General features: G+C 39.4%; 5 protein-coding genes across 6 annotated transcripts in view; all 5 read right to left on the minus strand.

Annotated features, from left to right (window-relative positions):
* The window catches only part of LOC145776279 (uncharacterized), a 13,622-nt gene extending 11,823 nt beyond the window's left edge, over nt 1-1,799 (minus strand). The window contains exons 1-3 of the mRNA XM_082587681.1: nt 1,597-1,799; nt 726-912; nt 1-93 (exon numbers count right to left, since the gene is read on the minus strand). The exon at nt 1-93 is cut by the window's left edge and continues 39 nt beyond it. Coding sequence (XP_082443807.1) covers nt 1-93; nt 726-912; nt 1,597-1,799 — 483 coding nt within the window. The remainder of the gene's footprint in view (nt 94-725; nt 913-1,596) is intronic.
* Nucleotides 1,800-5,340: 3,541 nt separating this feature from the next.
* On the minus strand, nt 5,341-18,608 carry LOC145776380 (uncharacterized). 2 transcript variants are annotated; one of them, XM_082587778.1, is made up of 14 exons: nt 16,174-18,608; nt 15,148-15,341; nt 14,397-14,556; nt 12,572-12,726; nt 12,211-12,362; nt 11,501-11,617; nt 10,704-10,907; nt 10,018-10,130; nt 9,626-9,869; nt 9,364-9,453; nt 8,809-9,008; nt 7,646-7,858; nt 7,333-7,504; nt 5,341-7,189 (listed from the first exon to the last, which is right to left on the minus strand). In XM_082587778.1, the coding sequence occupies exons 1-14, from the start codon at nt 16,471-16,473 to the stop codon at nt 7,041-7,043; spliced, it is 2,463 nt and encodes an 820-aa protein (XP_082443904.1). In that variant the 5' UTR covers nt 16,474-18,608; the 3' UTR covers nt 5,341-7,040. The 2 variants fall into 2 exon arrangements, with proteins under 2 accessions (XP_082443904.1, XP_082443905.1); XM_082587779.1 differs by lacking the exon at nt 16,174-18,608 and adding an exon at nt 15,865-15,956.
* Nucleotides 18,609-18,682: 74 nt separating this feature from the next.
* Nucleotides 18,683-22,029, minus strand: LOC145776280 (amyloid beta precursor protein binding family B member 2-like). Its single transcript, XM_082587683.1, has one exon. The coding sequence runs from the start codon at nt 22,027-22,029 to the stop codon at nt 20,251-20,253; it is 1,779 nt and encodes a 592-aa protein (XP_082443809.1). The 3' UTR covers nt 18,683-20,250.
* Nucleotides 22,030-25,356: 3,327 nt separating this feature from the next.
* On the minus strand, nt 25,357-40,074 carry LOC145776391 (peroxisomal membrane protein 11A-like). The gene is made up of 3 exons (XM_082587790.1): nt 39,878-40,074; nt 27,422-27,537; nt 25,357-27,158 (listed from the first exon to the last, which is right to left on the minus strand). Exons 1-3 carry the CDS (start codon nt 39,931-39,933, stop codon nt 26,656-26,658), a joined length of 675 nt encoding a protein of 224 aa, XP_082443916.1. The 5' UTR covers nt 39,934-40,074; the 3' UTR covers nt 25,357-26,655.
* A 3,709-nt stretch (nt 40,075-43,783) lies between these two features.
* LOC145776378 (dmX-like protein 1) lies at nt 43,784-55,557 on the minus strand. Its single transcript, XM_082587776.1, has 2 exons — nt 47,145-55,557; nt 43,784-46,626 (listed from the first exon to the last, which is right to left on the minus strand). Exons 1-2 carry the CDS (start codon nt 55,555-55,557, stop codon nt 46,217-46,219), a joined length of 8,823 nt encoding a protein of 2,940 aa, XP_082443902.1. The 3' UTR covers nt 43,784-46,216.
* Between the last annotated feature and the right edge of the window lie 2,291 nt (nt 55,558-57,848).

Here is a 57,848-nt window from a genome sequence, read left to right on the forward strand (position 1 = left end):
ATCCATTTTTCTTTTGTTCCACGGAACATACTGAAATGTTTCTGGATCAATGATTTGATGCTTTTTGTTCATATTTTCAGCTCGAATGTTTTTCTAGAAAATAAACTTGCTCTAAAACATCCAAGCAATTTAATGGGCAGCCGATACAAGAAGATACTTCCAGTAGGCCTATATCATGAAAAAACCTGAAAGCTCTTAAAGACACATGGTGGCTTAGGAGTTAGACTGTTTGCCTCAGAGCATGCAGGCATGGGTTCGACTCCCTATCATACCCGATCTCCATCAAAAACTTACCGAAAGTGGAAGTGAATATTCTTGATTGGCACTCAGCTAAGGAATGGATTCAGAGGTATGCACTAACAACGCATTGTTTAGAGCTGAAGCAACGCATATCTGTTATAGCTACCCAGACAGCAAAATTCCGCATTTTCACATTGCGTGGAATCATTGTAAAAACGACGGATTTTGCTGTCTGGCCACAACGCTATATAAAAACACATTATTGTCATAAAACGCAATTGTTCTTATACGGTATTTAAAATACTGAAGCCCCGAAAACCAGGGTGGCAATGTATATAAACTATTCCCACATCATGTGCAGATTAAACAAAGTAGCCAACAATGCACAACCGCACACGCCTAGAATCAAACCACTCTCCCCTGATCTGGTCGTTGATGTTTAAAGCGAAGTGCTCATTGTTCATTGCGATGTCTGGAGGACTCACCTTATAATTGTCATACATGTCTCGAAGAGTGGCGTAAGTATGACTCTGCTCAATTTCTTGCTGATTCATCTCTTGATCCCTCAAAGAGAGTGTCTTCCGACCAGGTTTCTCAACATCATTTCTATCTTTCCTTTTAACCTTCTTCTTTTTTGGACCTACTTTTTTTGGTCGAGGACCTTCTGAAAATCTATATGAAAAAAGCACGAAAAGATGAAGAATCCAGTTAGGCTATACAGTATATTTATTGAAACGTCAGAGTCTTTGACTGGTTGTAAGCTATGTTCATTTTTAACTACTGTACTAGCCTTTTGCCAAATTTTCAGTTCATGACAAATTTGGACAAAATGGTGAAGTTTTAAGGTTGCAACTACAAAGTTAGTTGAGACATATATTTTGAATGAAGAAGAAACACGCGTAGATAGTGATAATATATAAATAGTAGTCGGCTGCATAGCCGAGTGGTGAGAGCGCTGGAACGGCAATCGAAAGGGCGCCGGTTCGACACCGCTCAAGAGCATGCGACTGTGTCTTTGGCAGGACACTTTAAGGCATGCCTGAAGGTAGACACGAAGATTGGCTTCCTTGCCTTCCCGTCCACTTAATCTAAATCTTCAATCACCAGATGTAAGCCTGGATAGCCTAAATATTATTTATCATTATCGCAGTTTACAATGTGCCGTAATCAGGTCACGGATTGTCAGATAATTTTTAAGTTTGAATTACATCGTTTGCAGACTGTGATAAGAACCAAGATGGCAGGCCGTTGTAGGTTGGGTCTAGTGGGCCTGAATAGTGAGCTGGCAGTACCCAACACTTGTCACAATTTTCTATTTGTGAGGAAACAAAACTTAATTATTACTTGCAAGCAAACCTTGGGTTAGGAACGACGTTTGCCCATCCATCGAAGGGTTCCTCTTTGTCACAATAGACGACATCTTCCTTTCTGCTTATTTCTTGGTTTGCTGCTTTTTCACTCATCCGCAAGAGAGCACTAGCGAGCATCTTGTTCTTTCCAACAGGAAGATATGCGGAAGCAGGTTGCCCGAGAATTGCGTGATGCTTCGGATGCTTCATGATTTATAAAACTAAAGATCTAAAGCAAAGTTTAAACAAAAATTCGAATTAATCTTTTCCAATATAGCCTACAGCAGGCTGGAATAAAAACAACAAAGCCTCACGAGTCACAATTTATTCACGAAAATTATCTCTTCAAATATTTTGCTTTTCTCAAAGTAGCCTAAGACCAGATCCTCTTAGGTTTTTACTTTGGTTTTGAATCTTTATCCTCGGACTGACAAAGCCTTGATAGGTTATTCCTGGTAGTTTCGCATACTTGTAGATTAGAGGCTCTTGACGCAGGGCGGTTGGCGGTTACCGAGATTGGCAGAGTGAAGTTTCGTACTGTTAAAATGTTGTTGCCGGGGAATTATTCCATTCACTAGATGACGCTGAATGGGGAGGAGTCCTGAAATGCATTGCTCAAGCGCACACCCCGAGAGTCGAACCAGCGGCGCGTGATCTTGAGCCGGGGGCGTAACCACTGAGCTAACGGGGAGGACGACTTTAAAGCTATCACAGCATTATTTTTTATCAAACTTGGAGGGGTATAAGTAGTTTGCTAATGATTTAAAAAAAACAGATGAAACGCTTAGGGGAAGGTGGGGCAGGACGGGACACTTAACTTTAATCGATGTTTTGCAGAATTCCTTTTTATCAATATCGGTAACTTTGGTATCATGTTATTTCTATTGCACACTACTACCAACCAGCAAGATACAAAGACTCAGTTAGTATCGCATGACCTTATAATTAACAAAAACAAAAAAAATTAATCTGTCCCATCTTGCCCCACACCTGGGGCAGGACGGGACGCGTATTGTTCATATGAGGAATCACCTGTAAAACCACAAATCTACTGGTAATACCTTGTAATTTCAAAAATGACTTGCATTTACAGAACACGTAATTACATCAGGGCAAAATGACAGACTACTTTTTTCCATAAAAATCACATACAAAATTGCCACGCCCATTATAAGCAGAACAGATGTCCCATCCTGCCCCAAGCAGCTCTGTCCCGTTTTGCCCCAATGACTGACATTTTGAAATTTTCTGTTTGTTTATTATATATGCAACTCACATCTAAAAAGTCAGATACCCCAAAAAGCACTTTTATTACTGTATCTCCAGACCACGTATCATCTTCCAAATTTTTCTGAAATCATGCTAAAATGTGAAAAGTTTTGATAAGATTTCTTATAGCAACTAGCCTTTAATCAGTTATCTTGTTGCCACGACCACGTTTTTTCTCTGAACATCTCTTTTTTTTGCAAGTCATCGAGAATCATGGTGTCCTTTAACATCTAAATGGGTAGAGGACGCTAAAGCTAATACTTTTAAAAATATCCACGGTGTCCCGTCCTGCCCCACGTCCCATCTTGCCCCACCTTCCCCTAAACCAAAATCAAAATATAGACAAACGAAGTCACAGATTGCAGCTTCAACAAACCACTCGCACAGGAGAACGCTGCCTGCGGTGGTGAATTGATACAGAACCGCTTTGTCTTCCATAATTCTGCACTGATTAAGGCTGGTTACTCCCAGTGTGTGTAATAATTTTCATGATTAATCACCAAAATCGACATTATAAATATCTACTGATATACGACATAGCCTAGTCGTAGCTTCACAGGCGTACCATGGTAGGCTATTTGGTTTAATCTGTATTAGACTTGATCTGTTAAGATAACTGACGTCATGTTTTCAAAACACTGTTCTCTCGTTTCTTCTTAAAAATGCTGTCTAATGACACATGAACTTTCTTCACAAAAAAACTGTTTTTGCAGTAGCCTAACGTTTACCAAATGAGCATTTTCTGTCTTCATCTTAAAATGTTTTCTTCTAACTAACCGAACAAACGTATTTCTTCTTCTACAATAGATCAACCAGTCAAAATAAAAACTTACTATTTTGTTGAATATTTCTTTGAGTTGCTTGCACACAAGTTAAACTTGACAAACTTACGTTGATTTTTCATTAGAAAATGTTGCGACACAATAGCGACCTTTCTTTCATCAACTCTTCCCCCAGGATTGTCGAATAAATATTAGCTCAAAAAATCAAAGTTATTGTATCGATGGCTGTTGACAGAGTTGCCCCACCTCTTTCATTGTGCTGCATGCGACCTCAATTTCAAATAGCAGTGTGCGTCAAGCATCAAGTTACATAGGCTGTATGAAATTGTATTGTCTCATTATCATCAGGTTACAAATTGGAAAGATTATCCCTCGCCCATACACAAATCGACATAAAAGTAAGTGACTATTTTGCTTCCAGGCGATTGTCGTCGATGGAATCAAGTTTAGATGTTGTTTTTTTTCATCAGCTCTGTGCTTTGGCGGTCTCTGTAGCTTCAAATGCAATACTAATGATGGACTAGAGTACTAGGACAGTTGCCATTATACAAATCTACTCATGTTTGAATCACAAAATATGTCTCCACACTTCTGTTTATTGCCATGCTGCTACATCGTATACAGTGGCTAGAAGCCTACTTTATTTGTCTTGTTAAAATGATTTGTAGAAAATTGTTAACCATCATTCCAAAACAAATAGGCCTACGTTAGCATCTGTACGGCGTGGTCAATGTGATGGTCCATGAAACATTTTCAAAACTGTTTGCGTAAAATTTCTGGCATCAATAGAAAGCATCAGTGAAAAAATAGCTGTTATTGTTTCATAAGCCTCACACTTCACTGAAAGGCGCACCTGTGTTTGTGGTTTTAGTAAATCCATGATTGAGTGGGATCTGTGGCACTTGCCTCAGCAACAGAATATCAACACAACAAAAGCTTGACTTTTCTGCTATTGTAACGTAGAAATACGTTGAATAACCATACGACAATTTAACATCGAACACTTTCAATCAATGCCTTATTAACTTGTGGTTTAATGGAGAAGTTTCACTATTTGGCCCCTTCATTAATACAATGCTGCCAGAGAAAAAAAGACAGAAAATCCTCTGTTAAAAGATTCAGCAACAAATGTTACTGGTACGATTTGAAATTATCAGTGGTTAGGGGGGGTATGATAAAATTGTCCGATCACTTAAGTTTGAAACTTCTAGTCTGGCATCGAATAGGAAACCTATGCCCTCCAGCCTACTAACCTTTGACCTTCAGTCTAATAACCTTTGACCTCCAGTCCACTAGCAGATAAAACCGAACAACTGAAAAACATCTTTCACCTGAAACTCTCTTCCGGTTTCTTTATTGCAAGCATGTGGCACGAAACAGCTTAATCCGCTTTCGGGATTTTGCTCTATTTCGGTACCACAAACCTAAGTTGTTTCTGGTAGAACACAAGGGTCGACTTGCCTTCGCTGAGAAACCCAACATCGGGAGCTCCCACTCTCGCATGTAAGGCAACGTCGACCAAAGGGTGTGAGGACTAGCAACCCTCACCCGCAAGCACACGTCAAGTATCCGGTGATTGCTCTCGGCTACGGCCGTGCGACACACGACGAAGAAGAACCGGTCCGTCACTACGTCATCAGTGCACTACGACGCGATCTGAAAGTGAACCATCTGCGTTTTCAATCATATCAGAATTTGCGATGAAAATTGTATTTGTTTGGTAACAATGAAAATGGTGTAGTGGCGCAAAAACAGGCGGGATTTCACATACCGCAAACATCGTGTGCAGTGGAATCGACACTGTCTGCATCACGTAGCAGGAGATCGCGAATCTGTCATCAGAGTATGGTAGTTCATCAGAGCCAAAAATGAACGTCGGACAGCAAATCAGTCGTTTTTTACGTTGATTCAACGCTTGTAGACATCGAATCAATGTAAAAAATGACTAATTTTGCACGAGAAACGTCACTGCACGTAACTTCACTACGATTTTTTCTAAAATGCTCACAGCGGGATCTGTTTCTTTTTGTATGGGCCGGCAACAAGTGGCCCCTGTTGGCGACAGACCTGTGGTGAACCGACAAATGCTTCAAATGCATAAAAGTTCGAAAACAAAAGCTTTGGAAGATCAGCAGACTTTGAAACACTGAAAATTATGGCGACAACGATATCAAAATCGCAAAGCAAGCAACACCAACGAATGAAATAGTAAGTACGGCCATAATTCCAGTGAACAACGATTGAGGAGCGGTGTCTATAGCGGGGTACAATTGCACTAGATGATGGCCAATTAAAGTGGCACAGTGACATCTCGACATGATGGTAAGATAAAATGGAGCGAATTTCATGCAAAGCAAGTCTCTGCAATCACAATAATCTTGGCATAAAACAGGACAAAAAGACAATCCACTTCACCAGGCCATGATAGTTACAATAAAAGAACAGACAAACACGTCCAACTGATGAAGTCAAATAGCAAGTGTGGACGTCTGTTAATCGTGATCTGACGAAGTGCAGTGTCATTTCATGTCAAGATTTCTGTAATTGTGGATACTTGGAATAGAAATAGGGTGAGATGACGTCAGCTTGGCATCTGGGTGTTGTCAAGGTTCATGGAACAATGTAGTCATGCGTGACTAATTATGACACAAATGGTGCAGGATGATTCCATCTACTTCTGGACAGTTGCGGGCATCCTCCTCAGCAAGCACTGACTCTTCCTCCTCTGCTGCAGCAGGAAAGAGTCCAGAGTGTGGACTACATGGAGCAATGTACCGCGGCGAACAACGCGCATCATCAGCCATGAGCGCGTGCACAAAGCAATAAACATCAAAGTACTTTTTAGTAACTATAGGTAAAATATGAACGATAATATAACTATGTGAACACCATCAACAATACGATCTAGAAGCTGACTGCATTCCAACGTTTCGTCACTCAGAAACATGCGACTTCTTCAGAGTGCAACAATATCAACATGATCGTGGGAAAGAAATAGTCAATGGAGGTTACTGCAGTTCATTCTTGCCATGACGTAATATAAACAAATGAGAAGTGTGCGGTTTGAAAGCGAGAGTATGCAGTCAAAGCATATAGCTGATGCAACACTTAAGGAGGTATGAGGTTAATATATTGCCATGAAAAATATGTGGTTATAAAAGAGTTGCAAATGTCGGGAATCAAACGTTTGATTGGGAATTAGTTGGCAAGTTTCATCATAACTCAAGGCACAAGTTGCATATCGCGTTATCAGAGACGTTGAAGCATATTTATTACCCAGAAAACCAATCATTTCTCACATTGATTAAACATCTGCTGACGTTGAATCAATGCAAAAATGAACTAGTTTGTTGGCTAGGAAAGAAACTGTTTTCACGTTACGAAAGATCAACACAAACAATCATCTCATATCACATTCGCTTAGAAGCTTCCTAATGCTGCGCTGGACACTGCTTTGAACGGTGTTCGAACCAACGTCGTTGGCTTGACCGGGTTGTTGTCCACCAACATGCACTGTGTACGTTGCTACTGGAAGGTGGTAGTCCCACACTGCGGAGGAAGAGGAACAAGTTAAGCCACAGAAGCAAGCGGAAACAACTGTCAATCGACCACCAACTGTCAATCAACAACCAGCTGTCAATCAACCACCAACTGTCAACCAACCACCAACTGTCAATCAACAACCAACTCACCATCACTTCCAGCTTCACAGGGCTCCCAGATCGCTGTAGCGAATGGCTCGATGGTCAAGATTACGGTTACGCTTGACTGACGTTTCACATGAACGCGTTCAAAAGCAACTAATTGGGTTTGAATAAGTTTTTCTCCATTGCTGCCGTCGGCGCTGACGTAAACTTGGATAACCTAAAAGAATATGAACACTATGTTAAACCCGAGAGCCGCGGCATTCTAACTTAATGTTGTTTGTGTTAAAAACGCTGATTCATTACTCCACAAACGTCAGTAGGTGATTTCAAATTGAAACCTAATTTTAAAAAAAATTACCTCATCTGCGTCATAATCACCCGAGTTCATAACCTCTACTTGAACTTTGACCTCTTCGCAAGAAGTCAAATGCTTCGGACCCACTAGAAGATTCTTGTAGACGAACTTTGTGTAGGACAATCCGAACCCGAACGGGAACAAAGCGTTGCCAATGGGGGTATACCGATAAGTCAGTCCCACGTCACGTATGTTGTATGACGTCATAGAGGGAATCTAAAGCACAGATGGAAGTTAAGCGAATAGTGGCTAGAACGTTTACATCAGCAAACCAGCAAGAGATGGGAACACGCTTAGCAATCCATCCACAAGATCTTGTTTGGTTGAAATATTATCGTCGGAGTGAGAAAGCCTCTGAAAGGTTAAATATTTGGTGGCCGGTCGATTGGTCGAAAGACATTTGGTCGACAGTCAATTGGTCGACAGACATTTGGTCGACAGGACGTTTGGTCGACAGACATTTGGTCGACAGACATTTGGTCGACAGGACATTTGGTCGACAAGACATTTGGTCGACAAGACATTTGGTCGACAGACATTTGGTCGACAAGACATTTGGTCGACAGACATTTGGTCGAGAAGACATTTGGTCGACAAGACATTTGGTCGACAAGACATTTGGTCGACAGGACATTTGGGTTAGAGTTAGGGTTAGGTTAGGGTTAATGTTAGGGTTAGGATTAGGTTAGGGTTAGTTAACCCTAAAATGAATCGTTCTTTCGACCAAATGTCCTGTCGACCAAATGTCTGTCGACCAAATGTCTGTCGACCAAACGTCCTGTCGACCAAATGTCTGTCGACCAAATGTCCTGTCGACCAAATGTCTGTCGACCAAATGTCATGTCGACCAAATGTCCTGTCGACCAAATGTCTGTCGACCAATTGTCTGTCGACCAAACGTCCTGTCGACCAAATGTCTTTCGACCAATTGACCGGGTACCAAATATTTGACCTCACAGAAATAAAATATTAATTTTAGCCCAGAAATGAAGTTTCACGCAGCAGCTCGTTCAGACGTGACGTAACCAGATCTACGAAGCAAGGCCGAACGATAGTTACCGTATGCAAAAAGTAGTTAAAGTTTTTAAATATTGATTAGCTACATAATTTTCCAAGATGCTGCTTTTAGGGTTTTGTCTCTTTCCACCAAAAAGAACGTATCCCACCTGAACGTTGGACCGGTACCAGGTATAGGGCAGCCTTGCAGCCGGTACCTTATTGCCAATGAGCAGGTTGGCCAGAGTACCGGCAGACATGGCGGGGAAGTGACAGGCGAACATAGCTTTCACGGCTGGGTTGGTGTAGGCCTCCTCCAAGGCCAGGGGACCGGCACTGTAGGTCAGCACAATGATGGGAACGCCATCGGCTGGAATAAGAAAGCATTTAGGGATGAAGAACGAGTACCTATTGTGAGGTCATAATCGCAGCCAATATTCTTCTGCGTTTGCGTTCCAAAAAAAGTCACAATCAAATAAAAAGTTAAGCGCAACAATGGATGCTTTGCTGGACTGAAGAACAATCCCAGATTTTGGCATCGCAAAACTGGTGGCAGCACATGCCTCTGTTGCAGGTACGCACGAGCTCGATACACAACTTGTACCTTGGAGCCTGGAGGTGTATCCGGCCACCCTCCGTAACGGGGACATCACCGGATTAAAACTGAACTATCACTACTACTACCTTAGGAAGCAATAACAAACCGATGAAAATCACAGTCTCACCGTATTTAATGGCGTCTCGGATGAGTTCATACTGGTTGCTTGGCAACGATATATTCGCCCGGTCACGTGATTCCGCTTCTATCGAGGTACCTGGAAATGCATGGGGACGTCACAAAAAGAAAGGTGACCGCAAGAATTGCGTCGTCTTCATAAATGCGAAATGATGACGTATCCGAAAGGTTAGTTTTGCAACAAAACGTTAACTGTCGCCTGCCTTGTTACGTCACAGCACATCGACGCAAACCTAGCCTCGAGCGCCCACCTGTGCCCACAGTAACCACGATGAGTTTCACATCAGGAGTGATCGACTTTCTGATGGAGTCAGAGTCGTATTTGGTGCAGAGAGGAAGATGCTTGTCCCACTGGCCAACACATCCGGGTGAGACCACAGGGGGGAGGGTGGAAACCCCCTTCCAAGAATCCATTGTTGTGGTGTAGGTCCCATTGGGGTTCGTCGGGTAATCCCCAGTCACCGCGTCCGTATTGTTCGCAAATGGACCAAGAAACTAAGAAGATTGTGAAGTTCAAGTTTCTAAAGTTTAAATTTTTTACTTGAAACTTCTTACTTGAAACATAAACAATGCGCATTAATCAAAATAGTAGTTATTTGTTGTGACGTCATAATGCAACTTGTTCCACAAGAATGGTACTCACTGCGATGCGGCCAGCGAACGGCGCGATTGGAAGCAATCCATCATTCTTGAGCAGGACGTAGCTGCTCTCAGCTATTTCCGCTGCCAACTCGCGATGAGCGACGCTTAATATTTCTAGAAAACAAAAACATTTATAACTTGTTGGTATTGAAATATGTGGTGTTCTGATGTGAATGGATGAGCTGGATGACAATGCATAGCAGCCATATTAGGCATTCACTGTGACGTTTGACAACGAAATAATCAACCGACGTTGCGTCTGTCTGAAAATGTAATTGCTACTTTTCAATTCTGAGCTTGCCGAACCGAAGAATAATTGTGTGAGTCTATGAATGACACTTCAAATATCGTGCTGGCCCACGGCCCCACAATGAGTGATGGCCCACAACCAGTTCCCATTACATGTAGTTACCATAACAGGGAGTATGTGTAAGCGCCAAGCTGTGTTCTCAGACAACAAAATCCGTCAATTTTACATTACAACGTCTGCAGACGTTGAATTAAGGACTTTGCTATCTGAGCCCAGTTAATCATTCCAGGGCTAAGAAACATTACTTCCTTGGAATACGCCAGACCAGCGCATTCCTTATAAATTATATAATTGATGTTTTTCGATGAACGGATGGAAAAGTTACAATTTTTTAATCCGTTTGAGTCAAAAATCTACTTTTCAGATGGTGCCCTCACCGTCCGTGGATACATCATTCCATGAGTTGTATTCGGGAGGATCAAATTCTCCCAGTTTCATCCTCGTGTAAAACAACTTCCTCCCGGACTCTCGTAATGTCTCCTCTTCTACTAAACCCATCTTTAGAGCATCTCCAAGAAGAGAAAATCGATTGTTGATTCCGTGGTTGGTTAGTTCCAGATCCACTCCGGCGTTTTTGGAGACTAAATGAAGACTAAATAACTAAAGCTTCATAATGTTTGTTCATTTGTGACCAAACACTACCAAAAAAACTGTTCTCCAAAATTATAAAAGCTTGCTGTTTAGAACTTCATACAAGCGTATGATGAGTTTTGTTAAAAACTTTTTAGTTGGCTGCTTCAGCAAAAGTTTAAAGGTCGAAAGCCAAATAACGCATTCCGAAAATATGGTTTATGTCAGGAATCCTAACCATGAGGTGGGTAGTTTTGCGGACTACTTTCTATGAGGCCAATATCATCTTCTGGAAATGGAATGAAACGCGTGGCTTGCAATCATGACATTCCGGTTCGATACCCGGTAAAGTGTTAAAAAAATATAACTTTTTAACGAAAATCACTGCGTAATAACTGGAACGTGACAGTTACCCAGACAACAAAATCCGTCATGTTTACATTCGTCCGCAGACGTTGAATCAATGTGAAAATGACGGATTTTGTTGTCTGGGTACAGTACACACTACGGTTATAGGATCTTGACGTACTCGATGCATGCACGAAGCACAATTCCTTTCAAGGCTACGTGAAACGCGGGGATTCAAAGAGCGCGACTAACTCACCAACAGCGGTGTCGAGATCATTGTCCGTGAAGCCAAAGTGAATGTCAATGTTTTCAATCGCTGCCTCATCGCTGACCACATAGCCTGAGAATCCGAACCTCTCCCGGAGGACATGAGCTGGAAGGCAGATTGGGTGTTGTTATCCACTCAGGTTTAGACTTTTAGATCAATACAACTAGGCGGATTAGGAAAGCAATTCAGCTCAGGAATATAAAAGTGAAATTGCCCTACTTTAGTGTAATCGGATTTCCTTGTAAATCACAGTACTGTGTGAAGGTTCAGACTTCTTCAAGGGGGTGAAATTTACATTGTTGGTTGAACGTAACCTTGCCTCGAGACGCGGTACAGGAAGTCCCACTAATGGGTGAGGTAAGAGCAAATTGATGTCACACATGGTATCGTTAAGTGAATGCTCGCAGCAAAATAACTTCAAATTTCTATACTGCAGAGTTTCGATGCGGCCAGTAGTCCAGTACATTAATTTGTGTTGCCAATTGAATTGGCAGGCAAACAAATTATAACTAAAGTTGCCTTTTAATGAACTTCACATCCTGATTGCTTCACTTTGATGACGTCAATAGTTAAGTGCTTCGGTTGGTTGTTGTTTTAACAACGTTATTTTGATCTAGTACAAATCATTACTATCTACAATGCCAAATTAACACTTTAGTTTGCATTCATTCATAGACTACGGTAGCTTGCTTTCTCACTGATCATCATCTTATTCGCGCAGGCGGGCACTCCATTGATGGCGTTGTAGCTGCACATAACGCCGTAGGTTCCGGCAAGGACGCACTGGCGAAAGGCGGTCATGTACGTGTTCCCAAAGTTATACTCGTCAACCTCCGCGCTGAAGCTGAATCTGAAACACGAAAATTCGTAATTTGATGCTTATTCGCTCCCCAGACGTACGTACATGTATTTTGACAAAAAGATCTATTTTTGCGGTTTCTTCTTAGCAACCATCGCACGTGCATCAAAGTCTTGCTTGCTCAAGTTTTCATTAGACATTTCTTGGGAAATCAAATTCACTTTTATGTAGTTTTAGAAGCCGAGTGGCAGTCATCGTACCTGCTGGAAGGAATATCTTCAGGTCCACTATGAACACCAAAGTGTTTACACACCGACGTAGCACCAGGGTAACCCCCTATATTCGTCGTCTGCAAGCCAGAGACGTAGCTCCTGGCCAGATAACTTGTAAGCACTGGATCCTCTCCATAGGTTTCCTGCATCGCAAGTAGAACCGACAGTTAATAAAAAGTAGCAATCGTCTATGTGTCCACGCTTATGCTTGGTGGTTGCAAAGTTTCATTTAGTGGAAGCCAACAAAGTAGACTTTAGTTTAAAGTCAATGTCCATGCTTATTTTCAAGCATGCAGTATAGGCGGTTTGTTACGGCACAACCGCCTGTTCTCGATGAGCCTCGAGCCATTAAACTTAACAATAATGTGTGTTTTTATGTAGCGCTGTATCTATCGCAGATATACGTTACTTTCAGCGCTTTGCAAAGCAGACAGTGTCAGTGCAGCCGTATTGCGGCGCGGGTCTGCTACTATTCGGCGAGTCCAATTCGGCGAGTCCAATTCGGCTAGTTCGATTCGGCGAGAGCCCTTTTCGGCGAGTTCCCTATTCGGTAACTTTTTTTTAATTTTTTTTTTTAATTATCGGCTACCGTAGCCTAATTATCATTGCCGCTTTTACATCGTTTTAACGTCGCTAAACGTTGAAATAAGACCCTAACTCCTAACTCCAACCCAAACCCCTAACCCTTACCTCTAACCTCAACCCCTAAAATGGCAATGATAATTAGGCTACGGTACCCGAAAAAAATTCAAAAAATCGCCGAATAGGGAACTCGCCGAAAAAGGCTCTCGCCGAATAGGGCACTAGCCGAATCGGACTCGCCGAAACGGGCCATTCCGTTGAGGCGCAGCTAAGTGCATTATTACTTTGAACTTATTCCTTTGCTGAGTGCCAGGCAGAAACAAAATTCAGCCCTACTTTTAAAGAGTCTTTGGTATGATCCGACAAGGTATCGAACCCATCAATTCAGAGGTGGACACAGAAACTACTAAGCTATCGAGCCGGTTCGCAAGTTACGGCAAAATACGCAACCGGTTCAGATCATTGAGCACAAGCACAAACCTTTCGACAGCAGTAATACTAAGAACTTTGAACCCATGCAGATTACGTCATAATCAGAAAAACGGGTTGTCAACGCAAATAAGAGTGATACATCGGAAATACACAAAGTCGAGCAACAAGCCAACAATACCGGATTCGATATGCTTGGCTTTGTATGCTTGCGGTGCAATATAATCAGCGCAACACCATGTGACTAAGCATACTTTATAAGACACGAACTGAAGAAATAAAATCTCAAATGCCAAATTGCGAGTTAAACACGAAACTAAAATGCACCGCCATATGAGCTGAGGTATGACTAAACAATTGCACTGATATGGCACGCAAGCTGGCAAGTCGAAAACACACAAATTTTTTGGCGCGTTATGTGAAGGATGTTATGACTGCCGTCAATATCTAAGCATTCCACGAAATTCTGACTGCCAGCAGAGGGGCAGGAATTATCAGAACATTTAACAGAAAAGTTGCAACAGAATTTGTCCAGCTAGTGCTGATAGTGAAAGAATTCTGTTTACAAACCAACACTAAAACAAACCATCAAGTCGTACGAGTAACCTTGCAAACGTCAAATTTATTTTTGTTTTCAAACAAACTGGGCATGCAAGAATTTTTTATTGAAATGCGACCAGTTCTTTGTGACCACCTTGAAACTACGCAAGTCAACATACCGGTAAATCAATCCAGACATTTGCATATAAGGAGTACAGTCATAGTTTTCACAGGCAGCGAACGCACAGCAAATCGTACTCACTTGATTGCGGCCCCATAGTGGATGTCGCATGATGTTGATAACCGGTGCAAACAGGCTCAAACCGGTATGGTCTCCATAGTAACCGTACTTGGTGAAGTTGTTGTGATTGGCTCGAGCTTCTACAGCCACTACCTCTGCCATCATACGTATGGCTGTCTTGCTGAAACATGAACATCAAAAATTTCTCAAGGATAATGTGAACTTGATGTCAATCAAAACCTTATCTACAAGAGATCAATTTATCAACTACTCTGTGAAATACAATCCGCAGCCTGCACAAGTTTTTGACTGCGAATCATCCAACTTGCAAACTATTGGGCCAAAACGACTGACTTCTTTGAACGCTACATTTTAGAAATAGTTGATCAGTAGCTGATGACATTAAAGTTTGTGAGATCACATTTTTAGAACTTTTTTCTTGCCAATTACCACATGAAACTATGATTTTAGAAAATATTTATGTTTAATTTTAAGTTAACTCGGAGATGTTTTAGCTCCCACTTCGTGAAACACATTTCTTCCTAAGAATGAGGAAACCAACATTTCAAGTGCAAGAAATCAATAATCTGATTTTCCTTGCAGTGTTCCCAGAGATTAATTTGAGAACGATTATGTCACACCTACAATACAACCAATTGGTACCAACTAGCACATAATCATGTAAATTGGCATGAAAAGGGGAAGGCTTACGCTCTGCAGTGGGCTCTCACAGGCTGAAAATGATGATGTCACACCAAGTTTAGGTGCTCACTTGAAAGTAGCAGCGAGTCCAATGGGGGATGGGAATCCAGTGGAAGAAGTGATGGCCATGTAACCATGGATACCTTCAGCATTCCAATTGTATGGGTTGATCCCAAGTCGAGCAATGGCTGGGGCAGGCCCGTTAGGCCCAGCCCCACCGCGGGATAGCTGGGTTATCAACTCATCAAGTGTTAGTCTTGATACCTGTAATAAATTTAGTGCATGAGCTATGTTTGCAATTATAACGCCTACAAAAATATTCAGCAAACGGGAGCCCAGACAACAAGATGCTACACAGAAGTGACAGTACTGTGTAGCATCTTGTTGTCTGTGACCAAGCCAAACTGTGACCCAGCATAACTATAAATTATCTTGATTTTTTTCAGGCACATCAGCATTGGAGTGGAATCATCACTAACATTGTATTTTATAAAGTTTCATTGTTAAATAAAATCAAGTAGCCCAACACAAACATGAAATAAACCAAAACTCCACTGAATATTCACAAATTCCTCGTCAGGAATACTAACAAGTTCATAATTCCATTTTGAGGATCTTGCCTGTGTTTTGCATGTCATGCGACTCACTAGCCCACACTGAGTGTTGTAACATCTGTCGTTCGTATTGACTGGTGTTGAACTGTGCTTATAAACTTCGAAAGTATTGTTCATATCTTGTGGACTATATCACTGCAGCTAAATATTATTCCATTGCCAACTGCACTTACTTCACAAGCTTACACCTCCTGTTCTCGCATTGCGAGGGTTGGATTCCAGCTAATGTCAATCCGATCTGGACACTTCTTCGTGCCAGCCGGTCCTGAGGGTCAGTGGAGACAAAAACTTGTATTGTCCAATGTTTACTTATTGGTGAAGGCTCAAAGAGTTTACTCAAACTGTACCTTGGTTAGATGTTGGAGACATAATTATGCAAACTCATCTACAAAACGTTTTTATTGATGGTAAAGGTAAAGACAAAACAAGAACAGAACTTGCATCATTCAAGCAGCAGTTAAACAAGTCATGCAGTCACTTACAAGGTCATCCACTCGTTCTTTGATGGGGAGACTGAGATCACGGAAAGGAAAGTTATTGACGTGGCTTGCTTCAAACATTAACTTTCCTTGAGACAGTTTACTGTGAGTGGCTTGTCTATCAAACTGCACAGTTGATCCATGTTGAACAGAAAGCACAGAAACTACCAAGACCACACACATGCAGTACCACATTGCTGGAAAGATGATACACCTATGACCTAAAGTTTCAATCAAACAAATAATACCGATTATAACAAAATCAAAAAACAAATAAGTATCAATGTACAAAAAACTGATCATATGGCATTCCAAGATTTCCTTTCTCAATCTTCAATACTGCGAGATAAAAAATGCACGATATGAAACAACTTCAAATGATGATGAAATATAAACAGATATATGACAAACATTCCAATTAATTTGTTCAGTTTGGCAATATAAAAAAGTTATTCATTCTGGTGGGAAGGATATGATATAATTCATAAAAAACAAACTGCTAAGACAAAATTATGGCTGGTCAACTTATTACGACATCTGACAATATGCTTCTTTTCAAGTTCATGCAGAAGTACTTTTGAATAATAATGCATGAAATTTAGCACATAAAAACTGCTCATAACAATTTAGACGTTTGTTTCTTCTTGACATCAACTGCTGTTTTCATTCAACCTAACAAAACATTCAATGAAATAAGTGCATTCCCCTTCCACAGATGCAACAGTGAATACTGATGTTGTAAAAAAAACGAATCGTTTTCAAACGGTCCTTCAAATTGAAGATGGGTTCAAGCTTCAGTTTCAAGCTTAAATTATAAAGTTGTTAGAAAGATTTTATTTTGTTCATTTTAATTTAAGTTGAAGCTATGCAGTGTCAACGACAGCAGTAACATCTTGTTAACAACTTGCAGCAAATGTAACATAATGAGGTTGCAAACAACAATTGCTTGTCAATGGTAAGCTGGCTGCTTCATTGCCTAACAAAAATAATGCATCTGAAGCATATTCGAAGGATTCTCAAGCAATGTACTATGATACATTAACCCTTTCGCTGCTATAGGTATGTCTAGTTCCTGTGCTAAGCCCTTTTTTAGGAAAAAATATGCATTTTCAAATGAATGTGCAAAAAGTACTACAAGAGCTTTTTTGAAAATTTCTTTTGTGTATTCGTTTTTAAAAAAGGTTGGACTAATAAAAACAGGCAAAATTTTAGAGTTTTGCGCAGTTAGATTGTCACGTGACGTCATGGCAGCCATTTTGGATTTTTTCATTTTTGTGAAATTGTGAAGAAAACGTTTTTTTTTGTAATGAAATGTAGTTAGAAAGTCTTTTTTCTTACTAAATATGGATAAAGATACACAAAACGAAAAAAATCAATTACTGAATAACATTTAAAAAATGAAACTGGTAAAAAAAGTAATAAATTAGAAAAAAAAAATTTAGAAAAAAGTATGCATTTCATAATGAATGTGAAAAAAATAAGCTCTTATTAAAGCTTTTTGAAATTTTTTTTTTGTTTTAGATTTTAAAAAAGGTTGAACTAATAAAAAAAAGGAAAATTTTAAAATTTTACACAGATAGATTGTCACGTGACTTCGTGGCAGCCATTTTAGGTGCTTCAATTTTTAGAAAAACTGTAAAAAAAAGTTTTTTTCTAGTAAAATGTTGTTGGAATGTCTTGTTGTTTACTGAAAATGGATAAAAATAAACAAAACGGACAAAAAGAACCATAGAATACCATGTAAAAAATGAAAGATAGCCTACATTGAAAAATAGTTATAGTTTGTAGGCTACATAGTGATTGTAGTCTTCTATCACATAGGCTAATGCTTTTCAATAAATGTTTTTGCTTTCTTTCACAGTACAAACTTCAGGCTGTTGAGTTTGGTGAGAGCAAAATTTAGACATTTACTCGTAGGCTATACGTCTAATGAATCTCTGTTTTTTTCATCAGGTGCAGCCAGGCCCGGATTTAGGGAGGGGGCAGAGGGTGTAGGTGCCCCGGGCCCCCCTTTTGAAGGGACCCCCAACGTAGAAAAAAATGTAATTTTGTGTTATTATTTTTTTTTTCGGCCTTTGAAGTTTCAGCAAAATGCTGTGCAGTGCTGGATTACTGCTACTGTACACGTAGAGGTGGTTTTTCGCGCCGACGGAGCTAAAAAAATTTTTGCACGGGCCCCCCCGATCTAAAAGTGCCTCCGGCTCCCCATCAGCTAAAGCCGGCCCTGGGTGCAGCTACAGAATAATCCAATTTTATGTGGTAAACCCTAAAACAATCTTTATCTGCATGCAGGCCTGGCTGGCTTGGACAGTCAGGGCAAACTTGGGCGGACCATAAATGGAGTTCTGAATGGAAGTCAAGCGCCACCAGACTCTATTCGTTCAGCCCCGACGCCGACACACGCCCCATCGGCCTAAGGCTACCAAGACAGGCATGGGTGCGCCTCAACCGTCTTCGAACTGGCGTCGGGCTTTTCCGCTCAACCATGCACCAACGGGGAATGGCCTCTTCCTCCTCCTGTGACTGTGGTGCCGAGGAACAAACCGCAGACCACATCATCAATGACTGTTCCATCTTCAAGCCATCTAATGGAGTGGAAGGTCTGCGTGTCATGGATGATGAAACCAAAGACTGGCTGCTCTCTAGTAGCCTTCCAGTGTAGTCCGGGAACATCGTAAATCTGGGGTGGTAAAAGAATAGACCCCTCGGCCCCAGAAGCTCACACGACGACCACCCTCTTCATCATAATCAGGAGACACATCCATGGATCTATCGTCAAGATGTAAATCATAAAAATCATTCAAATCACATTCCCAATCACTCCCCGGGCTGTCATTGTCAACATGCGGAAACGAAACTTCTCTATCAGCAATATCAAAATTGTCCCCGCTGTCTGTGTCAGCAAAAATCTGACCTACCGCTTCCTCCGTATTGAATCGACTACCTCGCACATTGCTCCCCGACATTTTAAAGTTTGACGTTTTTAAACAGCTACAAATAACTTCTAGTGCATAGAAACAAGCCAAGCTGGCGCGTGCAAGTCAATAACTAGCTTTAACAAGGTTTTAACTGACTACCCGGTATTACCGGGTACACGCATTTCACCGACATGTTGCTATACCCGGTAACACCGGGTACACGCACTGAAAGGGTTAATACAAGATAGTGGGCTACTTGTTTGTTTGTCGTATCCAGGCTTACGCTCGGTGATTGAAGATTTACATTAAGTGGGCGAGAAGGCAAGAAAGCCAATCTTCGTGTCCACCTTCAGGCAGGCTGCTGGACTACTGGTAACCCTTAAATCTACACATTTACTTTAATAATATTGATTCAATTTAATTATACTTATAAATACTGTTTTAGTAATAATCACAGGTGAAAGAAAATTACAAAAGCGCAAAACAAATAAAAATATGTGGAATTGGACACACAACAAACACTTGAGCCAAACTAAACTGTGTGCTTGTGATCATCTTCAAATCCATGATTGATAAAGGTGATGATGAACACATACAATTCTACAAATGGAAAGGAGATGCACTGGACGTCGGGACAATGATATAACAAGAAAAAAAATTGAGTTTCAAACGGTGTTCCTTATCTATGCATTATGGATGCAATAAAAGTGGTTTACAGTGAATGTATATTGACAACTTAGGATTGTTGTAAAACTTTTAATTCAATTGAAATATCAGTGAATTGTTTAGACAATTCAATGTTTAAACACATTTATGATTAAAGTAAATCAAATATAGTTATTACTATCTGAAGCCTTTACAAATTGTTTCACCTAACGGATCATCAGAAGGTCTTATTCAAATAGAATCTATTATTAAAGTATATGCCAGTACTGCACAAAGTATAGAAATATACTATTACTTGAATATTGTTGACAATGGCAGATGCACAGCACAGTATATGATAGTCAAAAAGCTACAGTATAAGAATGGCGTAAAATATGAAGCACCATCATAGCTAAAATAGAAAGTAGGCTGAAAAGCTGAAATAGTTTGGCATTAGCACATAACGTTAGATATATATGGCAAAGTCTTGCCAATAAAAATTGAAACAACAAAAGGATTATGTAGTTGAAGTTTGTCGTTTTCGCGAAAACACTCCTTTAATGAGCTGACGAAATGATTTACGAGAAGTGTTCGTTTGTGTCGGCTGATCAGGAATTTGTTGGGAGATAACAGCTTTTTGCAATCTAAGCATGCAAGCTTCTTGCACAGCCATGGCAAGCTTGGCAGCATTAGGCCGACACTGCAAGACATGACAGCTGGCTTCTCCACCCATGACAATTATAAAAGCAAATAAACTAATATCATCTCCAATGCCCATGAATGACAAGAATCGCATGCGACAGTTCACACACACTGAATTGTCTCTTTTGCGCATGATTGTCAACGCAGATGCACTGACAGTAACTATGCTGTCTTCACATAATGCGATATCATCAGTGGTGACATCTCGAATAACGTTCTTGACCGTTGCAATGCCATTCACTGAATCAACTTTTTTAGATCCCATGTACTTAACTGAAAATTTTATCCCAGGATCAGTTTTTTGTTTTGGTAAGGTTGTGCTCATGGCCAGCTTCTCTTTATCAACTTCATCTTCTAATGACGCATCACCTGACTTTTTGTGTTTGGACAAATTTTCACAAACGTTATGCAGTTCCCGAGCAATAGCTTTTGCAGATGCATCACAACGAAACACATGACACTGAAATTGTCGAGTGAAACGATCTTTTGAAACGTATGCAAAATCATGAGGGTTACTCCCACCTACACCCCAGACACGTATTTGCTTTATTTTTTGAGTTTGCAGAACAGATTGTGATAGTGGATCAAGCAATTTTAAGTGTTCATCTTCTATGAGAAGCAGCAGGTCTTTCCCTCCTCCCCAAGCTCCAACACCGTCCATTATTTGGCCATGGCTTGACGCCAATTGCTTTATGCAATCGTTCACTGCTAAACTACTAGTTTGCGGATCTGTAGAAAAGTGGGTCATAGGAAGCCAGCCAAGTGATCGAACAGTAAACATCCGCCCTTCATCGCTGTTGGTGCTAATTGTCCATTCATTGCTATCTTCACGATCTGAAAGATTGTCATCATCAATGTGCAATGTTGCATAACGAAAAGCAGCCCCTTCTAAATCAGCCAAACTTGAATCGACCGAATCAAACTGGTTTGTTGTCATTGAATCATGTTTTTTCATACTAGCAGGAACTTCGTACTGAGTAACTCCAGTATCTATGTTCCAATAATAACTCCCATCTCCATCACTTAATTTCTTCCAACCAGTTTCAGTTTCTTCAACCGCTGTGCTGGCATGAGGCAGGTCGTTTAATGGAGTTGATCCTGTTTTGTGTATTTGTTCATCTAATTCCCAACTAAACTGGTCTGTTGGTTTTTCTTCATCAAATGATCGTTGGTTACTTAAGTCAGGTGAATTCTTACTTAAATCCTGAACACTTCCATTGTTACTGTTGTTATCATTGTTGTTCAATAGAGAATCAACAAAACCTTGTGGAACTAAAGATAAGACTTCAATCGGATTTTGCTCAGACTGACAAGCTTCCCCATCTGAATAATCACAAAATACTTCATCGTTTAGTGTCAGTTTTTCACTTTTTTCCCCAACTGAAGAACATGAAAGTTTCTCTATTCTGTCATCAATATTTCCATTTAACAAATCTTCTTGTGATGCAGAAATGCTAGCATGTTTCTCATCTTCAAATAGAGCACTAGCTCTTCTCTTGTTTTCAATATCATCCAAAGCAAGATTGTGGGAATGAAGCAATGGTAAAAAACTAGGTGGTATAGCTCCACCTTCTTCCCCACTTTCTGATGACATTATTTCACTCTTATTTTAGGTGACATACAGCAAATTATAGATCTGAAAAGTATCACAGTTATAAGAAATGTTATAACAGTTTCAACAATAGTACCATTGTCCGATAACAGTATTTGATGAGTCCAAAAACTTTTCTACTTTATGTACAGTACATTGTACATACCATTTATAAATAGCTACCACACTAAAATTTATAGGGGCACTGCATATATCATGTATATATAATATATATATAGTTATATATATACAGTAAATTTTCAGTAGCTGCAATTTCAATCTTATCTTGAATTATAGTGTTGTCACTAACACAAATAAAGCTGACTATTCCAAGTTGGCTTTTACTCAATGCGGTAATAATACGTCATATTATATACAAATAGTCCATGTGCACATTAGCAACCATTTTTTTCAAGGAAGTGGCTATTTTTCCGCACTTGTTGCCATGGTTACAATAAGGTGTTGCCAGAGTTAAGATTAAAATTAGAAAGGGATAAGGTAAGGGTTATGTTAGGAATAAAATTAGTGCTTTGATCTTTGCCCAGGACTAAAAAAAATTTCCAAATACAAGTTTCTATTTTTAACAGTTTTAATCATTTCTTAAATTATGGCAGAATTCCTTATCTGGCAACACTACTGAGGCTAACAATATATAGGGTAAATATAACCACAGCCTTTTTTCAAGGACCTCTGAAAATCATATTTGTTAAATCAAACAGTTATATACCATCATACTCGAATGTAGGTCAAGATTTTCTCGAAAGTGATTTTCACCTCAAAAAGCAAGGGGGTCATTCTGTTATAATACAGTCATACAGTGTAACCCACCCTGTAGACCCAGGCGCGGATCTAAGAGGTTTTTTTTTTGGAGGGGACCAGAAAATTTGAAAATCAATTAAATAGAAAGAAAAAGATAAAGCAGATATGAACAATGATACTTCGACATATAAGATATGCAATAAAATAGATATTAAAACAACCATTTTCATCAATTGTGAATGTTTAAAAATTAAATTTGCTTGAATAAAAATTGCTAAGCATGCAAAGTAAACTTGAAATCTGGTTTAAAACTCTGTATAGTGTCCATGACCAATTGGGTGTTTGTATGTTTGCAGGCATATACGGTAATTGATTGAAATTATAATGAAGACTAAAAACTATAAAACAGCCATTCAAGGTTTCAGATTATTTCAACTGAAGCTCAATGTTGGTTTCAGCTGAGACAGCTTCAACAAATGTTGCTATTGAAATTTACCTGTAAAGAAAATAACAGAGTCTGATCGATGGATAATTTCAACCATAATAATAACAAAAAATTACCCCCCTGGGATAAGTTAAGTCCGCCACGGGACTAATATCAGCTGTTTAGAAGCATATCAAACCATTTGATGCGGAAACATACAATTTCTCACAAAATTTTGGGGGAGCCCAGGCCCCTTCATAAATCCGCGCCTGTGTAGACCAACCATCATCAGCGCCAGGTGCCACTGATGGCATGTACCGTATTGCTTTTGCTGTGATAGTCAGAAACAAAAACAAAGCCTAGTCTTACTGTTGATCACTGATTGATAACTGTCTGGTTTACTTGTTTTGTCATTACTGTTTGTTTTGCTACTATGGACAGTTTTGTCTACAACAAATGAATTGAAACGCAAACACTAGGCTAGGAAATATAGATTGTATCTCAACTAAGGTTAAACGTGCGTCATGCTGTTGTAGTCAGTAGTGTTCTCCAAGCTTAAATTTGCTGTTGTTGTACAAATCTTTCACTGTCTGTCGTATCAGATCTTATTGCAAGGCTGCAACATCTGACATGTTTAAAACTGTCTTTGTTCATTTCATACTGATTTGGGTTAACCCTACCAAATTGATATAAAATATTATTTGCTTGAGTGCGCACGGCAGTAAACAAGTGACTCTTGCGAGAGCCCCTCTTACGTCAGGTTCATGCAATATTAATGAAAAATTTCCGCCTAACACCAATGAGTCATCAAATATTTTTCAAAAATACTGTACGTACAAAAACTGATAGGTGTGTGAAAAAAGGAAAAAAATTCTCGTGAAAAAAAGAAAAACCATTTCTTCAAACCATATTCTAAAAGAAAAACCATTTTATATTTTTTTGCTCGTTGTCTCCCTGTCGGTATGGGAACTTGTGTAACTTTTACATTAAGTAGGCTATATTATTTGCATATTTCAAACATGTACCTATGTTCCTGACAAATAAAACATTGATTGATTGAAGAGACAAAATTATCATTTCTGTAGGGTGGCAATTGACTAATAGAACGTATGGTCGTTTCGTTGTCTCCCTGTCCGTATAGGAACTAGTGTCACTTTTGCATTGTATAGGCAAAACAACTTGCGTATTTGATATTTCGATCATCTACTGTTCTTGTTTCTGGCAAATTCGTATTTTTACTTTGCCGTTCTGTTGGCTACATCATCTAGGCTACATGTTTGCGCCATAGCAGCACAAAAAGAATTGAAATAGACCATTGAGCAGTGCTTGTTCTTAGCCTACCACTTCCTTTGAGTCACTCGTGTTGGATTTCATCAAAAAGTGTTCAGGTAGACTAGGGACAGTGGAATACCGGGACGACTCACTTCATCGATTTTTCTTGTGACATGGACAGCTTGGCAGAACTGCAAGAAGTTTTCTTTGCTTTTACGTGAATTCGTTCTCATCAAATGAAATGCTATATTTTGCTTGAAATTTTGGGCGCTGGAACGTCAGCAGAACCTTACTGCAGCAGCGTGAGTCCATCTGCCGTTACCATTGCATCGTAAAATTTACCCCTGCATTGACTTGCATCAAATAAACATAAGCAGAGGCAGGCAGTAGCGGAGCTACGTTTTGGTAGAAGTAGCGTCCCTACATTTTTGTTGGAGTAGCGGCGCTTAATTCCATGGTAACAAGACTTCAACAATCAGAATTTTCACTCTGTCAATCTGAGCAACTGGCCCTGTGTCAAAAAGCCTCTACATCTAGCCTAAGTTACAAGTAGGTTATACGAAACTACCAGGAATAACCTATCAAGGCTTTGTTAGTCCAAGGATAAAGTTGATATGATATAGCCTATTCACATGCATTTATTTTGGCAATACACACTATGTAGAGAGGTCACAACACCACACATGTAGAGAGGTCAAATACGTTGTGAGGGAGAGGGTCGCTAATCCTTACACCCGTTGGTCGTCATGGAAATGACTACTTTCTAGCCCTAAGCCAACCAGTTAATTTGTATCATTTTCTTTTCGTCCTTTTTTAAGTCACATAGCTTGTTCTTCAGCAGCCTCTCGACGTAGTCTGGGGAAACTTCGCCAGCCTGGGGAAGTGGGTGAAAGGATAGAATTTTGACCCCAGACACTCCAACAAAGACGACAACGCGGTGTTATAGCGGGGGAGGCTCACAATCGCACTCGCAAAGAGGTGAACCATTGTCACAGAATCTCTTTATTGTTTTCCGCCTACAGGACAAACAATCTAAATTGGATGCTTCTTTTAAACACAATTATGTGGTAGGCTACTATGCCTCTGCACCTACTTCGCTTTGGTGATGTATTTGCATTTTAACAACAAACGTCAAATTGAACTTGTACAAACAGCAACATGACATACTGCATAGTTTCGTGACAAATTGAAAGAATTGGGTTAGGCCCATAAGCTTCATCATTTATTAATTATTAACACTGTGCACGTCACTTAAAACCTAATGAACTAATTGACCAAGAAACAAACAGGATATCTACCCGGGAATGTTTACAAACATAATGAACAAAGTTTAGCTGAAAGAAACCAGTGATCTGAATCCAGATCGATTTCCAAAGTGAGCAAACAACAATTGCCGTTGCGTAATGAAAGTTAGGGCCGTTCCTCCTGGCGTCAGCACCTGGTTGACCACTCACTGTCAATTATCAGCCATGTGCTGATGCCAGAAAGATAGCTCTTTCTACAGAATGCACATTCGTTGCGGCAACTACTTTGGTTATTTTCTATTCACAATGATAATAAATTGACTGGCGAAAGCAACGGTCGAGAACTCAGTGGCATGAACTGGTGGTGCGATAAAAAAAACAAAAACAAGAGCCCAACGCCATGGATGAAACACGATGTCTATCGCTTTCAATTCCGACCACACTCAACTGGCCGGGAAACAGAGGTTAAACATGTCGAAATGGAATAATAAAAACAAAACTTCAATCGTTTTCCATGCGGCTTCCATTCCACACCTGTGAATGTGATGCTAAAGCAACAAAAATATTGCAACACTTTGGCGCAACTAAGTCGCCAGTAATATGAATTGCGACCATGCAAAACAAGTTCAAACGATACGTTCAAACGTAGCCTATCATGAAGATAAAACGATACGTACTTTAACAGATGACTGACAACGAAGTAATTGAGTTGAACAATGCACTGCATAATTGTCACAGAGGTGTGCACTGCATAATTGTCACAAATACATAGTTCAATCATTTTTGAAACAATTAAACAAACAACTTGAAATCCTTTATACTGAGAAGTTTGGGTGTTTGAGAAGTTTAGATAGTTCTAGTGCATAATAAATTATTCTTTCTTTTTCATAAACGAGGAAGCCAAAGAATGCATTTTGATTTAATGAATATTTAGGGCCTCAACTTCATGTAAGGATATGCTACTTGATAAGCTCCAATTATAGAGGAAATGAGCCCGCACACCGCTACAAGTCCATCATGGTTGGGGAAGAATCCCAATTTTGATCCTGGGATGGGAAAATCAGTCAAGTTCCTCATCAGATCTAATGTAGCCTCTGGGTTTTGAGCCAAGCACTTCAGCAGCAATGGACACCGAGTTTTTCTGGCTCCTTTCTCGCTGTGACGTAGACGTACCATGGCAAGATAGAGCGCATATAAATCCCGTAGCAATGAAAGGATGATAGACGCAAGATAAAAGCGAGCAGACACTGTACTCCACGACTTATCAACCTTTGCTAATCCAATGCGGCCCAGCCACAAGTAGTGGTCAACCAATAGGAAAGCTGCCCGGTTGAGATGGGACGTTGTCAATGTTATCCGAAGGAAGGAATCCATTAAGTTGATGCTTTTCTGAGCTGATCTTAAACTTTCCACAGACTTCCCGAGTCTGAAAACTAAAAGTTGCAAAGCATGATATACAAAGACCACAAATGACAATTCACATTATGAGGCACAAATAGAGTTTTATGTGAGGTATCTCATTGACACAAAAAAGTTAAAAAAAATTATTTGTAGATTATGTCAATGGCTTAACTTCACTTCATTCAGTGTTTTTCTACAATTATATCTAAGACCAGTAGCAATCAGTTTCCAGAATATGAAATAATAAATTAATGAATTATATATTTCTAAACGTGCAGTCTGTTGATAAACCCACATTTTCTTGTTGTGCTTGCATGGGATTCTAACTTTAAAAGTTTTTGAATAATTTCTTTATTTCCATTCGTTTCTACCAAGGTCCATCCAAGCAACTTGCTGGCATACTGTGCAGTTCTGAAATAGCAACACATTTACATTTACCACAACAGTCATAACCACCCATACGCGCCGACTTCCGGGGGGGCCGGGGGGCGGCGCCCCCGTAAATTCATGGTTGAGGGGCAACAAAAATGGTTATTACAAGTGGTGTTTCAAAAATAAAACACTTTGCGAAAGAGATTTAGATCATTTAAACGGACTTAAAGAATGCCGAAAGCGAAATATAGCCTACGTTGCTCTTGCCCGCAAAACAGCAGCTGATCGCATGGCTTTCTCATACGGTTAGTCCTGTAGAATTTGGTCTAAAAATGGGTCAACCTAGAAAAAATTCTTATAAAGACGAATTATATATCGTTGGAAAGATAATTTTATCAGCTTTTTAATGATGGGTTTTGTCATTATTTTTACCTTGGGGAAAAAAAGTTACGACCAAAAACGTGCCGGGGGGGTAAAAATTGAAATTAGGAAAAAAATTAACATAAGAATATTTATTTTCTTATTATTCCTGTAAAGGGTGAACAAAAGGTTAGAAACTTATGAATTATCAACAGTAAAGCAGGATATAGATGCAAAAGGTATAAATGAAAATAGAAATATATATCTGTTTCAGGGGGTAAGAGTGAGCAAGACGGGGGAGAGGACACCAGTAAAGCTGTCGTTGTTCATTATAACTTTATTATGTTATAGTTTACTTACTACGGTTAGTGTGACACATTGCAGATGGATTCAAGTCAAGAAGAAACAGCAATTTGTGTTAAGTGTCTATCGGACTGGTGATTCACTGTGTCATGTTGGAGCTTATTTCTGCGAGAGTGATAGTAGCCTACCACACACCCTTTGGACACTATATTTGGTCATGCTTTGAAAATGGATTGTGAAACGTTGGTTGCAATGGAGAAAAATAGAGAAAATGGCCATATTACATACATCTATACATCATGCCGTAATTTCTTGAGAAACCATGCGAGATCCAAGAAACGTCCAGCCTCATTGCCTCAAGCAATGAACAATCCAATAGCAAGACAGTATCGACCAGGTCAGATCAACAGTCGTTCGACTTTAAAAAGCAGTGTTTTTACTGTGGATATACAGGAGTTGTATGTTTGATGAGCGGCACCCTGATCGAAATAAATTTGAAGAGGTGCAGACAAAATCGTCAGGAATATATTACGTAACACTTGCTTTATGCCAAAGTAGAGACGATGAACTTGCTAAAACTGTTCAGAAACGACTGCTTAGTGCACACGACCTGGTGTTTGCTGAAGCCAGATACCATGTACCATGCAGAACAAGGTTTGAAAATGCTGCTCAGTATTCAACACCTGGTCGTCCAACATCCACTGAAAAAGTGACATTGTTTAATACTGTAGGCTATGTAAAAAAAAAGGAACATGATATGGACTTGTAGGCTACACCGTTGTCAGTATAGGATTGGAATCATGATATGATTACAGAATGCCACACAAACCGTATTGTTTTTCATATTTACTTTCAGGAGGACCTTCACAATCGCTTTATTGATCTTCTCTGGAGCGCATCTTACATCTTCAAGAAGTCACCCCCCAGTTGGTCTGGATACATGAGTGCGAAAACAACATCGCAATCTAAGCCAAAGTCTGTTGTAACCATGTTACCGATGATCGACTTACACGCCACAGATTTAACAACTTAACACTCGTTTCTATCGTTTGTGGTTGAACAGTGCCAAAAACTGAATGTCCGAATGGCATGTGTAACCTTCAACCAACAGCTTCATATAAATGCATACGACATAAAATCATCAAATAACATGAGCGTATTTGTTCGATTGGGCGGCTTTCACCAGCTTATGAGTTTTCTGGGATCAATTGGTTCTTTTATGGAAGGAAGTGGCTTGAGAAGAGCTCTTGAGACAGCATACGCTCCTGTAACTGTAGGTAGGGCACATGTTTAGTGGGAAGGCAGTTCCCCGCGCTGTTCGAGGTCATCTGTTATGCGCAACAGCTATTCTGTCCCTTATGTTGGAAGAATTTTGGAGTGAGTTGACGCCCGGAGAGCAGAGTGCCTTGGAGAAATTTTATGACTCAGACAGTCCTTCTGATCATAATAATGATAACATTGGGCATAAGATGATGGCATTTTTCACCGATAACAAGGAGCAGTTCACACGAGAAATACGTACATCAGCTCTGTGGTTGAGCTATGTTAATTACGTTTCAGTTGTGCTGGAGTTTATTCAAGCAGAGAGAACAAGCAACTGGTTACTACACATTTCTGCGTCAAAAAGCATGCTGAAGCTATTTGCTGCCACAGGTCACAACAATTGTGCAAAAACATGTCGCCTGTATCTTTAAACAGTTGCAGAATTGGAAACAAGTCCCCCAGATGTCTACCAGCAATTTATGTAGGCTACGGAAATCACATCGTCAGGCGTTCTAACAAACAATTGTATGGGCAGAATTCTGAACTGATTCTCATGAACTCTTTAAAAGGAAAAGGCGGAGTCATTGGCAAGGGCACCACCGATAATGTATTAAGGGTGTGGAATAAAAAACCATGCATAATGTATTAAGGGTGTGGAATAAAACGATGCACAGGTGTGCAGAAGTGACAGATGCACTCAGTACAGTCTCATCATTGTCAAATTCTGATGATAAACACAAAGAGGCATTTGCTGGAAGAATCAAACGTGATAATAATGATTTAAAAAAAGTACAAACCTGGTTTTGTTCACATAATCCGTTGGAGTTCAGCTTATGGCTCTAGACCAGGGTTGATTGATGACAACAACAGTGTGACCTGTGACCGATTTGAGGAGATAGGGGCGTTTATCCAAATTGAACTTGATGATAAAACCTTTACTAATTGTTCCTTCAAGAGGAAGAAGCAAATAAATGCTATACAGACAGAGCCTTTATGCCAGTCTAAAAATTGGTCATGATACTATCACCATTGATCCATTAACACACTTTTTGAGATTGGTTGTTGTCATAGAGAGAAAGCCAGAAAACGAAATTGCAGACTACCGATACTTCTACGAGTTATCAGTATCACCGTACCCAATGTCACTGTTCAAAGATGGAGTTTTACGAACTGCGCAAAAATCAAAACTGAAGTCATACATCTTGCACAAAGTTGAAATGACAAAAGAACCTGACTCCATTAAAATTATTGATGGCGGTGCCTTGTTGTGGTGTTGTGACTGAACGAAGAATGAGAAGTTCCATGAGTTCTTCAAATAGTACATCAGTTTTCTTCAGCACTTGTGCGCCAACGTTATTGTTTTTGATGGCTACAGGGTTGGTTTTGAATCTTTATCCTCGGACTGACAAAGCCTTGACAGGTTATTCCTGATAGTTTCGCATACTTGTAGAGGCTTTTGACGCAGGGCCGGTTACCGAGATTGACAGAGTGAAGTTTCCGATTGTTGAAGTGTTATTGCCGGGAAATTATTCCATCCATTAGGTCCCGCTGAATGGAAAGCAGTCCTTAGAATGCGTTGCTCAAGCGCACACACCGAGATTCGAACCAGCGCAGCTTGATGAAGCTTCTTCGTTCACGAAGTCACGGGCTAACCAATTAAGCTATCGGGGTGGACTCACATGGGAAACGACCACAGAAGTACAAGGAAATGGTCATGTCTAATCGTTCACCTGTTGATCCGGCTCTTCTTCCACCATCACCACGAGCTGCATACTATCACGGCCTCAGAGTATATCACCAGCTGAAAGTTTGGAGAACTTTAAGCAACTCAGATTTGAAACCATTGTCACTGGGTTGGCAGAAGAAAGATGACATGTTTTCTCCAGTCATGACGGATGTAGCTGCTGCACCAAAAAATGTCTTGAAAATCTTTCGATGTAGCTGCAAGGGATCATGTGACAGACGCTGCTCTTGTCGGAAAGCGGGCTTAACAGCACATCATCAAGCAAAGAATAACACGGTGTCAACCAAAGATTCCACCCATCAAAAACGCTCTGGTGCGACGTCTCAAACTGTTGAATTGAATGATCAAAATTTTTGCTAAACTGAAAGGAACATCTTTTTCTCATACTATACAAACAAAGATTTGTGGTGGCTTTAACGAAACAACTGGAGTTGAATGGTTTTAAAGTTCATTTGTGCCCTAGTGTTGCAGATACAACAATCGTTCAAGTTGGTTTGATTCGGTAGGTAGGACACCTGTAACTGTGTACTCCGACGATACTGATGTCCTTTTCTTACTAGTGCATCCGTGACTATTCTAATTAGAGATGTACCGATACCAATATTTTGGCCGATACCGATCCCGATACCGATATCACTTTTTTAGGCCGATACCGATACTGATACCGATATTTTGGCCGATACTTTGGTGTTACAAAAAGAAACAATTTTGGTATTTGCAAGGAATTATATCAAATGCTAAGCTTTACCTTATTTGCAAAAAACTATTAAAAAAGCTTTCAATTGGCATAATTTATTAAAGATTCAAGAATCCAATCTCAACCACATTGTTGTGTCATAATAGTCTCTCTGTAGGTATCATGGCTGATACAGCCCTCGATGTACAATGATGTTCCAGTTTGATCGATCTCGTGCGTCTTGCCAAATTTTAGTAGGGTTTTTGATTTGTGGTTGAAAAGTAAGTCATAATAGTAGGTTTTAGTAATGAAAGACCACCGTAATTGAGGACTGGGGTATGAGGGAAGAAACATTACTGTACATCATAATTGGGGTTTCTGAAAAATTAATAAAGTGTTTGCGCAAACTTTCCAAATAGGCTATCATAATTGATAATAAGATGTAAAATGTAAACCAAGTGATTTGCGTAGTCGTACAAAAACTATTCGACAAGTAATGTGCGACCTAATGGCGCTTGTCGTGCGGTTGAAAAGCTTTTGCCAGGCCAAGACTACCCAGGTAGCAAAAATGTATACTTTTGCATCGTTTTTACATTGCTAAACGGTTAAAAAACCCATGTAACTTGGTTGTTTTTAGTAAGCTGGTTCTATCAGTTTTTGATTAAATTTCCACCTTTCGTTGTAATAAACTCACCAAGCTTAAACAATGTCATGGCAGAATAGATAGGCTCAAAATGAAAGCAATGGAACTACGAATTTTCACTAAACTAATCAAAATGGTCTTGTTGACCTAAGATGACCAAGGCCTATGAGAGGGGGGTACGAAGGGTACGGTGTATCCTTGATGGCCCAAGCCTGTGTTTGTTGGGGTGGCCTGAAATTGTGGTTTTATAATTTACCCGCAAAAATGTTTGGTTAAAACCATCCTAAACGACTGATTTCAAGCATTAAAGTTGTTATTCTTTAGGGGGGCCGTAATCTAGCAAAAGGGCCCAGAAAGGTAATCGGGTGCTTTGCAAAGAAATTATGGGCCCAAAGTGGTAATTTAATGCTTTACGTGCAAAAATGTTCTGTTAAAAGTACCCTAAATTAAATCATAAAAGTTAGTTATTCTGCTGTCCGGGCGTACACTAGCCATTTCAATTCTTGTCGATGTCAATTCTTGCTATAAAACGGCTGCCGAGAAACATATAGTTGATTGGATGGTCTAAATGGCTAGCGTGGAAGCTACACCGTTATGGTTAGCGAATCGCAACAGCTCTGTATACTAGTGAGTGCTCAGCCTTGTGCTGATAGCCGGGAAGAACACTCCTTTCTTCACAATGAGGTTGTCATCTTAGGCGCAACAAGACCATTTATTGATTTGTTTAGTGAGGATTCGTAGTCCCATTGCTATTATTTTGCGCCTACTTACTCTGCCATGACATTGTTTAAGCTTGGTGAGTTTATTACAACGAAAGGTGGAAATTAAATCACAAACTGATAAAACCAGCTTACTAAAAACAACCAAGTTATATGGGTTTTTTAAACGTTTAGCAACGTAAAAACGATGCAAAAGTACATTTTTGCTACCTGGCTAGTCTTGGCCTGGTTTTATCCTCTGCTGAGAGTAAAAAAGAAACACAAAGAAAAGAATGATAAATATTGGAGAAATTGTGTCTCCTTCACAACTTAAGAATCGAACAATGCAAAACTGCTGAAACAAAAGGTTTTGTTTGAGTGAAAGAATCACTGTAAGCAAACAATGCCAAAAGGTGCGGGCATGAAGTCATGGGAGTGTGAGGTATCAAAAATTTGAACAGGTTGTTATTTTTCTACATCAATGTGATGTTAGTTACTACTTTAAAAAATCTATATAATATCTTTGCTTCTGCAGAAAATCCCCAGCAAACGCCTTTTTTTACATGTTTAGTATCGGCCACAGTATCGGCCAAATTTTACCGATACCGATGCCGATACCGATACTCAAAAAATGGCCGATATCACCGATACCGATGCCGATACCGATATATCGGTACATCTCTAATTCTAATATCTTCTTGCCAAACATTACAAGAGGGAAAAACTACCAGCAAAGACAGTGCTACAGAGTTAGAGATGTTATTGCGAAGGTAGATTAGGGTGGATCAAAAAAATCGAATTTTTGAGTTCAGCTTAGTGCATTTGCCAAAAGATGCAGTTTGGGCTATTTTTTACATTGGTACTTGAAAAAACATTTTTTGACCCCGTTTGACCCCTATCCAAGAGCGCTCTAGTGGCCGCTGAGCCAAAATTCCTTAAATTAGCCATAATACCTTTTCTAGTGGGTGTAGGCTAATGATTTTGGTGTCTAACCCCACTAAATCAAGTCTTAGGAAGTCACTTCTGCAGTCTAAAATGATGCATGGGCAGCCAAAATTGCATAATGACATTTTTGCTCTAAAAAAGGCATTTTATGGGAAAGAAATGGCATTTTTAGATATTTTGGGCAGTTTTATGGATGAAATACTAAAAAAAGTGTAACCTAGGTAAAACACACTAGGGTGTGACCATTTGTGTGCAAACTGGCCTCCAGTCCAATGAGGTGGTGAGGTGATATGAGGTCCAATAGACTACAGAAGCATACAATAGTGCAGCTGCATGCCGCATATATATTTATTTGATAGTGTAAACTTAACTATTGCATTTATTACAGCTTTAGATATTGTTTATTTCAATGTTTGTAAATATCTGATCACACTTAACTTAATTGAGTTTATATGATGTTTAATAGAGGCAAAACTTGCATTTGGCTTCTGAATAAGCATCCCATTGAACACATCCTGGGTAGTGTGCACACAACCCCCTTGTTTTTTACTTTTTTTTGTACTTATTGACTTGTAGATTTGTGAAATTGTTCCACTAGCCAGTAGCCAAGAATCTTTGCTGGTCCAAAAATCAGTAGAATTGGGGCACGTTTATGTGGGCCACAATCCCATTCAAATTTTCAGGTTTGCCATTAAGTAAATATTGAATTAACGGTATTTTCACGCTTCTCAACAGAAGTTGTATGTTTCAACAAAATAATATGCATAAAACTTTTGCCTGTTCGACTATCTATCATACAGGGAATTAAAAGAATATACTTGTCTATACGAGTTGTCTGTGAATTCACATTTTTTACGCGTTGGAATAGCTAAAAATACAACTCCAGTGAGCGGAAGTGGTCTAAGATTCTAATTTCGCACTGGAAATAGATCAAATACACATAGAAAGTTACCAATAGGCTAGTAAGTTTGCTACATGAAAGCCTGGTATTGAATCTGTATGTATACAGTAACTGTAAACTTTTACTAACACATTTTGTCACAGAAGGCAATGTAATCGACTAGTCTAATCTGTGCAAGAGGATATTTAGTTTTTTCTCTTTCTCAAATTAGGTGCGTCTTTTTTGTTAGCTTCCACTATTTGTAAAGTGTTTTGATAGTGTTCCTCGTTTCTGGCACAATGTAGGTAATCGGTGCTCAGTTTAACTCCATGTTCAGCCACATTGTACACAGCTTTCTGGTACGACTCTGATTCAGACCATTTCTATACTGATAAAGGAAGAAAATCATCATTTATCTCTAAAACAGAGAAAAAAAACCGAGAATCCTTTGTGATAAAATCTGTCAGTTTTGATTCCAGATTGATTTCGGATGGAAAACGTGGTCCGTAGCTAGGCAGTGCCAAACCGATCTGCTGGTGTAAAAACAGGATCTGTAGGTTTTACATGTAGGCTATAGGCCTAAGTTCATCAGCCATCTGATGTTTTCCTCTTCTTGAACTTCAGAGCTGAACAGTGCCAGTCCAGTGGTACCATCTCAGCAGAGAGATACCAAAATTGACGTTTGAAGCTACGTTCAGCAGCATCTAATATCAACTTATGCACTGCTCCATATCTGAGAATGTTCTTGTACATAGCCAAACAGTTCCAAGGAGCATCTACAGCAACACTACACCGAAACCAATATATACAGTAGACGAGTGAAATAAAATTCATGAGATCTTTTAATTTAGCCACTTGTGAAACTGATGTGATAGTTCCCTTAGGTAACTTAGCTATTTAATTTTCCAGTAGCACCAATTAATAGGAATGAATCAATTTGGCCATCCATCTGGCCTTGTGTGTGGCCCCAGAACGGTAGAATTTCACATTTTGTAGACCAGGACTGATATAAGCAATGCACAAGTTCATAAGTTATTTATAGTCGCCTCAAATGAATTTGTATTTGCTTTGTGCAAGTTGAACAACGTCATCTTTGAGGTTCTGAATGAGATCATGTGTTGTTACTGGAAAGCTGTTGATATCCAGTGTACTTAGCAGTTGGCCACTGTGGAATAGAATCCCAGTTCTTGCGGAGTCTCATCAAGATGCTCATTTCTGGTTATTTTAAAACCTCTAGCGATTTCACCGATGTGATGTAAACAAGCTGACCAGAGAAGTTCCTTATCTTAAGAGCTACAGTAGAAGCAGTTTTTGCGTTTCTTTTTTAGAGTGTTTTTGTCGTTTTTCTGCACTAAGAATCCTACTTTCTTTCTTTCTGACTCGTGCGAATAAAATAGAGTCAAATCCGTCTATTGTGGCTGTCCTGTCTGTCATCATTCCTTTTAAGAAAGATATGTCTGCAGGATTTGATATAAGCTCCTCAACAAAACACTAACATACTGATTTCGCCTGAACCCGTTGTCATGCATTTTGTCCATTACTGTAATGCTATGGATAATTGGATGCACAAATTAAAGGCAGCATTTTTGCAATTAACTTCATACGGTAATTGTTTGCTTTTATATGTTTGCTTCAGTGTATTAACAGCAGTACCTTTAGAAGCATTATGAATTTGTTTTTCTTTACCCTATTTTTTAAAAAAACAATAAATTTCCAACTTTTTCAAGCATGTTTGCTGAATAAAGGCTCTGATGTCATTTTGCTAGCCCATAGATGATTTTAAACTGCTGAAATGACTTCCCAAGACTTGATTTAGTGGGGATAGACACCAAAACCACTAGCCTGCACCCACTAGAAAAAAAATTATAGTCAATTTAAGGAATTTTGCCTCGGCGGTCACTAGAGAGCTCTTGGATAGGGGTCAAACGGGGTCAAAAAATGTTTTTTCAAGTACCAATGTAAAAGATAGCCCAAACTGCATCTTTTGGCAGATGCACTAAGCTGAACCTAAAAATTCGTTTTTTTTGATCCACCCTAAGGTAGATGTTCTTGTTTTGGAGTGGCTGTGATACAACTTCAGCAGTTCATAAATTCGGCAAGATGTCTATTTGAGAAGTTGTAATCAAGCAAGTTTGCGAAATGTTGCCGATGTTTTCTACGAAGACGACATGTCTCCACACCAAGTTGGCAGGGCTTGGATACGGTTCTTCGAACTTTTAAACTTGTCTACATATACTTTACCACAAATCACTAAACAGAAGTACGAGGAAATGGTCATGTCTAATCGTTCTCACATTGATCCGGCTCTCCTTCCACAATCACCACGAGCTGCATACCACCACGGTCTCAGAGTATAGCCCATCATCAGACATGCACAAATATTACAGTCGTGTTTGATGACGAATTGGGAGAAGAGAGATGCGTTTGCATCACTTTGAGTGAAATGTGTTTACATTTTATTAGAACTTAAAACTGTAAATGTCGTTTTTACATATTCACAGCTGGTTTAACCCTAGCAAGACCGGGCTTTTTTGGCACTCCAGGACTTGGGGGACACAGTGTTTTTGTAACAAAACACCCTATGAAATAGCATTTTAACTAAAACCTTCTTCACTACGTCCTGGATAGCTTTTATGCGTTGCTTACATATCCTTGCTTATAAAAGAAAAACCTTTTATTTCGGGGAAATCTATCCTGTTATCTCCGTCTCGGTCAACTTTTACTCCCTTACACGTGTGATAAATACCTCCTAATTAGGTCATGTTTTATATTTTTGCCGATTGTTAGTTTGCTTTGTTGATAGTAATATTCCAATTTATGGTGTGTTGTATTCTGTTACAAAGGTAACGTATTTTAGCTTATAATTGTATTATAATATTGAGCAAATTAGTGTTTTACCCCCCCCCGGCACGTTTTTGACCGCAACTTTTTTTCCCCAAGGTAAAAAAAATGACAAAACCCATCATTGAAAAGCTGATAAAATTATCTTTCCAACGATATATAATTCGTCTTTATAAGAATTTTTTCTAGGTTGACCGAAAATTCTACAGGACTAGGTATGGAAATTTCAAAGTAGAAGGTAGAGTAGCTTACGCTGCTGGAATAGTCACGTAACTATTCACTGCAATATTAAGTAAACCAGCTAAATTAGACGCGCTATTTTCAACGAGGTCCTCCCGCCGCTGTGAGATCAATTATGATTCAACAGAACGCATTGTTTTTTCACGATGTGTGAGAATTAAATCGAAAACCGATAAAAGCAAAGGTGTTTAACTTGGTCGCAGATATTGCTTGCATTAACAACGTCTCTTACCGCTATTGTCACCTAACTAACCTGACATCATTGTTTTATGCAGCCGCTAAGGTTTAACATCGACTTCCACAATCATGGAATGTTACGTAATTAAAACGATTATATCATTCAGGCAAAAACAAAAAAATCGATCTCTTTCCGCTGTTTTGTCTCGTGAGCTTTGTATACTGCTCAACAAGTGCATAAAGTTTAAAATTGATAGAAATCATTACATTTGAAAATTAAGTTTGAATCCCTGCAAATAATCGTATATAATAGTACGGTATTCAAAACTTTTAGTTCCACCGACGCCATTGCACACTCCGTAATCTACGTTGGCAATGATTTTGCCACAGCAAAAATGTGTTCATTTTGAAAACTGCCGAGCTTGTCCCGTGTGTAAGTTGAACCTGTCTTTTTGAGGTGAAAATCACTTGCGAACATTTCGACCTATACTCGAGTATATACGGGATTCGATAAAAGACTATAAAGACTTTAGATAAAAAACATAAAAGAAAACACTTCGCCGTTGTTAACGCTTTGAAAGGTAAGTAATTAGCAAAACGAAGCTAATAAAATTCTAGCAGGTTTCCACTCTGCCTGAGATCATGATTTTTTTTGCGTTTTATTTCGTAATATATAACTTCACTGTCTTGATCGTTGTTATTCACTCGCACGAAAAGGAAATAAATCGGCTTGTTTTCCAACTGTTCCAATTATGAGCTAACAATATCAAAATTTTTACGACTAGACGTAGGCTACTGCATGCGTGAAACTAATCGTTTCAAGCAGCAGTTCTAATAAATTCGGTTTGTAACCTAGGTGTCAATATAAACAAGACACTAAGCTTAATCAAAGACTATTTTAATTGAGTAAAATAGCGTTTTATGGTTATGACGTCATCACCTTTCTCGCCCCCCAAAGTTTTTTGAAAAGTCGGCGCCTATGTAACCACCAACACAACAGCTGTTGATCTTTAATGCAGTTTCATCTTGTCATATAAAAGACTACAATGGTGAATTAATATAAAAAAAATAACATACTAATAAAAGACATGTTCATATTTATCACTTAATATATTTAATTAATCAGTTGCAACTTAGTTAATGGATTCTTCCATTCTTGTATCAACATTGGGAAATCACAGCAGAGTTTGACATCAGTGCCTACCTTATTAGGCTACTAAAATCCATGCAAGTGTGTCAAACAGCTAAGGCACCATAATAATTCATAAATTGATGGATGTGTCAAAGTGATCCAGATGTAGGCCTAGTGTGCAGTTGATCAATACAAGCAGGTGCTTCCACAAGCATAGAGGCCCAGTTTTAGCTCGATAGTTAAGGTTCCCTGACAAAATGTTGGACTTAACCCCTAGCAAATTCCATTGCCGCATCAACCTCATTCAAAGATAGCCTTTTGCCTCCACATGTTAAAAAATCTGAACAATTATTTTGATTTTTATTGTTTTATTTGAGTGAAACAATCCTGAAATCATCTGCTTAGAAATAACAGGCATGGCACAAAATTAAACATTTCATGATATAACAAAATGTTAAAAATTCCAACCAAACTCACCGATAAAGTTTATCTCTTCCTTGAGTTTTGTTTGCAAATTCTAAAATACTATCCATGATTATCAGCTGCAGTAAAGTGTGTCAAGCCACCTTAACAGTAACAATATGAATAATTCTGACTTCTGAGTGATTGTAATGCAGTTGCAGTGCATAAAGTCACAACTGATAATTTTGCACAGTTTACAGCTTAGAACATGTAAGCAAACCAGCAAAAGTGTTTTCAATCCTGCTACTTCCTGAACCTTGAAGCATTATAGATCTAAGTGTAAAAAATTGGGTGACTCCATTCATCTCAATCTTCATGTTAGCAGCTTAGTAACATCAACTTTTATATTAAAATACATGTTCTTTGTCATGATTGAATAAAACAGGAATGCCCAACACGTGGCACTACGCATGCCAAATGTGGCATGCAACATATTTGAAAATGGCACTCTCGCTTGGTTGTTCCATTATATTTCAACGAACCCCAAACACCCTATGTTTGAAAATCTTGTTTTTGTTGATTGATTTGGTATGGGTTTGACATACTGATGCTAACAAAAAAAAAATTTGAAATCGGACAACCGGTTGGTGAGATAGAGAAACTCATCACTAGATGGCAAACGTGAGCTCCCAAAATTTATTTTTTAATTTTGGGAGCTATACTCCACCTAGAAATTTGATGTTGGTGTCAAATCATATGTTTTAAGGGTCAAGGAATCTGAATTTGAGGTTAAATTGATGATAAATCCACAAGAAAACAATGTTTTTAAAGATTTAAAGGAGATAAATGGGCCCCCAAAATGGGGATAAAGGACAGTATGAAATTTTTGAACAAAGATATTTTTGGATAACTAAGGTTGCATATTTATTTTTTAATAAATAATTGGACTTTACAATTGATAAGATCATGAAAAAAATGTAAAATTATACCTGGCATTTCCAACTAGCATGTATAAAAAAAAATCAATTAATTATCATGCCTGGTGTATAATATTGTATCATTGCAGCTTCTAATCACATAAAAGTACTAATTTTGTACTTGACATGAATTATTGTATAAATGTATACTTCTATAGTTGTATACTGTATGTTACTATGTATACAATGATATGTGCCCAGCCCTGTCACAAACATTAGACGACAAAGCAAAAATTACAAATCAAAAAGTACAGCATGTCACAACAACAAAAAAGATACAGTTTATGGTACCAGTACCAATATAAGCATCTAGCGATTCTGTTGCAACTTGCATGGATACATCTTGTGGCTCATGTGGTAAGAGTGCTGATATGGTAATTGAAAGATTGCTGGCTCGCCACCAGTTTGATACCAGAGCTTGAAAATATGTTTGTTGTGTCCTTGGGAAAGACACTTCAAATAGATTTACAATGGGGCCAAGCAGTCTACCTGTCGTGGTAGCCCAGTCTGACTGAAGACTTGCAAACTGAACCCTAAAAAGGTTGTCTTTGTGTGTTAAGTGGTCAGACAAGCTTATCTTCTTTTGGTGGCCAAAATTCTGTAAAGATCCACTTCTTGCATACATAAACTGACAAGCACATCTGCATGTTCTTCACTTGCTTCTTCCACTAAACCAAGCCACCAGCAGTGGTTATACTTGCATGCTGAAAGATGCAACTAGGGTTGCCAGAGGTTAATATAAAAAAGAGCCCAAGCTTATGCAAAAAGTAGCCCAATTTTTTGGGGTGTTCTAAAATGGAGCCCAAAATGGAGCCCAAGCAAAGAGATAGGCTATAAAGGCTAATATACAAAATTATTCCGGAGCGCTTGATCATCAGTCCCAAATTTTAAGTGTTTTTCCAGTTCTTCACATCTTTCAAACAGATTGGCAACCATGCATTCACCCGATAGCTCAGTTGGTCATGCGCATAACGCGTGACTTCAAGAACGAAAAAGCTTCAAGATCAAGCGGCACTGGTTCGACTCACGAGGTGTGCGCTTGAGCAACTCATTTTCAGCACTGCTCTCCATTCAGTGGCACCTAATGGATAGAATAATTCCCCGACGACAACTTCACTCTGTCAATCTCGGTGACTGGGCCTGCGTCAGTAATTTAAAGCCTCTACAAGTATGTGAAACTGCCAAGATTAAGCTATTCAAGAAGCTTTCCCAGTCCGAGGATGAAGATGCAATCAACTGTTTGTTAAAATAACTACAAACAGGTACCGGTACCTAAACACAAAAAAAGGCCTTCACTAGCCTTTTTTTCTCATCTTTCTACATTTGTAAAAACTTTATTAAGGTGTTGCGACCATGCCATTTAACTGATTGTCCTGCTTTGGCATCATGCACGTTATAGCGTCCGTGTTTTGTTGCTTCTACCTTTTTTTCTAGACCCCTGCTATGTTTGACATACATTGTTTTTCGTTGCGATGGTCAGAAATAAAAACAAATCTGAATTTCTGAACTGACACTGATGTCCACTGCATTTTCATGAAAACCTGGATCACTTAAGTTGCCAGGATTGCCAGATATTAAAACCTAAACATGCACATTTTTGAAAATCGGCAGCTTCATACCAAATTGGTAACCCTGCCTGACCGAGGCCTCTAAAAATGCTCCTCCTCAATGAAATAACTACGAATTAGGCAAAAATCTTAATCATGATACAATTTTTACATAAAAAGTTATATTATACTTTTAAAAAAAGTAGCCCAATTGGGCGCCGTCCGAAAAAGAGCGCCCAACGCGAATTTTTGGCGCCTGGAGAAATCAAAAGTAGGCCAACTGGGCGTAAAAGCGCCCAATCTGGCAACCCTAGATGCAACCTAATTCGTACCATGAACAATTCGTACCGTCAGTTCGTACCTTGAAAAGATCAAAAGAAAAAATTAAAATAGCTGAAGTCGCTGATCGCAGTTTCCGCAAACATTTTAAAATTTTCCGCAAGCAAACAAAAACTCTCAGGATCATTACCAGAAATTTTAAAATGTTTGTGGATACTCCGATCAACCCTAACCCTTTTAAAATGTTTGCGGAAAAACAGAAACTGCGATCAACGATGTTCTATGTTTTTTCTCGATCTTTTCCGTGTGTTTGTTTGCGGATACCAATACTCCGATACCCTAACCCTTTTAAAATGTTTGCGGAAACTGCGATCAGCGACTTCGGCTTTTATTAATTTTTTCTTTCGATCTGTTCAAGGTACAAACTGACGGTACGAATTAGGAAAAAACAATCCCGATTTTTTTCCCAGGATTGAGTCAAATTTTTCCACAATTTTCTCAAAACAAGAAACCACAGTTCTCACTTTTACCACCAGATGGTAGGTATGTAATCCTTAGAGAAAACGTGCTGTTAAATTTGTAGTTTAAATTGAACTCAGAGAAACGGTAGGCTATGTCAGTGTGATTTTTTAAGCGAATGCATAATTAAAAATAACCCTTAAGTTTTTATGCAAATAGGCTACAACCCAAGTTGCCTTCGCAAATCTTCCAAAATACCTTTCTACAAAGACGTCTTGGTGATTGTCAATAGCCTACGATACGTTGCGCAATCACTGGTAGAGTGAACATACATATCTACTGGTGGTGATTGAAATGAAGTGGCAGAATCGATGCGATATTGAGGGGACCAACCTGAAGACTGAAACACGGTGTCGCTATTCTATCCCCATGCACTCGACTTTCATCACCATTAAGTTATAACAATTCTCCTGCCACGTGACTATTTGGCGGCATAGTTTGACAATGAAGTGAGGACACCTTTCAGCTGCCTAGCCGAGAGAGCCATGGCTCGACATTCGAATGAAAGCCGGTTCGACACCGCTCAAGAGCATGTGCTGCGTGTTTGGCAAGACACATACAGGCATGCTTGAAGGTGGACACGAAGATTGGCTTTTCTGTCTTCCCGTCCATTTAATCTAAATCTTCCATCACTAAATGTGAGCCTGGATACGACAAAACACTTTGAGTCGGCATTTATTGCACGAGCGTTGGAGAATTATGGTGATCGCACTGTGAGGCAACAAACGACACAATAAATAACAAAAACAAACCTAGAGACAATGAAGCCGACACACGCCACCAAGTGTTCGTCACATGGAAATTATGTGATTTGTGGCAAATCCGCAAAATGATTTTCAGTAAAAGCAAAAAGTACAACAGCTGTCACAATCACATGAGATCTCGAGCCACCTCTCTTATTTGAGCGCAAAATGCAACTGAATTGTAGAAGCATCATCTGAATAACTTACATCGTTGACACTGATGCGACAACCACTGCCATCGAGCATGTGGGATAACTGTGGTGACATCAATGCAATGCTAAAATATGTTGCAGAAGTACTGAGATGCAACGCGGAAAAATGTTAAATCTTGTGGATTCCATTTTACGATAGCTGTGGAAATGACTAAGATTGATTGTTTGTGTGTTGACATGGTTTCTGAAAACAAACTGTGAGGAAAAATAGCCCCACTTAACGGATATATAACAATGAAGATACATTATTATTTACAAGAGATGAATGGAAAGTAAAACTAGAACGTGGAATGCATGCCAACAGATAAGCTTTCCTTTCTATTGTTGCAATTACAAAGGTTATCACAACACAGCTCGTAAGATACAGCTGCTGACAAGAAAACGTTATAAATGTTGTACTGGGGCGAGAGGGGGTAGTAAAGCACCTGGGGTCATAAACAACATGATATTTCACGAGCTTGCAGAGCACGTGCGTCTGTGTGGGTGAGGAAGCTCTCAAACAAAACGTCGACGATGCAGACGAGAAAATCTTAAACAAGCAACTACACAACACGATCTCTCTGGTACTTGATGATTTGTGTGTTAAACACAAGATAAATATCACATAAACAACCATGCTAGGGCATAAATTAAACTGCCTTAAATCAACATCTGTAGATATTGAATGATGAGGACACACGTACGTGTCGAAAACGTTTGAGTTTATTTTATTTAATTATGTTATATTTTGTGTGAAATAAAGTATGCTAAACCCGCTAAAGTTACTATGTTTTATTTCTCTATATTGAATGAATATTACACAAAAACAGATTTGCTGGTGGTCCCACCAACAGCAGCACAAAGAAATCATAGCATTTATGACTTGGCTTTGAATGAAAGACAAGTCGTAGCATCAAACACGTGTTAAATGAGATGAAAGCGCCTCCATGGGCGGAATTGAGCGCAACACCTCAGCTCTGTCTATTGCACCACACAGCTTCATGGAAGTTGCCGAAAGAACTTGGAAGTCTAAATAACCAGCAGCTTAGAAGGTTGAATGGAAACACGATACATTAATACAACGTTGCACGACGAAAAGCACTTATTCACTCTGACCACAGCAAAAGCTGCTGACTCATCAATTTGATCGTTCTCACAAACGTTTCAAACCAGTTCAATAAAAAGAAAATCGTAACGTTGTTATGTTACTTAAGCGTATTTCTGACGTTGCGTCAACACAAATCGTGCAATTTTATCACAAATCTCACTGAAGCTGATGGGTACGGAGTTGCTTCTGCAACTTCCTTGCGCACGACACAAAAGAAACATCAATGCAACCGCGGATGAATATGGACTCTAATTTCAAAGAATAAATCACCACTCATCTCACACACCGCATCGTCACCATTGCGAAGGCCATCAATGAAGTGTTTGTGGCTCTATGTAAAAGCAATGTTTGATTGCACAAGACTGTTTGAATGCGCAATGCAGTAACGTAGTCCTGGCTCATTAAGTCCACCTCGGGACCGGACGATATTGGGCTTATTAAGCGGATGGGCCTACTAGCCATGGGGTTAATAAGCGGAGATTACTGTAAGATTCATGTTTACAATAAGCTACGGTTTGTAGACACAATATTTGTGACAGAAGATAAACGACAATTTAAAACATAAAATTCTTCAAAAATATAATAGTGTCTGTCTGCATGTCCTCATCATACCAGAGTGTGGAGTCGTTGTAACTACGTTCCTTTTAAATACACATTACACAACATCCTCACTTAAAATCTCACCAGGATGCCAGGCTAACTCTGATTTCACAGCAGGAGAAAAAGACAGAACAAGATACAAAAGTAACATAAGCATAAGCGAAGAGTGAATAGGTGTGAGAATGGGCAATTTCGGAATGCTGGCATGAGAAAATGTTAAGTTTTTTTTGTGCTAAAAGCAAATTATAATGTTGCGACGGTATCACGGCACTTACTACAAAATGTAGTTGAAATATAGCAATATACTCAATGTAACAGCAATGAATGCACTACGAGTCATACAACAGCAGTTCTGATCATTAAAATTTCAGCCACAGAACAAGTTGTAAAAAAAGATAGTCCTGAATTGACTCCAATAATTATCAACAAATGCAAAGAAGCAGAGCTTTGTCACCACAGAAAGTCTTGACTGGGAAGCGGTTTCATCTTGAGAGAGCCATCGGCCCCGCACGACAACAAGTGATCCTCTGTCACCATGACTTGAACGGTGCCAGAACCAAAGTTTTTAAACAGAGACGACCTCGGATGGGCGTATGTGCTCGTGTATAGGAGTTTGTGCGAGAGTGAGTCCCAAAGTCTGATGTCGCCATTTGAGGATCCGGTCACGTAGAATCGTTCATTGGGGTCGACGGCCAAGCACTTTATAGCAACATCATGTGCCGCATATTTGTGCAGCGGACCGTGAAGACAACGGTCATCAAACGTTATCACTTGCCCGTTCTTCCCTCCAACCAACAAAGTCCGATAGCGAGAGAGATATTTGATGCAAGAGGCTTCGGATTGCTCGTATGCAGAAAAGTCTGCAAAGACAGAAATAATTTGACAAAACAAACTTGACGCAAGTTGCCGACTCAACACAAAGTGACAATAATGCAAACACAGAGTGGCATAAAAGTTACTGTGCATTAACTTAGTAACATACTAACTACACTGCCCTTACTAAAACTTGGGTCTGCTACTATTCAGTGAGTCCGATTCGGTGAGTTCCTAACCTCTAACCCTAACCCCTAACCCTAAAACGGCAATGATAATTAGGCTACGGTACCCAATAATTAAAAAAAAATTGAAAAAACCCCCCGTTAAGGGATCGGACTTACCGAATCGGACTCACCAAATCGGACTCACCGAATCGGACTCACCGAAACGGGCCATTCCGCTAAAACTTCATATATGGCAGTAATCATCAACCTATACAAAGCAATGCAATAATTCTGACAACTCTTTCTCAGAGGGCGCCATGTGGTGTTTGGGCACACCCTAGGAAAAACCACAGCCAAATGAAAACCAAAAGACTCCCATAAAATTTTAAGCAATTTACCTTTCACCAAGATGTTCTTCCTGGGCATGAGGGTGTCCCAGACAGCAACGTTCTTTCCATTGACTGATGAGCCGGCAGTGGCAAGTACACTCGAAGAAGAGATAAAACAGAAATCATTGGCTTGCCGGTCATGGACCTGATGTCTGAGAAATGGTTTTCGTTTTGCACTCGCTTGCCACATAGTCAAGTAACCATCTGCATCCACAGAAGTGACTTTATTTCCCAACGTGCTGAAGTGAACGTTGCATATCTTCGATGATTGGGCAGGTTGCTGGAATTGATGGATATGCTGTTGGTGTCCCCACTCCCACATGCACACTGACCCATCTCGACAACCAGTCAGATAATATGGGAGAGTCGGATGGGCTTCCATTCTGCGTATGCCTGAGCAAGGTCGTTTCATTAAAATATTAGCACCTTGACCTGTTTGACTACTGCTGGTCCAAGGAATAGAAGATGAAGGGGAGAACACACCATGAGAGGTTCTAGTTATCCGCAAAGGAGCAGCAACAAACAAAAAGTCATCATCTTTGGAAGTGCTAGACACTTTTTCACTCAATGGTGTGGATTCATCCAGCCAAGTCCATGAATCTGAGGCAACGAGTTCTGATACATCGATTTCCTGGATGTCTTTTGCCGATGACAATGCAATGCAATTTGAATTGACGTTATTTACACAAAAAGCAGAAATAAGTTCGTGTTCTTTATGCAATATCTTGACAGGCTGATTGAATGACTTCTTTTCCGTCACACTAGAAACACTGGAGGGATTAGTTGTCTGAACAGCCACATCTTCCGTTTGATCAACCTCAGCACGGGAAACAGGCTTTTTGTCAAAAATGTATTTTATAAAAATTTCTTGGACACTTTCCTTCTTTACAAGACTCTGCCATAAACGACGGCAACCGTAGGCTTGCTTGGTACGTTCAGTGAATGGTGTGTTGTTTGGTTCCAACATGGTTTGGTAGCGAAGCATTGCGGGACGAGATGTGGGTGTAAATTCTGAATTGATGGAGGTAAGATCAGAGGATTGTAAATAATCCTCTGGAGGGCCATCAGCCTCATCCAAAACTGAAGCTAACTTTGCTTGCCATCCATGCAGTACTCGCAATACGGCAGAAAGAAATGGCGAATTCGTGTTGAGTTCAGCCAAATCAAATCCAGCCAATTGTATGAAAGTTTGAAAATTAGCTGCTGACATTTTCACAACAACGTATCGCATTATCTTCCAACTGTAAGAATCTGGATCGGTTTCTGGTTTGTTGGGTTCTATATTTTCATCAAATATCTCGTCACTCTCTTGATCTTCAGTTAAGGATGAAGCTTCAGAATCATCATCCTCCGCGTCTGAATCATAATCCGGCTCTCCCTCTCTAGTGGGGATTTGAAAAGGTTTTGTCAATAACCAATCCCATAGACCAATTTCAGGAGCAACAAACTTCTCTCTGTAAGACAAAGAATCCTGACCCATGGAAGAAGTAATGCTGCTGCTTTTCCTGTCTGTTGATCCACTTAACAGCTTGAAATTCATTCTTTCTCGTATTTTTGTAACATTTTTGGTAGCCAATTGCTTCAAATTTGAAGAAGACTTTACATACTTAATCGGAATTTTGACACCGCCACCAAAAACTGCATTCCACATTTTGCTATCCAAAGCATGAATTGTTAGTCTATGAAGTAGAGAAGTGTTGTGAGTCTGCAAACTGTGTATGAGAAGACTGAAAAATACAGCAATTGTTGACTCACAAAGCAAAACTAAAATTTTTGTTCTGTTATCTCCTGTTGCTTCACAGTTAAGCATTGACTGCAGTAAAGCTACACCAGGCCACTGTGACGGCAAAGTTGAGGAAGTTACATACGATGGGGTGCTTGTTTGCCCAGGCATTGGCGTATGAAACGAGGGAGCCGGCGAAGAACTGGCATTTTCTTCAAGACAACCATCAACAGATAATGTGTCAGCTTTTAGAAGTTGTGAGCGTGCACTTGGAGTACTGGTATCGCAAAGACTTTGATAAATACAGGTTGATAAAGCTGCAGATTGACTGCAAAGAATGGCACATTTCTGGGAAATATCATTCTGACTATGAGGGTGAGGAGGGTCCTCAAAGTGCAGCGTTGCTTGCAAAATATCTCTCGTAATGTGGCACAGGTAGGTGAGAGGATCAGCAACTACAGTTTTGCAAGATGCAATGCTCGAAGTCACAAGGGGAATGCTATCACTTGGAGAGGGCAAAGGTGATGCAAGGGAATGTGATGTATTTTTGTCTTGCAAGGATTCTTGTAACAGAAGCAAGAGCTCCATTCTCATTGTTGCAAGTGTACCATAAGCAGAATCATGCAGAATGCAATACGAGAGAAGAGTTCTTATAAAGTTGTGGTGGCAATGCAGCCATCTTCTTCTTGCTGCAAGCGCACTGCGCCGTATCTTCCAATCTTGGTTGTCAGCTAAAATCAATTCATGAAGTGATGGGGTTTGCGAAGTTCCGAGTTTAGTTCCCAGACTCCCAGCCAATGAATCATCAGTCTCGCTTGAAGAATCCACATCAGCTCTATTAATTTTCACATTTAATCCTTCACTACAACTTTCGCTATCATCCCATTCAAAAACCTGATGTAATACACTCGAAGCATTTTCAAGCCAAGTGTACAACTTTGATCTTAACTGGCCTCCATCAGTGTTGTAAGCGTTTGCAATAGCTTTAAGCTCTTGAACAAAAATTTGAAAGCATGCGGTCAATCGTAAATGCTGAGCAAACACGTCTTGCTTGAGTAGACGTTCTTCTGCACTGTCATCAATGTTTTCAGATGCAGGAGATTGTTTGTTTTCTTCCATTTTGACTGGAGTTGGTACATTCGAAGATGAAACCTCAAATTTTATCGTTGGTCTTGAGGCATCATCTGACTCTTCTTCATCTTCTTCTTCGCTCCAGTCCAGTTGTAACTCATCATCAATATCAAGTGCAACTGGTTGACTCCAATCTTCATCAACAACAGACTGGTGCGGTTTGTTTTCTTCTAATGTAGTTTCCCTTGTACTGAGATCTTTGCCCGGCATGCTTTCTTTTTCAGACTTCATGTTTTCAGAGTAGAATTTCGGAAGTTTAGATAAGCAATCAAGAGCAAGCACAGGGCAACCAGATTCTAAGTGAACAACTGCTGTTTGAAAGATCAAGTGTCGTTCTTGTTCGTTTGCATTCTCCAAAAAGACATTTCGATCAACCTGTTCAACAGAATTAGATTCTTTCCTCTGGGCTTGGTTCCTCAAGACAATTGGATGAACACGGAGAAAAATGTAGAAATTAAAAACATCGGAAATGTCTTCGTGCTGAATGTCATCAAGTAAAGTACTGAGAGCTCGATCATATTTTCCCAAAATCCAGTAGGCCATACTTCTTTCAAACGAATCAGTTTCCAGTTGCTTGGTACATCCGTTAGTAGATCCATCTGTGGCTTCACCAAGCACATATTCCGAGAGCAGTTGGTGGTAAGAAATGTCAGAACCCTCACGTAGTCTGACAATCAGAATAGCCAGTGGCAAGTCTTTTAATTTGTCAATGCAAACTTTAACTGCATCTTGCACTGAGCCAGAAAGGAGGAAAAACGCAGTTGCATGATGAAACCGTTGCTTTCCCATCAATGCAAAAGCATTTTTTAAAGCTGCCCGACGCCATCTTTCTTCAGAAAAGTTGTGCTGAAAAAACGTGTTCATCCTTGAATCTTTCACTGAACGAAACAATCCGCAAAGAACAGCCTTTTTGTTCAATGCCAAATAGTACAATGCAGCATCAAGTGGATCTTGTTTTTGTAAGAAAGCAGCCCTGGCAGTTTTTTCAACGAGTCGCCTTAGAAGCTGAGTTGATCGAATCCACCAAGCTGCTCCAAATGATCGAAGTTCTGGCCACTCTGGTGCACCTCTTTGAACACTTGGAAGTTGCGAAAGCATTTCTTCTTCAGTTTCTGAATGAAATGCCCAAGCAAAGTGGCATGTGCTGAGCCCTTGGTTAAACAAAGCTGATCGATTTGGGACAGGCAATGAATTAAGCAAGCAAAGGTGGTTGTGAACGGCCATAATAAAACGAAGCCCACATGTATCCAGAGCAGTTGCACCACTCCCAGAAACAGCATAACCTCTTTCATTGCCACTTAAACCCATTGCATTACAATTTTCACCATCAGCCATTTCCTGCTTAAAGTTAGATGCATTGGCCAAAGTATCAGCTAATGCCATGAGCTCCATCTGCTCTAAACTGGTCAGACCTGGGAGTTGGCTTCTAGTGAGAAAGTCATGAATTACATTGCAATGTTCCTTACCAAAATAATTTGGTTCAAACTGTGACAAGTCAATGTGTGCAGCAGCTTTTTTCTTGTGAACTGGCTTAAGCCCAAGAATCTCATCCAGTTCATCATCATGGTCTAGTGATCTCTCATCCTCAGCCAAAATATCATCTAAATTTGGTTCTTTATCTACATCCTGCATATTTTTTGCTTCAGGCTTTTTTCCAGAAGCCTTTTCACTGGAAAATGTGCTATTTACTTTGCCATTAAAGCCAACCAGTTTATGCAACGGAAAGGGAGTCACACGGTTTCCTGAACACAATTCTAGAAGGCTGGAAAGTTGATCACAAAACTGATATTTTTCCAAGCAAACAGAAACTTGTTGACAAGTGTTGTCATGTAAATCACCATTCATACAAACAGCAAGATGAATTAAGATTTCCCTCACAGCATCCAAATGTCCGCTGTTCATCAGCTCTGATAAAACAAGAGGATGATACTGCAGAAGAGATGGACAAACTTTTTCTGCAATTTCAGAAAGTCCTTTTGTTGAGACTGGACCGGAAATGGAAACCGCGCTATCATCTCCAGAAGATGGCAAACACTTTTGATAATGTTGTTGCGATGAAATCCATTGCGAAAAAACATGTATTTCGGTGTCAGTTGCAACGATTAAAATCCCATCACGAGCCCAAGAAACTGTTATTGGTGATGGCAATACCAGTCTGTTTGCAAACACATCATCATTGTGAATAAAATTCTTAGAAGTTTTTATATTTAATTCTGTAAGCTTAGTCCATCGCAAAAGTCTCCAGTGGTATTCACAATCCTGGTCATAATTCATTGTCGAATTCAACAAGTTACCCATTCCTTCAGTCGACTTGTGTCTGCTGGAAGTAAAAATCTTTTGTCGAGTATGAACATCCAAAGAGCTTTGGGTTGTTTGACGTGTCAGTTTGTCCAAAGCAGCAGATGCACCAGCTTTCATGTCTCTAGGAGCTAGAGAGTATATTTCAATATTTGCATCATAACCAATAGCTAAGAAGAAGGAGCCTTCTTCACGAGACAGCCACCCTAAATGCAAGTTTGATAGAGTCATCTCAGCCATGCTCTTTACAGATGGGAAATATTTTATTGTTCCCTGTGTCTTCCAGCAAGATCCCCCACTAGAGGCACATTCATATATTGTTACTACCAGCATCACTTCTCCATCGTTATGATTATCGTCCACGCACATGCATGCCAGCAAAGCATTACTGGCAGCTTTGACCAAAACAGGAATGCCAGAAACAGATATGTGATATGTATCACAGCCAAGAGCAGGATCATTCATGTTCTGTGCGTCCTTCCAAAGTTTCCAATCACAAGTCAAGATTTGATTATTTTCATCTTCACTAACCTTGCAATGCCAGAAATCAATATTTCCACCAGATGAAATTGTACAGAGATGATAAGGGGCAGATTGCAAATGCTCATCATGATCAGCAGTAAAAAAAACATTGAACTTTCCAGACCCAGAACAGGCATCTACTACATTGTAAGTAGGTGGGAGCTTCTGAGCTGACAACTTCAACACATTAACATCAACGTAAGAAAATGTAGGTGGCGTCTCAGTTAAAATTTCTTCCTCACTTTCGTCATCTGAAGAATCCATCATTTGTACTGTTGTTTTTCTTGTTCTATTTCCCTTCACATTTGCTAAGTTGGCAGAAAAGGTGACCTTCCAGGTATGAATATAGCTTCCATCATCTGATGTTTCAAGCATCACAACATAAAATTTTTTCAAGTATTTTGAAAAGAATTTCTTTGGTACTTCTTCAGTGCAATCTGAAAAAAGTGATTCACTGAAAGTTTCTAAAAATATTATTTTCCCCCAAGAGTGACCTTCATCTTTTGCAGTAAGTAAATGCAAGATACAACCTGGATGCACAGATGACTGTTGAGAAATTAACATTCGAGTGGACATGAAAGTAGAATCTGACATTGGAGTCATAACATCAGTTAATATCTGACTGGCGTCCACAACTGCTTGATATATTTGAAGCTGATTTTCGGTCAAAGCAATCAAGCTTGTACTCGGGGATTTATTTTCAATACCAAGAGACCAGTTTGGAAATAGCAAAGCAAACCAAGCAACCTCTGCAAACAAGTGGTCTTCTTGACAGCTCACCCTGGCTAACTCTGACAACCCACCACTGTAAGACAATGGACCAACGGGGTCTAATCTCCATAAGATAAGTTCACTTAGCTGTTTTGGGGAAGACGCCACTGTATGAGCGGCAGTTGATACAGATAGAGGCAAAACTGGGTGAGACAAAATGCCAGACATATGAAAGCAATGACCACAGAATCTTGAGCTGTGTGAAATACCAGTTATAGAAGAAAAATCATTTGCATCAGAGAAAGAAATCTGCCACAAATTCAAGCTTCCGTCATTATGCTTACTCAACAATTTGACATCTGAATATATGAGAGCTTCGTGAACTTCTTCATCATCAACAACCGATTGAAAGCTCATGCAACTGGCTGAATGCAACAGGTTCTGCTCACTAGATTGGTTCACAAATAAAATGAGACGTGGACACAAAGTTGCAGCATCACCACTTGAGAAAACCATTGGAATTCGAGACGAAAAACACACTTGCGGCTGTCGGATCAAGCCAGCCCTTTCCTCATCCAAATAGTCAACATGCCAAATCAAAAGGGAACCATCAGATGGGTGAATGGAAAAAAGAGCATCACGAGATTCTTGCCAGGTACATACCAATTTTTCAATCATTCCAGTAGAAAGTTCTGCATCTTTTCTTGAGGAATTGTTGTGGAAAAACTCAGCATTGTGAAAATCAACAGAAGCTGTATTTCTTTCCATTGTGTTTCTTCTTTCAGTTTCTCTCGGATCAAAAGAGCGATTCAAGTTAGATATGCCCCCATTACAGCTTACAAAATTATTGTATTGCAACAGAATTTGGTAAAATTTATTGTTCAACCAATGGACAGTAAAAACTGGGAAGTTTTCATCATATTGCAAATTCTGATTCGACTGCATGACAGCAATGGATGGGAGTATTGGTATGTCCGATAATGGATTGATAGTAGCAGCAATATGAAAGTGTCGAACTTTGGTGTGCCTTGATTTTCGGTATAGTGGATTCCAAAATGATGATTCGCTGTTATGAGATAACATTGGTGTGCTTGCAGCCTTCTTAAACTTGTCATTGGCACCTTTTCTTGTTTGTTTAGTGTCATGTTCTTGACAACTTTGAAACCGCATGAGTCGTGACACTGGTTGGTTGGTTTCAACCCAAATTCGACAAATTTGATCTCCTGAAGAACTTATTAAGACATTTGCAAACCGCTCCACACCTTCCAACAAAAAGTTCTTTCTCCATTCAAATCCAGTCACTGGTTGTGGATGCAAAAGGTAAGTAAAGGAAAAGTCAACTTTATCTGTTACAAAGGGTTGTGACAATACATTATGATGCTGGATTGGACCATTTGGAAAGTGACATGAATACCAGACTTTGATCATGCATTCTCCAAGTGCAACAGATGCAAAAACTTGATCATGAGACTTTGTAGGGGAAAATGATAACTGCACAGGATGTTCCTTGATTCCACTGCTCCATAAATGCTTCCATGACGATAATTGCATGTCATCCTCTTCAGGTTGTGTTGTGGCATTGTCATGCAATTGAAATGTGACTGATGTAGGACGATGCACATATGATGAAGCATACGACCACAAACTGATTACAGAACAACCAACTAGCATGTGATCTCCATCAGAATTCCACGAAAGAATCGTTGCATTACCACCATCAGGCTCAAGACTGAATGATGAATGCCTTTTCCATTTGTAAGAAAAGGTAGAAAAGTGAGCACAACGACTTGGTTTGTAAATCACAATTTCCTTTCCATAAGCAACTGCAATTTGGCCATTAGATTCTGAGCATGTGACAGCAGAAATCAGAAGGTTCTTATTTCCCGATATGATTTGAATTGGTTTTTGGTTTGAACTGGAAATAACTAAATCACACCCTGAACCATAGGCCCAGAATGTAAATTGACCAACTTGACCAACACTGTAGCAATGATTGCCAGCATTTGCTGACCCAGTCAAGATTTGGTGTTCTTGCATTTTCAAGCAAACATTATCACACTTTTATCATTGTTATACAATTGAATAGTTTAATTTCTATAGACAAAAAAATTGTCAAAAAAATAAATATAAAGATATATATAAAGTATGATATACTTTATATATAAAGTATGATATATATATGACTTAATACAACGAGCAAAACTGACCCAAGACCTGAAAAATGTGTGACTTGGTTACGGTATACATTTCTTCTATCAATAGTTGAGGCTGCACTGGTCAGAGGTATTGCTTGTAATGCTAGTGCAGCAAAATTAATTTTTTAAATGACTCAAGTTAATTCACTCGTCAGTGTAATAATATTGTCGAAATAAGTATGGTACACAACATTCTGTCGCAGCCAGTCAAACTGCAACACAAATATTTTGCTGTCAGTATTTTTTCTTGTTTTACCCCACCCCTAATGAGGAAAATGTAACAGATGCAACATTTGTCAATTGCATTGTCATGGCTGGTTGGAGCGTCCCTCAAAGCTGTCGAAGAACACTTTACGCTACCTTCAGGAAGCTTGTTTAACTAAGTTTCCCTATCCGTTCTAGCAGACTTGACACCATCACCAATTGTCTTTATGCTTTGTTTACTGAACTGGTATTAAAGATAGATTTTCATACCACCAAATTATTGAATATAAAGTCGCAACCATCCGGATGACATCTAACATTGCACTGAAACCAAAGAAAACTAAAAAGTGTTGCCTTTCCTTCGAGAAGGTGCCTTTCCTGCAGGTAAAGGCACAAGCAAAAATTAAGCAAGGCGCAAGCAGACAACAAATTATGCCCACAGCCAACAAGCAGATCTGAGAAAGCGCTTAAGGCAAATGAGCCTTCAGAACACTGCTAAATGGGTGCAACCTAAGTCGTACCCTGAACAATTCGTACCCTCAGTCCCTCATTTCATACACGCATAAATTTTAAAGTTAAAGTTATGGCTAGGGTTAAGCGGAAACTCCGATCCGTGTGCTATTTTGGCTTCTTCCTTCTTTAAATTTTTTTCTCGATTTTTTTAGAGTACGAAATGAGGGTACGAATTGTTCAGGATACGAATTAGGTTGCATCCCTGCTAAATGATTCTTCTTGTAATCAATTCTGTTGAGCTAACCATTATTAACTTAGCCTACTGTGTGATATTTCTACTTTGCCAAAAAACAAAAATTGCCATCTCGTTACTACCTACTTTACAAATTATTTTTTACACCTGACCATGACCTACAACAGACTTTCATGTTAGACTTTACTATGAAAAGACCTGTTTTAGCCTGATGCTGCCAGTTCGCTCTGATGGTACCGTAATAGCAGTTGCACCAGCTTTCACAACACAGTTCCCTAGTCATGTGTTGGGACAAATATATTGTTCTAATCGTACAGTTGTCGCGCTTGTTCACTTGATATCATTTTCCAAATGTCTCTTTTAAAATCTGTTTATAAACTTTTAGCTGAGAAGCAATAAGCAACAAAGCCAACAAATTAATCCTGACTCCTGAAGTGATGATTTTCTGAGAAACATCGAATTTTAGTGGTTTTTAAGTAGTGTTGCCAGACGCCATGCAATTTCAGTGAAAAATTAAAACATTTCTATTTTCTAATATAGCTTATTCGAAACTAGTTGAAACCAACGTATGAAAATTCCCGTTACTTTTTTGTAATATTTCTCAAAATTATTTTTTTGTAATAATTCTCAAAGTCTAGAAAAGTTTCAAAATTTTAAACAAAATTAACTCAAACCTGGCAACTTCAATATTGACCCATTCCTGAGCGAAGCCAAGAAGAACTATGATTCAGTGTTGTCAGATTGGGCGATTTATCTGCAATTGGGCTACTTTTAGTTGGGCTTGGCGCCAAAAAATGTTGGTTTGCGACTTGCGCTTTTTTGGGCTACTTTCAGTCTCTGATTTGGCGCGAGACGGCGCTTAAATTTGGCAGAATTTTAAGTTATTTGACAGTGAATTTTGAGTTGGCAGAACTGAATAATTGGTAGAATCCGACCAGCCTTTGAAAATGTTGGTAAAGTTTCGGTTTATTACGGAAAAAATGACGTTATTTTTTTGATTTGGCATAAGGATTGATTTTACTGCTGACCATTAGCAGCTTTGACTGTTGTTACAGCAATGCTGTATTCATTTTCATCCGGGAGAATGGAAGGACTGAGTGGCGAAAGCGAAATTGCACTTGCATCGAATATCGGAAATTATAGGGTAGTTATGATCTTGGTTTAGTACCGTACCATAATTTTTGAAGCTTTTATTGGTGTCTAAGCTATAAATTAAAGTGGGA

The sequence above is a fragment of the Aplidium turbinatum genome, chromosome 8 (assembly GCF_918807975.1).
Source record: "Aplidium turbinatum chromosome 8, kaAplTurb1.1, whole genome shotgun sequence".
Taxonomy (NCBI): Eukaryota; Metazoa; Chordata; class Ascidiacea; order Aplousobranchia; family Polyclinidae; genus Aplidium; species Aplidium turbinatum.

Bases quoted from the DNA above. Each gene is read 5' to 3' on its own strand.
- LOC145776380 (XM_082587778.1), bottom strand. From the start codon at position 16,473: ATGATCAGTTTTTTGTACATTGATACTTATTTGTTTTTTGATTTTGTT. The intron at 15,342-16,173 runs GTAAGTGACTGC...AATTTATTACAG, and splicing joins AAGAACGAGTGGATGACCTT to GTATCAAGACTAACACTTGA. The intron at 9,454-9,625 runs GTGGGCGCTCGA...ATGCATTTCCAG, and splicing joins CGTGGTTACTGTGGGCACAG to GTACCTCGATAGAAGCGGAA.
- LOC145776391 (XM_082587790.1), bottom strand. From the start codon at position 39,933: ATGGATAGTATTTTAGAATTTGCAAACAAAACTCAAGGAAGAGATAAA. The intron at 27,538-39,877 runs GTGAGTTTGGTT...TTGCTATTTCAG, and splicing joins GGAAGAGATAAACTTTATCG to AACTGCACAGTATGCCAGCA. The intron at 27,159-27,421 runs GTGGGTTTATCA...TGCAACTTTTAG, and splicing joins TGCAAGCACAACAAGAAAAT to TTTTCAGACTCGGGAAGTCT.
- LOC145776378 (XM_082587776.1), bottom strand. From the start codon at position 55,557: ATGCAAGAACACCAAATCTTGACTGGGTCAGCAAATGCTGGCAATCAT. The intron at 46,627-47,144 runs GTAAATTGCTTA...CTGTCTTTGCAG, and splicing joins GAAGAACATCTTGGTGAAAG to ACTTTTCTGCATACGAGCAA.
- LOC145776280 (XM_082587683.1), bottom strand. From the start codon at position 22,029: ATGTCATCAGAAAGTGGGGAAGAAGGTGGAGCTATACCACCTAGTTTT.